The sequence below is a fragment of the Leopardus geoffroyi genome, chromosome B3 (genome assembly GCF_018350155.1).
Source record: "Leopardus geoffroyi isolate Oge1 chromosome B3, O.geoffroyi_Oge1_pat1.0, whole genome shotgun sequence".
In the NCBI taxonomy this organism is placed as follows: Eukaryota; Metazoa; Chordata; class Mammalia; order Carnivora; family Felidae; genus Leopardus; species Leopardus geoffroyi.
This window is the reverse complement of record NC_059337.1, coordinates 131,537,036-131,609,124: the sequence shown is the minus strand read 5'-3', so window position 1 is coordinate 131,609,124 and position 72,089 is coordinate 131,537,036. Positions and strand designations below refer to the sequence as shown.

General features: G+C 44.8%; 2 long non-coding RNA genes across 2 annotated transcripts; both read left to right on the top strand.

The window, feature by feature from the left end:
- Positions 1-5,638: 5,638 nt before the first annotated feature.
- Positions 5,639-7,468, top strand: LOC123582333. The gene is made up of 4 exons (XR_006704325.1): positions 5,639-6,009; positions 6,096-6,199; positions 6,617-6,712; positions 7,234-7,468. It is a non-coding gene; the product is annotated as an uncharacterized LOC123582333 (long non-coding RNA).
- Positions 7,469-52,328: 44,860 nt separating this feature from the next.
- On the top strand, positions 52,329-53,214 carry LOC123582331. The gene is made up of 2 exons (XR_006704324.1): positions 52,329-52,757; positions 53,029-53,214. It is a non-coding gene; the product is annotated as an uncharacterized LOC123582331 (long non-coding RNA).
- Positions 53,215-72,089: the final 18,875 nt, after the last annotated feature.

Below are 72,089 nucleotides of genomic sequence, written 5' to 3'. Positions count from 1 at the left end.
GGATTGAAAAGGGATCTTTGAACATATTTTAGCAGAGAAAATTGTCACACGTTGTTGGGAACTTTCCCTTCCTTCCTCCACTCCATCATGAAGAATCACGTCATTTGTGGGATCTCTGGCAGGGCCACCGAGAGAACCCGGCCACGCGTCCTGACGACGACGACGATGACGATGATGAAGATGATGAGACCTTACCGGGCGCCCTGCACCATTAATCACTTTCCATACAGTCGTATTTAATCTTCCAGGAATAACGGGCTAAGGAAGCAGGTCAGAGACCTCTTTGGTGGGAATGCATGCCAAGCTGGAGTCCTGATTTTGAAATCTGGAAAGTACTGGGTGGAAGGGTAGCGTTCAGCCAGTACCTACCCCAGCTTCAACCCTTTCACATAAGGTATGCCATCTGCCAACCTTGCAAATTAGGTCGCCTCTTCCCTACGTTTTTACAGGTGAAACTGAGACTCAAGAAGCCTTAGCAGCCTGTCCGAGATCACACCCACTTGCTAAGTGGCAGAGCCAGGATTTAAATCAGATTTGTCTGACTCCAGACTCTGGTTACGGATAGAAATGGTCCGAACAGGGTCCGTCTTACAAGTAGGCAGTCAGATGGGAAGTCTGCCTGTTAGAATTTTTCCTTCAAGCCTTAAACTTTTCTCCTATTCCTAATGCACAGGCAATGCACTCGCCACGCACCTCAGTCTGAGGGTGGAACCAGACAACCTCTGCAAAGCACCATGAAGCCGCGAGGATTGAACTATTCCAAGCTTTCACTTTATCACTATTCCAGCTTCTAAACTTGTCATCTTTATAGTCCATTGAATTAATAAGAGAAGCGGATACTCGTTGACATTGACAGAGCAGGACACCGCATATTATATAAACTGCTCTGTGCAACCCCATCTGATTGCTGTAGAGACACGAATTCATGCTTTTCACCATCGTAACCCATAATCGTAACCCAACATCCATTCAAATTAAGGCGCTGTAACTCTTTTTAGGAGTGGAGAAAAAAATTCTTGCTGCTTTTTCTAGTTGATTTATTGTTACATGACAATATTGGGTATATTAAATTTTAATATTGGTGCTGTCTTTTTCACTGTAAGTCTTGTGCTGAGGAGCTCAGAAATTATTTCATTTTAAAAGGGACATTTATTGCACCGTATAGGCAGGTAGGTAATTCCTTCCTCTGAGAAGCTCGTGGATTATTCTCCTTCTGAGGTGTGAGAACTTTTGATTTGCACTTGCCGTGCTGTTTAAGTGCAAAGGAAGGGTGATTTACTGTTTCCACTGGCATAAATAATGTGCCGTTTGTTTCTGCATCATTTTCCAACACCCACTATTGATAGTGCCTCGCAGTTTACCAGGCAGAGAATTCAGCCTTTTACTGTAAATGTCAGGGAGAGAGAATGCAAAGACAGCCTTGGATTTCAGCCTAATGTTCCAGTGGGTCCCCAGTCGCACTGGAAAGAGACAATCCAGTCATGGTGGGCTAGTGCTACAAAGCACCTGTCCTTTCCAGTTCATTTCTTGGAACCATTAAAACCCTTTAGGGAACATGGCAACCGTCTGATCCTTACAGTAAGACCATTCCCAGGATAATTTATGCTTTTACCGAAGATGAGGCATCTCTTCTGTTCTACTTCTCACCCACCAATTTTCTCCATGCTTCCCTACTCTGACCTTTTTAAACATATGTGCCAATTTGTGCAAATATTATGGGGGAACTCTGGCATAGCACAACTTCCTGGGATCTCTACAAAACAGATAAGACAGGACCTGTTTGTTCCTGACCCAACGTCCATTTTCTTTTTCTTCCTTGGCTATCAAAGCTGATTTTCTTTGGCGTGGCAATATGTTTGCCCTAGATACAAATTTCTCAGCTTCCATTACAACTTCAGGTGACCATTCTGGCTAATGAGGTGGAAACAGAGGTTATTGGGCAGACACTCTGGAAACCAGAACTGTGAGGCAGACGGTTGGTATGGGCTCATTTTTTGCCTTTCTCTTCTAACTTCTGCTTCCTGTTCGATTGTGGACAGTTGGCTGGATCTCTAGTAGATCTCCATATTGACAGAGGAGGCAACATTCAGGTCTTGTAATAAGGATGGGGGGACAGAATCCAAGGCACCTGATGACTTAATGTAGCACTACGCCAATCACATACCACCTACCTTAGGACTTTTATAAGTGAGAGAACACATATCTACTTTATTTAAGCAAATATAGTCATGTCCTATTATGGGCATCTGGGGGAGCCAGTCGCCATATTGTGAGGACACTAGAGTAGTCCTATAAGGAAGTCCACGTGGTGAGGAACTGAGGCCTCCTACCAACAACCAGCATTGACTCGTCAGCTGTGTGAGTGGACCATCTTGGAAGCGGATTCTCCTGGCCCAGTCAAGCTTTCAGATGACCGAGACCCTGGCTGGCAACTTGCCTCTGACTTTCACGAGAGACCCCAGATAAATGTGTATTGTTAGTTTAAGCTGCTACAGCAATATATAAGCAATACAGATTTTAGCATTAGGTGTGTATTCTTAACGTACATATTTTAAAGCTGATGTTATCAAGCGAGTAATGCAAACCACTAATATTCTGAAACCCTATAAATGAAAATATCCACAAAGGCATTTAAGTGCCTCCTCTTTTTAAGGCATCATAGTTAAATATGGTGGCAGACTTAATCACTTTTTAGCCACCCTTATGAATACAGTCGATAATTCTCATGAATTTCACATTCCACTACACAGGCCATTTTCTTAACTGACCGTATGTCAATTCAGAATTAGACTAAAAATCCCATATTCTACTCCCCTGCTTCATCACTATTGTGGCCCCCCTGCCCTCAGTTCTGAAAGGCTGGAGTGACCCTTTAAGCCCCAGATCATAGAGGATTGAAGATTCCCAGACTGCTTCCCTCCCCTTAATGACAGTGTCTTACAGGGAAAACTAGCCTTTGGAAAGGAACATGACTTCCCAATTTCAAGTTCAATTTAACTTGGTGGGAATGAAACTGCCTTCCCAATTTACCGTGAGATCTGCGTGGTTAGCTGCCTGAGTTCTCTGCTGATGGGCCCCCAGCCCCCTTCCTGATTTCCATAAACACTTACTAAGTTTCCAAACACCTGGCTTCGTTTACAGCAGTCAGAACCTTCCTCATAGAGCACGAACCCCCCCCCCCCCCCCCAATCCTGAAACTTCCGTGATCTTTAATCTCTCACACACCACAGTGACCCCTGAGCCCTGGAGGAGGTTGCCAGCTGAGCTGCAGAACATAAAACCTAGGGGTCTGGTTTTCCTTGAGCTAGAGCCTCTTTTAGGTTAGGTGCAAAGCTTCGGGACCCGAGGTGTATTGGTCACTTAGTTATGATTCGTTATCACTTGTTTGCCTCTTCCTAGACTGCGGAGCATTTCTGGGAAAGCCCCCACTCATCGTAACATCAGGGATGAAGGCTATCATGTCCACAGGGGGATTCATTAACCCGCATTTCAGACCTGCTTATTCCAAGATTCCATTTGTGACTCCATTTGATTGATAAATATCAAGGGCTTCAGCAGGGTAATGGCAAACTGTCCTGCTGAATTTACTCAAATCCCCCTGATTAATCCTGTCTTGCTGCCCAAAGCTATCATTATCACTTACATGCTGCCTTTTAATTTGGATTTTATTGCCCTCCTCCTTCTCTTCTGCCCTCTCTCTTCCTTTTGCTGTCCACATGCTTGCAGGTTAGAAGTTGAGGCCCTTGACTTGATTCTTGTTTGGTTGGATCCTTCCTTCCTCTCTCCCTTCCTTCTTTTCTTTTTCTTTCTTTCTTTCTTTCTTTCTTTCTTTCTTTCTTTCTTTCTTTCTTCCCTTCCTCTCTCCCTTATTTCTTTCCTTCTTTCCTTCCTCCCTTCCTCCTTTCCTTCCTTCTTTCTCTCCCTCCCCTCCCTGCCTGCCTTCTTTCCCTCCCTCCTTCCCTCCTTTCTTTTTTATTTTCTTAAGGCATATTCAGTTCCGTGCTATGAGAACTTCAGAACCCAAAGAAGGAACCATCATTCGCTCAGCTCTATGCCAGAAGCATTTAGAAACTGTATGGGTATCCCCATTTTTTCCCCTTTTAAAGCTATCTAGGTGTGTGCCTTTATAATAACACCTTCAGCCAGGCAGATGCAGTTGAGTGATCTATAAATGGGGTTTGGGATTGACTGATCAATCAGGGCTTCTCCTGCTGTAAGGAGGGACTAGGGCACCTGTGTTCTGGTCTGTGTTCACTTGTCAACCTCAAACTTGAGCAGTTTGGAGACAGGTTTGATTTTTGAGGCTTTTTCTTTGGTTAGGGGTGGGGTGGGCGGAGGATGAAGAGGAAAGTCTCATTAAGTTATTGTTCTACTCTTGCCAAACAGGGAGTATAAAAGGACTCACTTGCTAGATATGGCCATTAAAGGGTAACTGCTTATTTTTCTTCTTTTCCAAATGGGCAGCTTATTTCCTGCTCGCATCCTATGCCCAAGGTAGCAATCTGGAAGCAGCTTGAAGTCAATAGCAGCGAGCAATTCCAATGTAATTTGTGCCCAAGCTCAGCTTTTTTTTGCAGCGACTCCACTCAAGCTACTATCAACTGACCATGTGAACACACACACTTACACATACAAGTACATGTGCAGATGTATGTTTTTTCTATCCAACTCTCTCACCTGTACCTTCTCTTCATTGTCAGAGGAAACAAGCCTGAACACACAATGGTTTGGGCTGAAATGAAGGTATTTGCCCTTGCTACATACAAATCTGAAGAGATAGGAACCTTGAAGTAACAGGGTTGCTCTGCGGTCCATCTCTCCTGCCTCCGTGAGAGTTACCAACCTCACGAACTGGGTGGGTGCAGAATCCAGTAGTCAGCCCGTGACAGAGGATGCGGTGGTCCTCCCAGCTGCGGCTAAAAAGTCCTAAGGATCAAGAGTGATCAATAACACTTTTTCTTTTCCCCTAGGTAGGCTTTTCTTCCTATACATCCTTCCAGTTGCCATTTTGGGCATCTAGGTTTGCAAGCCTTTGTCCACGTCCACTGGGACATCTGTGTTTGATTTGGGGAGAGAGAGACGTGCTGGGTGAACCTTTGTATTGATTCTAAAGGTCTTCCTGTGTAATGCTTAGAGACAGCTCTAAGGGCCTGCCTTGAATAAGCTGCCCTTTATAGAACAAGATAATGCTGCTGATACCCTAGGAGCCCTTTCTCTTTCAGGAGCCACGATGGGGTACGCTGAGCTCTCTACCCTCATCTCTGCCCCAATAATGAGTCACTGCTCAAAGTTAGGCATACAGGCAGCATTGTCTTAAGAGCTCCAGCTAGAAGACCAATGTGAGTTGGGTGTGAATCCTAACCACCCCTTAGTAGCCGTGTAAATTTGGTCAAGGTTTTTTTTTTTTTTTTTTTTACATCTTTCTTAGCTTCAGTGTCCAATTTCAGAAAAGTCAAGTTAGTACCCCATTTGTTGTGACAAAGTTTAAATGGAATCATTCATTAGATAGATGAAGGAAGAAGGTGCCTATGGGGTGCCAGGCACTTTTCTAGGCGCTGGGAATAGAGGGGTTAATGAGCCAACAAATTCTGCCTTTGGTTACCATGGTTACCAACTGGAGGGTAGCCGCATATGATACATAAAGGAGTCAGGACATGAGGTCATTACAGAGAGTGAGCAGTAGTATGAAGAAAATAAAACTCATAGATGCATGAAGAGTAAGTTGGGAGAGGTGGGGTAATTCTACACTGGATGGTCCTGAAGGTTTCTCCAAGGAGGAAGTGAATGTAAACCCATGTAGCCCAGCGCCTGGCAGGAGTTAAGAGCACCACAAATGCTGTTCCATTAAAATATGTATATATACAATTATTTATGTCTGGGACAGCCAGTGGTTTTGCAAGCTGATATTCTGGCGTTACGATCATCTCCCAGGCCCTCTTTTCTTCAGCCTCCAAGCAATGGAGCAAACAGTAAAGCAAAGTACTTGGAGAGAAGTCTGTCGTTCTTCAGGTACAAATAAGACATTGGCCTTGCTAGAAATCAGAGAATGGGGCAGTCCCTGGATTGAATGTGCATATCCAAATTATCTTCGACAGGAGGCTTCACAGGAAGAGGTTTCCTTCCCGGATTCTGTGATATGCTGTGATTCCCTGGGTGTAAACAGAAGGGAGTTGAAATGGACTCATTCGGTGATCGTGAAGTGGGTCTTCCACTGTGGCTGCAAGAGCACTCAGGATATTGTCTCATTTGTGAGGAGGGAGAGCCGAGAGGCAGAGATGCCCAGGGAGACATCGAGACCCACTCCTCCAGCCCTGTTTTGGTGAACGGCTCCATTATTTAGCCCATAGAGGAGCCAGGAACCATGGTGTCTGTGTGAGACTCTCTCTCTTGCATTCAGGTGGTCACCGACATCTCCAGGGTCTCCCCCTTTACTGTCTTACCCATTCTGTTTTCTCTCTCTCCACCCCCACTGCTATGGCCTCTTCTAGGCTTACGTCTACTCTCTCCCTCTGATCCGCTATAGGCTTCACTTGAAACTCTTTCCTCTAGTAGTTTTAAAAATGTTAAGATCTTTAGGGCAAAAACAAGGCCGCTTTCTCTTTTGCCTCCTCTACAGTAGTGATTCCTAAGTTATGGACTGAGAACTCCTCGGAGCAATGGCTAAGGAAATATTGCAAGAGATCCTTGGATCTGTTGTCTGCGGAGGGGATAAGTAAGTGCCTTAGTCTGTTTGGGCAGCTATAACAAAGTACATAGGCTGGGTGCCCATAAACAACAGAAATGTATTTCTTATATTTGGGATGCTGGAAGTCCAAGATCAGTATCAGCACGATGGGGTTCTGGTAAGCTTCCTCTTCCGGGTTGCAGATTGCACACTTCTGTCCTAACAAGGTGGCAAGGGCTAGGGAGCTCTGCGGGGTCTCTTTTTTTCAGGTAATAACCCCATTCACGGGGGCCCCACCCTCACGCCCTAATCACCCCAAAGGCCTCACCTCCTAATACCTTCATCCTGGAGAAAGAGGGTTTCAACATATGAATTTTCTGGGGCGAGGGGAAACACAAACATTTATTTCATAATAATAAGCTTCAAAAATAGACGTATAAAGATTTTCAAATATATGTAAATACCGTTTTGACAATAAGATGCACATTTACTCAGAGTTGCTGAATTGAGTTTTTCATTGTATATTTTTAAAATCAATAAGTGCTAAAAAGGGATCTTTTCTCCCTTAGGGGCCCATGATAGCGTTTTCATCTATAAGTGGGTCTTCGGCCTTGAGAAGGAATCTTGGCCATCACTGAGGTGACGTACAGTGACGGATGTGTTGGGGCACCTGGGTGGCTCAGTCCGTTCAGCGTTCCGACCCTTGATAGTGGCTCAGATCATGATCTCACGGTTTGCGAATTGGAACCCAGCATCTGGCTCTGTGCTGACAGGGTGGAGTCTGCTTGGAATGCTCTCTCTCCTCCCCCCCCTCTCTGCCCCTCCCCGACTCACACTTTGTTTCTCTCTCTCTCTCTCAAAATAAATAAACTAAAAAAAAAAAAAAAAAGACTGATGTTTCATTTGGCACCTGCTACAGCCCGCGGTACTCCGTAAATGTAAATGCCGGTTCAGACCAGCGCCCTGTGTATGGGTTCGAAGAGGGACCAGGGGCTGCTGCCCTCCAAAGCACTCGACAGCACTAGGGTCCCTGAAGTAGGTCGAGGGACATGGAAGCCAGCTTTCTGGCTTCTGTGGTCCTCATGCCTCAGGTGCAGAGGGGATCATCGAATCCGGATCCCATTCAGGCAACACGTTAGTCTTGGATGTTTGAGCGAGAGCAGTGTGCCGAACGGACACATCGGGCCTTTAGATGGCAGTTGTCCCCAATTTGTATGCGTGTGAAGGCTGTGTCGGAGCTGTTTCCGCCTCCGCTTGCTCTGTTTATGCAGCACGAATGTCTGGAACACGCAGTCATGCTGCCGCTGCTTATCAGATACGCCATCCCAAGGTACCACGGGGAATAGCTTCATTATTAACATAATAAGAGGGGAGCAGGCTGCTTGTGGAAACTGCGTATTTCTAGAACTCGCCTTTGTGTTACGTGCCGGCTGCTAATCAGAACCAGGCTGACGGTGGCCGGGCATCAAAGGAGGAAACGATCCAGGCGAACACCACGGAATGTTAGGACGGCGGGCTGGGGGGCCTGGGCGGTTCAGAGTTTGCCTGCAGAAGAAAAGAGGTACGAGAAATGGGGCCTAAAGGAGAGCTTCCGACCAGGGGTTCCTTGCGGCCTGGGAAACGAGTGAACACACGCTTACCTCTGGGGAGACGCTGCCCGTGTCTGTCTGTCCTTCCCGTACATCTGGTCAGCGCGGGAGGGGGCCGTACCTGGGCTCTCTGATGCAGCCGGGAGGGGAAGGGAAGGCCATTTCGCCCCCTCTGGATCGTCTTTGATACTTTCATTACTGTGATCTTGAAAAATTACACATAATGCAAATATAATATTGCAAATACTCAAGGAATTCCCAGATAGAAAGTGAAAAGTCCCCCCATGTCCCCACTCGATCCCACCTTCCCCTCCAGGGATGACCATGCATATGAGTTTGTGGTGTATCTAGAGCCCATCTACTCACCGACACAGCGTTGCTTTTTCCAGTGACCGTATCTTGAAAATCTTGCCGTGTCGTGACATGTAATGCTAACACAGGCTGACCTAACTCGTTTGTCATAACCGCTGCGTAGTATTTCAATGACATATGTATGTATTGTAATGTGTTTGATCATTCTTTTATTCACAGCATTTTTTAAGCCTTTGACGAAAAGCCTTAGTAGGATTCTAGCCCTGTATATTTTCTTTGTTTTTCTAGTTTCTTCTCTTCCTACATTTCTTGAATAATGTGCCCCCGCCTCCACCATTTCTGGAAACAGTGAATGTACCTTATATGGCCAAAGAGCCTTAGTTTTTATTTTATTTATTTTTTTAATGTTTATTTTTGAGAGACACAGAGAGAGAGAGAGAGAGAGAGAGAGAGAGAGCACGTGAGCATGGGAGGGGCAGAGAGAGAGGGAGACACAGAATCTGAAGCCGGCTCCAGGCTCCGAGCTGTCAGCACAGAGCCCGATGCGGGGCTCAAACTCATGAACCGTGAGATCATGACCCGAGCCGAAGTCAGATGCTTAACCAAATGAACCACCCAGGTGCTCCCAACAGGGCCTTAGTAATTACGGACTTGAGATGGGAACATCATGCTGGATTATTTGGGTGAGCTCGACGGTGGGAAGGGTGCTAGAGGGTTCAGTGAGAGAGAGAGGTAAAAACAGTGAGAAGATGGAAACAGAGGTCGTGGTCATGTGGCCGTAAGCCAAGGGATGCCAGTGGTGTTTGGAAACTGGAAGAGACAGGTACCCACTCTCTCCCGGAGCCCCCAGGAGAAACCAGACTTCCCTGCACACCATCTTGAGTTTTGGACTTCTGCTTTTATAAGCCACTACCTTTACTGTGGCAGTGTTAAAAAGCCGTGGTAACTTTTTACGGCACCACTAGGAAACAAATATACTTGGCTCATCTGGCTGTATTCTTTGAATAACTGATCGTTACCATTAAAGATTTTTTGCGGGGGGGAGAAAAAAATCTTGGCTGTCATACAGATATAAAAATGAACACGGGCTACAGATTTTATTCAACACACGAGGAGACCAGACGGATGTTCTAACTGGTTCAAAAAAGAGCCAAGTAACATGACTGTCTCCTGAGAAAGAGTTGTTGAAACAGGAGCAAATAGAGGCCCACCTAGTTTTTGTCATTCGAGGAGGGAGGGAAGCCCGTGGAACTTCTCCCAGGTGGGACAGAGTTCGCAGGCTGGTGGTGGTGAATGAATCTGCCTGAGGGCTCAGGCCGGAGCTTTAGGCAGGAGCTGAGAGGCAGGAACGGGCTCCTTAGCAGGTGGGGGCGGGCTGGTCTCGGGCCAGAGGGTCAACCTGTTATATGGGAGAACTTCACCAGAGGGGAGGGTGCTGGTGGTCCAGAGCTGGTCTGTGGGAAGGGGGCCGCGGAACTGCAGGGAAACTTCCCAGAGAATGAGCACCCCAGGCCTCCGACAGATTGATCTTCAGCAGCCGCATATTCACCCAAATATAAATAAGCGAAAACTGAGGTGGGTTCTCCCCTGACAGCTTGGAGCCTGCTTGGGATTCTCTCTCTCCTTCTCTCTCTACCCCTTCCCTGCTTGCGTGCGCTCTCTCTCTTTGTCTCTTATATACAAATGTTGATTTAAAAAAAAATTTAAAAAGGGCCACCTGGGTGGCTCAGTCAGTTAAGCTTCCCACTCTCTGTTTCAGCTCAGATCATGATCTCAGGGTTCGTAGGTTCGAGGCCCGCATTGGGCTCTGTGCTGACAGCATAGAGCCTGCTTGGGATCCTCTCTCTCTCTCTCTCTCTCTCTGCCTCTCCCCTGCTCTCTTTCTCTCTCAAATAAATAAACATTTCAAAAAAAAACTTTACAGAAAGAAGTAAAAGGAGGAGACATGATCAATGGAGGTCTGGAGAATGTGCAAATACACTGAACACAGGCAAATGCTTAAACTTCGAAACATGATTGTTCTACAACTTGCTCTTGTCACTGAACCGTATACTGTGGACATCTTTCCTTGTCAGGGGACAGGCATCTGTCTCTTCCTCCTGGTAACCGTGAGGGATTCCGCTGCGCACATGCCCCAGAATTTAATTCACTATTTTCTTACTGACAGGCATTTACGTTGTTTCAAAGTTTTCACTACAGTCAAAAAAGAAAAGCTTTCAATATGTCTTCTTGTCAGTTTACTTAAAAACAATGGGCACAAGCAGAGAAAATTCTGGAAGGAGTGACACTAAAATATTTACTCTAGTTGTCTTTGGAGGTGGGGGGGGGGTTTATGGAATGTTTTCTTTCTGCTTTACTTATTGTACTCTTTGAATTGGGTTTTTTTTCCTACAAGCATGTATCATTTTTTCGTAATTAGAAAATGCACACAGAAAGAGCTTTCAGTGTTGGAAAGAAGAGCAGCTTCGTTGAAATTGTTAAGCTGTCACTGACATTCTGTTAGATGCTCAGGTATTTACATGAGAGACATGCTTTTGGCTTTCTGGGAAGGAGAAGCCGTTGGCAACTGTTGTTGCAGGTAAAGAAGAACAGGAGTTTTTTTTTTTTTTTTTTAATGTTTATGTATTTTTGAGAGAGAGAGAGTAAGGGAGAGAGGGGGAGAGCACCTGAAGCAGGCTCTGTGTTGAGAGCAGAGAGCCTGATGCAGGGCTCGAACTCATGAACCATGAGATCGTGACCTGAGCCGAAGCCAGAGGCTTAACCAACTGAGCCACCCGGGCACCTCTGAGAGCAGGTGCATTTTAAGTGACATCTTGCCCGGGCTGGTAGGCATTTGCTAAATGGGGAGGGTGGCAGGATCTGAAGAGAGAGACGGGGTTAACTAACATTTTATTAACTTCGAGGCACTCACAGGGCAGCTGGGCTAGACGGAGTGGCTGGTTTCTCCTGAGTGGCCTGTCCCGATGTGAGGATTCCCTCCACCTTTGGTTCTGAGCCAAGACGCGGCAGGGAAGGGGAGAGCTGCTCTGACCAGGTCTGCAGGGGATTCCTGGGAGAAGGGGAGGTGGCCACCCGGCGCCCATAGCACAGATGCTTCTTCTAGAATGAGTATTCCGTCTAAAGGGGTTAATAATTTAACAAGCGCTCTCCAAATCCTAGAGCTAAACTCCTTTTCCTACAAGCTGCGGTACAAACTGAACAAGAGCACAGTCTGTGCGACCAGTTTTGTTTTGATGAAGGGGCTGCCCCCCTCCGCTAAGGGTGATGTGGAAAAGCAAGGCTCGGGTTGGGGGGATCCCGAGGGGATCTAGGGGAATCTAGTGCCCATGGGGTCACTCAGGAGCCACAGCCTTGTGCCAGGGCCGGGCACCTTTGCTGGGGAGGAACCCCAGCTCCAGCATCTCTGAGATTTGAGGCTGCCGGAGAGGTGACATTTCATTTCCTCTTTTAACAGAGGATTTGTGACATTCGGGAAAGGGGCAGACACCCCTCACCCAGCTGGAAGGGAGGGCCACAGGGGGAAGGCATCAAACACCTCCACAGCAGGCTTTTTCAGGGCTAAAAAATACCAGCCGTGGCAAACGGAGGCGAATAATAACCATCATTTTAAGATAGCAAGATTTGGCCTTCGGGCCCTTTGCTTTCTCCTGGGTGCTGAAAATAGTCCTGGAAATGCGACTTCATGGATGGTTCTGAGCATCCTGCAGCTTCAAATAGCGGAGCAGTCTGCCCGGTGGGATGGCCCTTTAGCCTGCCCATCACCTTCTTTGTTTTGTTAGCATTACTGGAAAGAAAAAGGGTGAAAAATCACTTGAACAGTGAACAAATTCCTTTTCTGACATGCGTTTGCCCAATGGGGTCCTACTGAAAGCAGACCGCTAGCAGGAGCATGAAGAAAATACAGCAATTAACATGAATCTAATACAGTGTTTATTTCAGAGCAAAAACTCAAAGTCACGATTTCAGAGACTTTCCCTTTGATTCCACCTCATTCTCAGTGGGGATGTTGCTGATGGTCTTTGCAGAAACTTTCGAGTACACAGTGTAACTAATCGTTGTACAATAGACTTGGTTTTGGAGGCGTAACTTAAGGGCAGCGTTATTCATGGAAGAGAATGAGTCAACCTAGGGTGGAAACGCCCTTCTGGAAATAGTCGTGGCCATTTCCTGGGGAGTGAGTACAGATCAAAGCTCTTCAGCAGCCCTCTGGCTACGGAGCCCAAAGCCCCTCTATGCTGAGCATGGCTGGGTGCTAACATTTGAGACTTTGCAGGAGCCCATGGAGGAACAGCACTTAAAATCCCCACTTGGGTGCCTTCCTAGGATCCCGATGGCAGCAGCAGCTTGGGGGCCATTTGCCCACCACTGAGAGGCAAACCACCCTCTCCACCCCGCCAGTCCCCAATCCTCCAGATCCTTGGTGTCTGTCAGAACCCAGGTTATAAAATCGCTTCTGCTGTCTTGGTATTTTCCTTGCTTTCTCTGGCTGCACTGGCTTCGCCTGTCTGTTCTCCCTTCTTGCCTAAAGAGCTGTCCAAGCAAATGCCCTAATTGTGATGAATCACTATCCTAAATAACAGCCATGTGGTATTGTAAATGACAAAGGTCTTTGGTATTCATTTTTCAGGTTTGAGACTCAGCAGCCCTGTGAGATCGGTGGGGCGGTTATTACTATCTGCATGTAATATACGGAGAGATAGAGGTTCACCAGAGAGGTGGTGGGGTTAGCCCAAAGCCACACAGCAAGTGGGCAACAAAGTAGGAAAGCGAATCTGAGTTTGTCTGACTTCGAGTCCACTGTCTATGTCCCTGGTCTAAACAATGATACACCATCTTACATTTCAATCACGCTGTGTCCTTTATAAACACCTTCACCTTACAGGACCCTACAACCAGTGGTCAGTAAGGAAACTAATTCAGAAAAAGAGAACTTTGATGGCCAAGGTGGAAGAGCTAGACAGCAACAGAATTAGGACGTCAACCCACTTCTAACTAAGCTACCGGCTTGTTAGAAGCTGGTTGGTTCTTGCTACGCGGCTTCCCATGAGAGAAGTAAATGTTATCAGTGCCTTCGTGGGTGCACTGACTGCATTTCTTTCTTTTTTTTTAAAGTTTATTTATTTATTTGAGAGGGAGAGAGAGAATGAGAGAGAGAGAGAATAAGCAGGGGAGGGACAGAGAGAGGGGGGACAGAGAATCTGAAGCCCAACGCGGGGCTCGAACTCACGAATGAACTGTGAGATCATGACCTGGGCCAAAGTCCAATGCTTAACTGGGCCACCCAGCCTCCCCCACTGACTGCATTTCTTAGAATCAAACATGTAACTGGAAAGAGAGGCTTCTGTATGACATAATCATTGTGGCTGTCATTTATTGAGTTCTTACTATGTGGTAGGCACTGGGGTGTGAGTGTGTGTGTGTGTGTGTGTCCTCATCTAATTTAGTCTTCATCACAAACCCATGCAATGTGTACTGTATTTATTCCCATTTTACAGGTGAGAATCTAATAATGTTGAGGCTCAGGGAGGTTGAGTAACTGCCCCAGGACACACAGCACTAGTGGCAATATTTGACCGCAGGTTTGTCTAATATTTTACTTACCAACACACGGGTCATTTTCTGGTCTCGCTGTAGGCTAGAGAGGAAACTGATCTATGCCGGATGCGGACCGCTCCCTGTGGCTGATCCATTCTCAACAACGCTACCTGGTTATCTAACTATCATGAACGTCACCCTGATCAGAACCCTCGGACAGCTCTCGCTGCTCACCAGATGAAGTGTGAAAAGTACCCAGCCCTACTGAGTGTCTGTTCCACTGCCCACATCAGCACAGCTAACCCCCTGACAGCCTGTGAGGGGAGATTTTATTCTTGTCCCGGTGACCAAGAAGTGGGAACTTAGACATGTTGTATCACCTGCCTCCGTTACAAAGACAGTGAGCACTGGGGCCAACATTTGGACATCTGTGTCATCCCAACCCTCAGAGAAGGTCTCCAACTTGACCCAGACCCTGTCGCCCACTGTTATGCTGGTGCCTCCTGGTAGGCACACAGTAGCAAGCCCTTCATGATTTTGGACTCCTACTGACGGTTTAGAGGGAGCGAGCGTGGGAGGGTGTCCCAGCTTCTTCCTGCGTCTCTGGTGACACCTTCACATATTCCACACCCTAGAGCCACGGCTAAGCCCCCACTTCCCTTGTCCCAGCAGAGACGTTCTGCCCACACCTCAGAGTCTGAGGTCTCACCGAGAATGATAGGTTTTCACACAAAGACCTTTCCTTTCCTTAGCGTTATTCTGAAGCAGCTGCAAAGAGGAGGCATGTTTCATTTGGTTGCATATAGGTTGCTGTCATCCGTGGCGCCCGGGCAGAGCTTTTGGCACTTGCGGAGAGAGAAGGACATGGAACTCCCCTCCACGCTGGCCACCTCATGTTTTTGGAACAAACAGGAAGAGAAATGATAACTATTTCAAAGCTGGAATGCAAGGTTTACAGCAGCACAGCCTTACAAATATACTAACACCACCGCAAATCTCCTCTACGAGTGCGTTAAGGTGATTCATAAGAATGAAAATTCATCCTTGTCAGCCAGGGTTGAGCAGGACGGATTACCTGTGGGCCCACTATTACACCTGTTCTTAGTACTTCCAAAATCACAGCTGACATTTATTTCTAATAAGTCATGGTGAAAAAGGCGAGATAGTTTACCTGTGCTAGAAGATAGAAAAGTCTTTTTTTTTTTTTTTTCAAAAACCATATCATTTTTTTTTTTGTGGGTTTAAAATAGATAAAGCACCCAGGGAAGGGGATGTTCTATAAAAGCACGAGAGAAAGTTTGCCCTGGGGAATCAACAGGACGTGATAACCGGCCATTGCTAGGGTGCCTTTTTCTTACCGGGCTGCTTGCGGCTGCTGTCCACAGAATGAAAACGGATGGCGCCGTTTGCGGCTATAGGTGCCAGGGCCAATTAAAATAACAGTTTCTAAAAAGTGTGCAGGAAGGCTTTTGGCCAGGCAGTTGCCGAATAACCAGGAAAGCTTGTGTGTATACGTGGGTGTGTTTGTAAGGGTGTATGTGTGTTTGGGAGTGCTCCCTTATCTTGACCACCTCACAAAGAATCTTCCTTGGTTTCTTTCTCAGTTCCGGCTCGGCTCTTGGCTCGGACCCTTACCAGCCCAGCGGGCCAATGTACAGTCTCCTACATTCTTCACTGGCTTGCTGGGAAGGTGAAAGGAAAGGAAGGCACAAACTCCAAGTCCGAAAGCATGCAGGGGTGGTCGAGGAGCAGGAAATGGACCCCCTCCCCCACCCCTGCATTACTGGCGGGACCAAATGGTTGTGTTTTCTTTATGTCCATAGACATAGCCATTTACCAGCAATTTCCCCTCCAGGTTTACTTGCACATATGGGGAAAGAATACATAATGTCGTTTGTATTAAAGACTACAACCAAACGAAATGGCCAAATGGAATGGCTAAAGAAATCACGATCAACTCATACGGTGTCTTGGCCAGGGACAGGCAAGGAGCCTTCCTATCCTACTTCTTAGCTTTTCATTTGGGAAGCCTCTGAGGTACAGATTCTGCCCCAGCCCCCAGAATTCCCCGGCAGGTTTGAGCCGCAGTTGCCCACTGTAGTGACTCTGCGTGGCGCCTTCAGCTCAACAACACGCCCTTCCCTCCTTCCTTCCCTTCCTTGTGTCACTTCCTCACTCTCTCCCTTGACAGTTTCCTGAAACCACCTCCCCAGGAAACTACGAGACGATGTCATAGCCAGCTGTCCTATCCTTAGGGACGTATTCGCAAGTGATTTGTACCAGAAACCACAGCAGGGGCGTTTCTCGTGTCCGGAACATGAACACCACGGGGGGTCCACCATAGCCTACCCGGGAAGACTCCGGGCCACCTTCTTGCCAGTCCCAGCTCGTGTGGTGTCAGACCTGGTTGGCACCGAACTGTCTTCCCAACAGCTGGGTTCTTATTTCAGCTTAAACGAGCTCCTGCTCATCAAGGTCTCCCGCTCTTTCAGTCTGGCCTCCAAGTCAACGCTCTACGCGCACCTTTTGCGATGTGAACCTCTCTTCCTTGGAAAGGGTAGTCAGGTGAAAGAGAGGGTGTCTCACTTGGTTCAACCTCTGACTCCTGATTTTGGCTCAGGTCCTGATCTCACGGTTCGGGAGTTCGAGCTCCGCATTGGGCTCTGCGCTGACCGCACAGAGCCTGCTTGGGAATCTCTCTCCCTCTCTCCCTCCCCTTCCCCCAGCTCTCTCTCTCTCTCTCTCTGTCAAAATAAACATTAAAAAAAAAATCAAGTGAAAGAGAAAAACTAGGCTTAAGCTCAAATGTCATTTCTGGATCTCTTGAGGTTCCTCTTGGCGCTGAAGGAACAGGAGGGCAAAGGACTCCACCCCAACGTCATCTGGTGGGGGGGGGGGCCTGCGTCTCATGACAGATTCAAGCCTTCCCACACGCCTGTGTTCTGTGAGAGGCGAGGCTGGGATTTGGTGCAGAGAGTAGGCCATGTAATCTAGGCCCAGGCTGACAAAGAACACTTCCTACAGGTGCAGAGAACAACAACTGAGGTCCCGCAGGACGTTGCCCAGGCAACTTGGAGAAAGCCCCTGGCTACCTGAGAACTAGTGAGAGAAAGCAGCTAAGGGCTTCCGCAAGTTTTTAAAACCTCCACTCAAGCCACTGTCAAGGATGGCCTCACAGGTGTCTGCTGAGCTCCTGTCACAGGATGAGAGGCATGTTTCTCCGGAGAGCTTCCCCCAGTGGCGATTCTTGGGGAACATGGCAAAGGTAAATACTCAGAACCCAGGGGGTAGGTGGTTCTTTAGACAAGATCATGAAGGATGCTGGTTGGTGTGGCTCAGAAGCTTCCCGACCTGGTGGTTACCAGTGCGGAAGGGATCTCTCCTCTCCCTTCACCTCTGTCTTCAGGTTTTAGAAGCTTTGTACTCCAGGGGCCCTTTTTTGGTGGCAGAAAATGGAAGTCCTGTGGCATCACCATGGCTCAGAAGTATGTGAACAAGGCTGCTGCCTTACGAGGTGGGGAGTGCGGAGACGTGGGTTCGAAGAGAGCATCAGGATGCTCGGGGATCGGTTCGAAGAGAGAATCGGGATGCTGGGGGATCTCAAATCTGGATGTCTTGCTCCCTCCTTCCGTGCTGAATCCTGTGTGTATGAGTGTGAGTGAGGCTTTGTGTAAAAAAAAAAAAAATGAAGGATGGGAGGGAACTTTCGCTTTGACAAGGACAAATTGCCCCTGCTGCTCTCTCTTCCCACTGGGCCCTCTCCTGTTGTTTAGAAGCAGGAGAACGAGAACACAGTGTTCTACTCTGCAGTTGTGGGCTCATTTGTTAATTTGAATCCAGTTGCTAAAAAACAGGCACCCCTAGGGGACACTTGGGCAGCTTTCAAGGACCTTGCAGCTTTGTGCCTTTACACTGGTGGCCTGTGTTCTCAGACTTTCTTGTGTTCTCTTTTTTGTTCTGTAGTTCTCTGTTCCTTGCTTTTCCGTTTCGTTAATATGTAAGTCTTACTGCAACAATGGACTGGCAGAGAAGCCAGGGTTTGCAGCTTAGTATTTGCAGATGGGCAGAAACCACCCCAGGCTTCCTGTTCCATGAAAATCTAGATGCCCTCGAGAAACAAAATGAACCAGAAGTCAATGGGGTCTTTGTGGAGAATCAACCTGTAGAGAGCACGGATTTTCTGTTTTGACATCTTACCACTCTGACCTTGCCTTATTCCACATCACCCAGGGGAGGCAGGAGAGTCTAGCATCAACGGTATGGACTTTATCAGCTACATGTGTATTTCTCTTGGGGAAATATTTAACCTCAGCATCCTTATAAATATGTAAGACAGTAATATCTTTCCCGGGTAGTTGTGAGGATTTAATGAGATAACGTGTATAAAGTACTTAGAACAGTACGTGACACAGAGGCATTCGAGTGTCATCGAATATCGATATCATTGAATATCAGGTGTTAGTTGATGCTACTCTTTCTTTTGCTTTCTATTTGGCATATATTGTCTTTCAATTAATTATTACAGAGACTCCATGGTGTTTTTTCTCCCCAGTTTCTCTACCATGATATCTGATGGGCATCTTGAACGTAAATCATCTAAAACCTACCTCTGGATCCTTCCTTTATTATTCTCCATCTCAAAAAATGACAACCCCATTTTTTCCACCCCCCCCTTTTCACTTGTGTCCTATATCCTCTTCCTTTCATTATCCATTATCCAATCCATCAGCAAATCTTCTTGGCTTTACTTGCAAAGTGTATTTGGAGCCCCTCCCCCTTTCCCCACGTCCACGTCTGAGCCCTGGTCCTGCGATGTCAGAATGGCTTCCTGCCTGTTCTCTCTGCGTCTGCCTTGTTGCCCCTCCCCCGTCTATTCTCAATAAAGCACAGTCGATTCACACCCTCAGATGGTGTCCCATCTCAGAGAAAACTGTATTTTCCTTACCGTAGCCTAAGAAATCTGTATACGTGTTCCCCTATTGAGTTCCCCTGCACAAATCCCACATAATTTTTTTAAAAAAATTATTTATTATTGAGAGACAGAGAGAGACAGAGCATGAGCAGGGGAGGGGCTGAGAGACGGGGAGACACAGAATGTGAAGCAGGCTCCAGGCTCCGAGATGTCAGCACAAAGCCTGACGTGGGGCTCGAACTCACAAACTGAGATCATGACCTGAGCCGAAATCGGATGCTCAACCAACTGAGCACCCAGGTGCCCTACAAATTCCACATAATTTTATCTCTTTGTCATCATGTCCTATTACTCTGGCCCTGGGTCATTCCCCTCCTGCTACCACACTGACCTGCTAGCCTCTTCTCCAACACACCAGAGACTCAGCACCCACTGCCCCCTTGTCTGGAATGCTCTCCTCCACATCTTGCCTCGGGCTCCTAGTACCCTGACTTCTGAGAAGCCCTTCCTCAAATGTCTCCTTCCCTGTAAGATCCCCTTTGACCACCCTATTTAATATCATAGCCTCCCCCCACTCTTTACCTCCTGTGCTTTACTCTCTACATAGCATTCATCACCATGCAGCATATCTTTATTTTCTGTGTCCACAGATAGAATGTAAGCACTAGGAATTTGTGCGTTAGGGGGTGGGGTGGAGAAGAATTTCTGTCCTGCTCACTGTCATATCCCCAGTACTTAGAACAGCATCTGGCAAATAGTAGGCACTCAATTAATATTTAGTGAAAAAATGACTACGTTGATTTACAGTTTATAGATGTGAAAACAGAATCTCTGAGAGCTCATGTAATTTATATCACTGGGCATCAATGAATACAAGGCCCATGTGAACCCTCCTCTGTTCCACTCTCAACCCTGGTATTTTACATTATACCGTTATCACTGTGATTATCTATCTATCTATCTATCTATCGACCAACCAATCGAATGATCTATGTATCTATCCATCATCCATCCATTTACCCACCTATCTGCACATACGTATCTCAATATTCTTTTTTACCCTACTGCCTCTATAGTGAAAGAAAGAAATAAATGTTATGGACTGAATTGTGTCCCCCCCCCCCCATATTCATATGTTTAAACCCTAACCCCCAGTGCCTAACCCCCAATGTGATTGTATTTGAAGACAGGGCTGTAGGGGAGGAAAAATGATTGTTCCTCTCCCCTTCTAAGGTCTTTGCTGAGACTCTTGCAATAAAAGATTAACAAGAGAAAGACAAACAGAACTCTGTTAACATGTATAATTCATGTATATATGAGGTACCTGGGAAGAGTGAATAACTCTAAGGCTTAGAATTCAGATTTAAATACCAACTTCAGCTAAAGATACAAGAAAGAAAGGTGCGTGGAAGCCAGTTATGGAAACCTTGCAAGAGAGAGTAAGATTTGTAATGCAGATTTAAGCCAGGGCCTTCTCCACTGATACGTCTAAAGTTGTCTCTAAGGATTAGCCTTCAGGGAGGAGGAGAGGGACACCTTCGTAAATTATGTCCTGCTTCAAAACAAATAGAGGGAAGGCAGAGAAATTTTCTTATACCTGCTTCTTTTCAGTTGCCTTCAGCTCAAAATAATCCTTATGCCAAAGTGGTTTCTTTTGCCACCCTTCAGGGCCTTTAAAGAGGTAATTAAGGATAAATGTGGTCATAAGAGTTGGGCCTTAATCCAGTATGACTGGGATATGAGACACCAGGGATATGTAAGCACAGAGGAAAGGCCATGTGGGGACACAGAGAGGAAGGAGCCATCTGCGAGCCAAAGACAAAGGCTTCAGGAGAAACCAAACCCGCTGACACTTTGATCTTGGACTTCAGCTCCCAGGACTGTGAGAAAATAAGTTTCGGTTGTTTCAGCCACCCAGTCTACGGTACTTTGTTCTGGTAGCCGGAGTTGACGAAGCTAGGGAGGCAGTAAATCTGCGTGCCTACTATGCGCTTAAAAGAAAGGAAGGGAGATTAAATAGTCTAGAGAAACAATAGGCTTTGATTTCCGTGATCAAAAAGAACCCCACGTGGGTAGCTTGAGCCAATAAGCATTCCACAAATGCATGTTTGTGGAATCCACGTACAAGTGAAATAGAAAGGGTTGGAAGGCAACCTGAAAGTGGTTGCTCTCGAGCTGCCACGTATGTCTTCTTTAAAGCATGGCTGGGAGGGGCGCCTGGGTGGCGCAGTCGGTTAAGCGTCCGACTTCAGCCAGGTCACGATCTCGCGGTCCATGAGTTCGAGCCCCGCGTCGGGCTCTGGGCTGATGGCTCAGAGCCTGGAGCCTGTTTCCGATTCTGTGTCTCCCTCTCTCTCTGCCCCTCCCCCGTTCATGCTCTGTCTCTCTCTGTCCCAAAAATAAATAAACGTTGAAAAAAAATTAAAAAAAAAAAAAAAAAAGCATGGCTGGGAAATTCACAACACATGACGAAAATCCAGTTCTCTCTCCCACACATTCGTGTGGCCTGTATCTGTGATTCATGACGCCTGTCCTTTCAAATGCAAGATGGCAGGCTGTGGGCTCCTCTCCAAGGTACCTCTCACTCAGTCAAGATGCTATTTTCTGGAAAAGAATATTTATTGTCTTAACAGCTGTACTTCTACCTTCTTGGATTAAAAAAAAAATTACCTGCATTCACAAATGACTTCCAGGGATTGGAAAATAGAGCGTTGAAATTCCCAATTTAAAATATTCTACAGGTTTTACAAAACTGTCCCCAGACCGCAGGAGTTTTCCATTCTGGCTACCTCTGTATCCCTGGGAGGTTTGGGGAAATCGATAGCATTTGTCAGCATCCAGAGTTTGCCTGGGGGTTGGTCCAAAATTGTGTGTGTTTATGGCAACGCCCAGTGAGGACCAGCCTCCTTTACGTGCCTGCTGGCCCAAGGAGAGCCAGTACCTACGAGATTCAGAACTCTTGGCAAGTTCTCATTTAGTTTTCCTGAAACTATTTGTCTTCAAAGAAAGATTTGCTCTTGAAGGGTTGCTGATGATATTGCAGCGCTAAGCTCCCTGGATTATTTGTTTTTGAGATTGCATATAAACTACTAACATTATTATGACACAATTACCAGTAAGTAATCATCCAATTGCCATAAACATGTCCCTCTCAAAATATTGCAAATTAATATTCATGCTTTCCTCAAATCCACCATTCTGAGCTAATGCGTGCCCACATAGTTCATCAAAATGTATATATGTTTTTTTCCCAGTGAAAGGAAGACTTATAGTTCAGTTCTTCATCTTGAGGTATGGGAAGGTTGTTTTGACGGTAGCATTAGTTGCTCTGAGAGACAGTTTCCCTGTGAAACTGATGCAGCCACCAGAAATGAACTATTGCTTCCAGGGAAAGCATTTGTACTCCCTTAGAGCTATATTGTTCACAAAGCCTTTATAGTCATTCAATCCTGGCAGCTGAGAAGTCACGGCAACTACATGAGCATATGTAATTGTCATATGTGATGATAATCGTATTTGTAATTCTAAGAGTTGGCGGGTTGGTCGCTGCGGAGTGGAGATCCTAGAATCTCACCATGAATAAATCGCTGTAGATTCCTCTCCCCAAACCTCATAAATCTACAGAAAGCAAAGACGTCCCCAAACATGCTAGGATGTAGAAACATGAAATACACAAAGATGATTGGACAGTGAAATCTGGACCAAAAAAGTAATCCTAAGATGAGTTAATAGATTTTAAAATTGTAAGCAAACTTAATTTCACTGTATACAAAGCATCAGATAGTGATACTGTTTTCTGCTAATCCAACAGGTTATATCAATGGTGATAATAATATACTAGCTAAGCCTGAGTTGATTCAAATTAAGGAAGTGATTCTAAAGCCCTGAGAGATTTTTGCGTATCAAACACATATCTATAAATGCTTACACACCGTGGTGTGCTGGGCTGGTGAATGTTTCACAACTGGTTCTCCGAAAACTGAAAAAAGTCCTATTTTATAGCCTGTTTCAGTTTCTGTGGTGTAAATACTCTCACCACAGCTGACTTCAAACTACCATCACGATATCACTGAGCACAGACTTGGGAAGAAATGTGAACAACTGGCCGTGGTGGGCCAGAACGCGATGTGTCTAGCGTACGGCTGGCCGTGCAGCTAGCTGCAAAATCGTGGAGACAAGTGTACTCAGTGGGTCACGTGACTTTGAAATTAACAAGTCTGAAATAAAATGTAACACATTTTGCTCTGATATTATATAGAGGGTCACTGGGCTAAAGAAGAGCGTTGAGAAGGAATCCTAGCCCCAGCACTGTGATTGTGCTACCCCTGTCCTTCTGGAGGCAGCGAGACTTTGTGCAAATGATGTGGGATATGAAGTGCCCCAGGCCGGGGTTTAAATCGCCTCTGCTATTCCATAGCTGCAAATCTGTGGATGAGACCGTTTCTCCTAGCCTTCATTTCTTCATTTGTAAATGGCGATGCTAGAAGCCTCCATGGATGGTTATCCTGAGGGTTAGTTATAAAGCACAAATCTTCTAACAATGGGCTTGACACATGGTGGGTTTTCGATATTCTTCTATTCTTTATTGGAGATAGTTGGGTTGCACTATATTTTAGGTTTCTTTCAATGTGTAAATCTCAGAAAAACATTCTGTTATGTAGATTTTATTGAACAAAAGATGTTACAGTCCCAGGCATTTACAAAGTGTTTAATAAATACTGTTACTGGATGGATGGATATTTGAGATTCATATTATCTATTGTTTCTTCTCAAGCTAAAAATCTGTGAGAGGCAACTTTGACTCTTTTCTCTTTTTCCTTTTTTTTAAAAAATTTTAATATTTATTTACTTTCGAGAGAGAGAGAGAGAGCAGGGAAAGGGCAGAAAGAGAGGGAGATAGGGAATTCGAAGCAGGCTTTAGGCTCTGAGCTGTCAGCACAGAGCTGGACGCGGGGCTCGAACCTACGAACCGTGAGTTTGTGACTTGAGCTGAAGTTGGACGCTTGACCGACTGAGTCACCCAGGCGCCTCTCTTTTTTCTTTTTGTAAAACAATCATTCTCCATATTAAATAAGTTACCAGGTATTGACGATTTTTATCTCTCAAATATTTTTTAAAAACCTGTCCCTCCCTCTTTATCTCCCCATGCTGTGCTAGGTCAGTTCATCATTATCTCCTAATTGGTTCTCTGCTTCCTGTCTTGAACACCTCAAAACCATCCTTAACAAGATGGTCTGTCTCCAACCCAACATTCTAAGCAATTTGAGGACAAAGATTTATTTAACTTATTTTTGTCTCAAAGTCCAATATAGCTCCTGGCACAAAATATACGCTAAATAAATGTTTATTTTATTGCATAATGAATGATCCAACTTTGGGAAAAGTAATTGGTGTAGTTTTTTGTGTGTTGGAAATTTTCTTCCAAAGTGACCTCACCTATGTTTCCTCATGTATTTTCTCATATGTCATCAACTTTGTAGGCCTTCCTACACTGTAGGACTTGTGTTTCAGGACTATGTACAGATCTAGATATTTCATGGCACTGTTCCTGCTCTGTGAAGCAGGGTATGCTACGGCCTGCCTCTGCCCCCCGGGCCCTGGCTGTTCTGGTGCCATCTGTAACTTTCCTGAGGATGCCCTTTCTCTCCCTTGGACTCTTTTCCATTCAAGTGAGGCTCTTTAGAGCCAGAGGTTACTGACAGAGCAATTAAAGTTTACTTCCTTAAATTAGTGCAGATTGGGCTAAATTTTACAGGGTCAAGGTTGAATACACTAAAACCTTATGTGACTTTAGCTGTCTGGAGTGGATTTCCGTGAGCCTGAATGAAAGCCAACATGTAAAGACAGAATTCAAATTAGGTGCTTCTGTTCCTTTTCTTTGGATGGTGTCTCTCAACATGTCAAAATAATGCTGTAAAGGTGAAAATTCCAGCAAAAGTAGAGTAAGAAATTAGCATAAGTGAAAGATTGACAGTCACTCACTTCTTCCAAATTCTGAACATCCAGAATTATTAAACTTGGGATTTTTACAGTTGGTTTTACATACACACATACACACACACACTCACATACACGTACATTCTTCCTGTCATTTAAGTAATCTCTGTACCCAACATGCGGCTTCAACTCATGACTCCAAGACCAAGACTTGCATGCTCTAATGACTGAGCCACTCAGGAACCCCCTTTCCATCATTTAAAATTTTCCTTTAGTAAAAGAAGTGACCACTTTTTTTTTTAACCCAAACTCCTTTGGTTTGGAAGAGACTCATGGACTTGAAGTTGAACTTCAGGGTTACACACCCATAGTTTGAATCTGGGCTCTGCTACTTATAGGTGTGTGCTACTTGAGTAAATCACTTAACTTTTCTGAATTTCAGTTTCCTCATCCAATATCAGTGGTAAGCATGAGGTTTTGGTGAGATAACATATGTATGCCCTCCATCACGGAGGGTCTTGAATACCATTGATGCCCCAATAAATATTAGCTTCTCCATTTTCCCAGTGAGATTAGGGCACTCTGTTTTTACTGCCTGAGACTTATCTTCATTTTCTCCACTCGTATAGACACCAGGCTCCCATAGATTTTCCCTTCTTGTTCTTCTATAGCCCTTACGTGCTTCATAACCATTAGACTGTTAAACTGTGGTGTATTTCATTGTTGTGAATCGCACCACTGGTCTGTGTCTGTGTGTTGGTGCTTATGTACCTTCTCTTCTCAACCAGATTTCAGAGGTCATGTTTATTTATTTCAGTATTGTCCTAGAGGATTTAACAAACAAACCAATCGGTTTCAGGATGCGCTGAAGTGGTATTTGATTGACTTTAAACTCTGAGAGGGGACCAGTGAGTGATGAATTAACACTTCGATTTCTGAATGTCTTTAAATAAAAAAACCATCCATTCTAAATCATTTTCACCTGATGGCAAAAAGGGAAAATATCAAATACGCAGAGGAATCTCTTCCAATTCATTGGTTCTGCTTCTAAGAATTTTACTATATAAAACTAGAGAATATTCTGTTTTCATTTAGTTATTCTTTACACAGCTCTGTGCTAGGAACCAACTGACTGAAGCAAATGGAACACCCTTAATATCTTTTGCTACCCATTTTTGCCCCATTTATGCTGTTTGTGTTTGGAATCAAATTATTGCCATCAAGGAAACCGCTAAGAGGGTCTGCAACAACACGGTGCTATAACGGGTTTGGATTTGAAAACAATTATTTGCTAATATAGGACAATGCAGTCACCAAGAGCTGTGGAGAGACACAGTCGCCTTCCTTTCCTTCAACCTGACATTTTCTTGATCAGACTTGACATGGCAAGATCTCAGATCCGATATATTGGAGAAAGGATTTGGCACCGTTGGCTAGAGTGGGCAGAAAAAGGGAGCCAGGAGCTGAAATGATTATTCAAGGTATGGCAGGAGCAGAGTTTTCTGTATGCAAGCCAAATGAAATTATTAAGGCTAACCTTCTCACTCAGCACTTAATAGGTAATCAATTTTCACTACCAACAGTGGAGGGTAAAAACCAAGGAAGGAATAATAATGCTGCTTCTTTACATTTGTGAAGGGCTTAGAGGGTACAAAATGATTTTACCTGTATTATTTCATGGAGTTTTCACAGCAACATGAAACTGACCAAGACACTCATGCATACATGCCTTCATTCATTCATTCATTCATTCATTCCATAACACCTATTTGGTTAAGTATTTTTGAAGCCATCAACTATATGCCAGCCTGTGTGGTGAGCACTGGAGAGAGAGTGGAGAATAAAGCAGATAAAGGTTTTAGTGTCCTCATTTCAGAAATGAGGAAACAGATGCACTAGGAAGTCACATGAGCTCTCGAGGTCACATGAGAACATGCCAAGCTTGGAACTTAGTGCAGAGATCTGAATCTTGGTCCATAAACATGGTCATGTGGAAAATGGAGCCTACTCTATTTTCTATCACTCAACTTCCATATCAAGTTCCTGTCTCCTTGGGCTGATGAGGAAGTTAACATGAGATCTGTTGTCTACTCCCTCCTGGTTCACGTGAAAATTCCGGGAGCTTAGATATTTCCATGGCATTGGGAAGGACCTCTGTTCATTTGTCCGTGTGGTGATACCACCGATATTCTTGTCTGCTTAAAGACATCATGAAGACAATGCTGTTCTGGGACCTACAGCCTTCCTCCTTTGGAGCCAGAAAGCATTGTGTAAATCCCTCTATGTTCTACATTTCCTTCCCCACTCCTTCCCCACTGCTTCTCCCAATGTCCTGATCTCAGGAAAAGCCTTATCCTTTCATGTTTCTTTAATATGTCTTTTCTGTGCCTCCACTTATCCCCTCACTCTTAGGCTTGAAGATTTGGACACAAAAGCATCTGTGTCCATGGTATAGCTCACCTCATTCTTCTGCTGAGGCCAAGAACACACAGCCAAACACCTCTCCAAATGGGAGGAAGAGAAAGGGACCAATGAAGGCAGAAATCGTCATAGGCTTTAATCCAAAGTAATTTAGTGACATACCACAGGAGGAGATCAGGACAGAGCCCTGTGGAAACCGACCAGCATGTGAACAGCCTATTTTCCGATGATTAGGGCTACAAATGCAGAGAAATCTGAAAATCAGCCCTGGAAGACACTGGCCCTCTCCGTGGAGTTGAGGAGAAAGCCCCTAAAACTCCCAGCTCAGTTCTGTAAGTCAAGACTCGGAACATGTGAGCAGCAGAGAAAGAACTCAAAGTAATTAACGGGATCGAAGGCCCTGCCTTACGGTTTGAAAGTGAAATAATACAACGTGCATAGTTTTCCCAAACCATTATGAACTGAAAAAGATGAGAAGTGCCAGCAATTCAGAGCAAAAGGATGAAATGAAATAAGCAACGGGAAACTTTATATGGGAAGTAGCTGGAACCCATTTTCACAAGGGAAAAACTTTTAGCCTTTGCGATGATTTCCTTTCAGAAGAAAAGAAAGTCAGTTGTGCAAAAACATTTAAGAAAAATACTTAACATGATGTGACATGCACATCCCCAGACTTCACAGCCGGGAGGGACATTTGAGAACGCATTAATAATAACATCCTGATTACGATGGTTCTCCTCCCTCTCGCTGTTTTGGAGCACTTGAGCCAACCATGTTTTTTTTTTTTTTTTTTTTTTTTTTTTTCTATCACCAGTAAGAAAGGGAAGCTTCCATTCCTATCGGGTTAAGTTATAAACCAACAATGGGCCATACTTCCCAGAGGCACAGGGTGCAAATCTGGGTTCTGTCCAGTCACGACAGCAGTTGTACCTGGGATAGTCCTGCACAGGCCCACCAGACGGGATGGAGTAAAATGAGGTAGATGCTGTGGCGGCGGAGTGAGGAATTTGCTTCTATTATTTCCAAAGAGACCGCGCCTCCAGTTTGAGACTTTTCCCCGGGGCATCTTCAGTTATCGGAGAGAAGATTCGTGTGTGTCTTCTTGGCTTTTTCCTCTGTCTGTCCCTCACGCCGAGCATCAGAAGGTGGCAGCAGAGATCGCTCTCTTCCCACCGCTGGGGCTCCTGTCCTATCTGCCTGGCAGGACCCAAATGTTCACCAGCAAAGGCAGGGCAAAGTCCTTTGCAGAAAGCATACTGATTTCATTCAAAGGAAAATAAATTCATAAACCGTACGACCGTATTCATCAGTTCATTTGGGGGGAATGTGATCTGGGCGGCATGAAAAAATCAAATTCCCAGTAGCGGGTATCATTTGTTATCTCTTCCATATGCACAACTGTAATGCTCACGAGAGGGTGAACACTGCTGAATCTGACAGCTGCCTTTCCAAGTACCCTTGCTTAACCCACAACCGCTGTGTGGAGCTGGTCCAGGGCTCCTACTGAGGCTTTCTTTTTTTTTCCCATGTAAACCACATACGTCAAATCTCTGACCCAAAACACCTGCATGGATCCTGCCTCCGTTTCTCAGTTCATTCTTTCTATTCTGGCCCTCAGCCTCGCTTCATACCCTGGTCCTGAAACTAAAGAAACCCATTCTTGCGAGATTCTACCTAGAGACGTAAAGGTGAGTGTGTGTGTGTGTGTGTGTGTGTGCGTGTGTGTGTGTTTGGGGATATGGACTGGGTGACCTTCTATTCTTCCAATCACTAGGAAAAGAAAATTCACCCTGGTTTGTTGTGGTTTCTTTTCTCCTCCACTTTTCCATTCCCGTCGTTATTGTCCAAAAGGGCGTTCAAATTATGCAAAGCTACTAACCATAAGTTTATATAAAGCCCCGTGACAAGGTAACAGGACATGTGTACGTAACACATAAAATATTATTTTTAAACTGTTCAATTACAACAGAATACCTAAGCTGACATAATAGTGGGGAATTATTTTTTTTAATGTTTATTTATTTATTGAAAGACAGAGAGAGAGAGAGAGAGAGAGAGAGAATCCCAACCAGGCTTTGCACTGTCAGCCCAGAGCCCAATGTGACTCTTGATCCCACGAGCCGTGAGATCATGACCTGAGCCAAAGTCAACAATCAGATGCTTAGCCAACTGAGCCACTCAGGTGCCCCAATAGTGGGGAACTATTATACCACCTGTTGAAAAGGAAGGTGGATGCAGGCTTGATTAATTCAGCAGCTCAGTGATGTCTGGGCTCTTTCTCCCACCCTCTTGTCTTTCGTCTCGTGGCTATAAGCTGTAGCACCCAAATCTCTACTCTACCCTGTGATATCTAAAGGGACACATAAAGGAGATACTTTCTCCCACATATTTCCATTTTCCAGGAGAAAAGAATCTTTCTTAAACAGCATAGACTTCCTGCCAGGTCCCAGTGCCCCGAGCTAGGTCATGTGACCATCTAAATCAATCACTAGCATATTGGAATGGGTTTACTTGGATGGGTTTATGCCAGTTAAGATCCTTACCCTGGGAATGAGGCTACTTCCCTTGAACACACTGCCGAGACTATGTGAATAATATTGGGTTTCTTTCAGCAGGAGAGAAGTATGACATGGCCATTGGATGGGCAAACAGCATGATGTGCAAAAGTGCATAGTTGCGGCATGAGAGCCTTACTCAAAAGTATCTCTAAAGAACAGAGTGAAAGAGAAATCCTCCCAGCGGGCAGGACTCTGAGCCATACACCTGACTATTCACTTTGCCTGGAAGGAGACGTGGCAAGTGGCATGCAGCTAGGGTGATTCCTGGGCAGTGGGTGGTGCTTTGGCTAGTGGTCCAGGACTTGGAACAAACAAGGTTAGAGCATCAGTGACGAGAACGTCTGGGGGATGAGATATGTGGATGGACAACTCAGAATAGGCACAGAGTATGAATATATTAGTGCCCATCTGAATGCTACACAAAGGACGACTATTGAAGAAGGGGCTTTCAACGATCATGTGGCAACAAAACATGAATGCCTGACCTGCCAACAGCAGAAACTAAATTCACACTCCTGATATGGCTCCATTTTTTGGAAGGGACGGCAATTTGTCCTCGCTACAATTCTTCTGACAGCACTGCCTCGTGTGGATTTTTGAAGTGCCTCATTTACCATAATGAAATTCCACACAGCATCTCTTCTGACCAAGGACCCACTTTAGAAGGAAATAAGTATAGCAATGAGTTTATACCCGTGGAATTCATTGGCCTTACACATACCTATAGGTATACAAATGTAAGTATACATATACTTAATTCATTGGTCTTATACATACGTGTTTATCACTCCAAAGACGTTGACCTAATATAGCAATAGAATAGCCAATTAATAACTTGGTCATGACACTGATGGGTGAAAACACCTTTACAGATAGGGGTGATATTCTCCAAGGTGCAGAGCATGCTGTGAACCAACATGTAATGTATACAATATAATACCTTCTCATAGGCAAAATACATAGATTGAGAGCCAAAGGGAAGATGTGATAGTAACTTGTATCACTGTTGCTCCTAATGATTCAGTAACAATTCAGGTTTGCCTCCATTCCTGCAATTTGGGCTCTATTTTGGCAGTCTTAGTTTCCAAAAGAAGGCCTCTTTTCCCAGATACGTAACAAGACTTCCATTGAATTAAAAACTTATACTCTACCTGGCCCTTGGGCTACTTATGCTACTGAACCAATAAGCAGAAAAGGGATTACTATCCTGCACTTGCTGAGATGATGATCTGATTACCAAGTGGAACTAGAGTTGCCAGCATGTAATGGAACACCAAAAATAAACTGTAATATAAACTGTGGACTTTGGTGATTATTATGTGTCAATGCAGGTTCATCAGGTGTAATATATATACCACTCTGGTGGGGGATGTTGATAACAGGGGAGGCTGTGCATGTGTGGAGGTGGGGAGTGCATGAGAAACATTTGTACCTTTCTCTCAATTTTTCTGTGAACCTAAAACAGCTCTAAAAAGTCATGTCTTTAAGAAAGGTTAATGGAAAACTACAGTAACCTAATATAGACATAGATCCTTCATGAGTAAAGGCTCGCATCACCTTGACAGGTAAAGCACCTGTTAGCAGAGGTGCTGAATGAGGGCAAAGGGAATATGGAATGGACAGGGAGAGAAGTAGGTTACAAAACCCCACTATGACCATGTGACCAATGTGAAAACAAGGAATGTATTACATAAGGAAGAGTTATACGTATTTTAGCTATTTGATACTTCCTTGTTTTGGTATGTTTTCATTTATTATTACTTATTATAATTATTCATTATTGTTTTCACCTTTTCCATTGCCCCACTGTTGAACATACAGTTTCTTAATTGTAACATATCCATATTTTGATATTTAAGGTTGTACGTTCCTAGAAAAGGAATGAAGATTACCTACAGAGAAAGAAATTGAATCGATCTAAGACACGTGTCTTCCCTTTGGGGAAAGACTAAGTGCATCTTCAGGTTTACAAGGAAAGGTTGCAAGGCAAAAGCATGATGTTATTACCTTTACTCCGGAGTTAAATACGGATGAAAACGGTGCAAGGCATTGCTGAGAAAACAAGAGTGGACTGTGGTCGATTATCTGTTTTCTTTGAGTTAATGATTTCATTTCATTTGGATATATAAAGAGAAGTAGGATTGCTAGATCACATGGTGTTTCTATGTTTAATTTTTTTGAGGAACCTCCATACTGTTTTCCATAGTGGCTGCACCAATTTATATTCCCAACAGCATAAGGGTTCCCTCTTTTCCACACACTTGCCAGCACGTGTTACTTCTTGTCTTTTTGATTCTAGCCATTCTGACAGGTGTGAGATGATATCTCATTGTGGGTCCGATTTGCATTTCCCTGATGATTACTGATGTTGAGCACATTTTCATGTACGTCTTGGCCATTTGTCTATCTTCTTGAGGCAAATATCTATTCATGTCTATTGCCCATTTAAAAATTGTTTTCTTTTTTAAAAGTTTATTTTTGAGAGAGAGACAGAGAGAGAGAAAGTGGGGGAGGGGCAGAAAGAGAGGGAGAGAGAGAGAATCCCAAGCAGGTTCTGTGCTGTAAGTGCAGAGCCTGACACGGGGCTCGATCTCATGGACCCTGAGATCATGACCTGAGCTGAAATCAAGAGTCAGACACTTAACTGAGCCACTCAGGTGCCCCTGCCTGTTTTTTTAATTTATTGTTGCTGTGCAGAAGCTTTTTAGTTTGTTGTAGTCCCCCTTGTGTATTTTAACTTCTGTTACTTATGCTTTGGTGTCAAATCCAAAAAATCATTGCCAAGACCAATGACAAGGAGTTTTTCTTTGTTGTTCCCCCCCACCCCCTCGAAGATTTTTACAAGTTCAGGTCTTACATTGAAGTCTTTAATCCACTACAAGTCAATTTTTGTGAGTGGTGTAAGATAGGGGTCCAATTTCATTCTTCTGTATGTGAATATCTAGTTTCTACAACACCATTTATTGAAGAGACTGTTGTTTCCCCATTGAGTATTCTTGGCTCTCTCATCAAATATTAGTTGGCTGTATATGCACGGGTTTATTTCTGAGCCCTTGATTCTGTTTAATTGGTCTATGTGTCTGTTTTTATGTCACTACCATATTGTTTTAATTAGTATAGCTTTTTGATATAGTTTGAAGTCACGTTTGAGGCCACCAACTTTGTTCTTCTTTTTCAAGATCGCTTTGGTTATTTGTGGTCTTTTGTAGTTCCACATGAATTTTAGGATTATTTTTGATATTTTTGTGAAAAATGAAAGATGCCATGGAATATCTGTTATCAACTCAGCAACACCCCCCCCCCCCCCGCCAAGGTGTATTCTGTGTCAGAGAAGAGAAGCTGGGAACTACATTTTCCTTCACTGTACAGTTCTGCAAGTGAGAGGAAGTCATACAAGACATGCAAGGCAGAATATTAGGAGAGGCCATTATGATTCTGTGGCAGTTGCTGTCCAGATATGTGGGAATATATTGAAACTTCATAGCACACTCTTGAGAACAGCTCTCTTTGCTGTTATAGACTGAAAAAGTTGGTGGGGGATTTCCAGAGGATATGGAAAATTCCTAATGTTTTGCAATGAACTCTTGAGAACCTTGGTGTTTCTGGCTGATATTGCCTGTGGTGGTTTCCATGATCTTTGCTCTCCAAACTCTTCCAACTGTTAGGTAAGCCCCTGATTTTCAGCATTGGAATCTTTAATTTCTGGAAAACTAAAATGGTTTCTGTTTTCTTTATCTAATTTCAGTTGACTTAAAGATCAATGAAAGGTATAACTACTATATTATGAACTACTATATCTATTTTGTGTGTGTGTGTGTGTGTGTTTGTGTGTGCATACATGTGTGAAAAAAGGAAAGTAAGAGAGACTTTATCATTTTAAGTTATAAAATAATATATCACTACTGTGAAAAGTGAACAATATAGAAATCTAGAAAAGAAAGTTTCAATAACTTCCTTCTTTTTCCAAATCATTTCTCAGTTTTAGCCACAGTTAAAATTTTATATTTTTGTGGCTCTTAGAATTGTTCTATGGATGCAATTCTATCTTTTGAACAAAATAAAAATGGGTTTATGCTGTATATATTGTTCTAAAGTTTGGTTTTTGGAGGGTGCCTGGGTGGCTCAGTCAGTTAAGCATCCCATTTTGGCTCACGTCATGATCTCATTGTTCATGAGTTCTAGCCCCACGTCAGGCTCTGTGCTGACAGTTCAGAGCCTGGAGCCTGCTTCACATTCTGTGTCTCTCTATCCCTCCCCTGCTGGTGCTATCTCTCTCAAAAATAAACAGATAAACATAAAAAAAAATAAAGTTTGCTTTTTGGGATGAGATAATATTTCATAGCGATCCTTCCACATACGCACATGCGGTTGGTGCTACCTTGTTGTTTTTTTAGTTTAGTATTCTATTGAATGGCTGGGCCATCATTTATGTAACCATATTTGCCACTGATGAGATATCCAAGTTACTAAATGTTCCCTTATTATAGATAATGTCATAAGTGACTATTCTTGTGGGTATATCCTTGCATATCTGCCTGAGTATTTTATTTAAAAAAATTTTTTTTAACGTTTATTTATTTTTGAGACAGAGAGAGACAGAGTATGAATGGGGGAGGGTCAGAGAGAGAGGGAGACACAGAATCTGAAACAGACTCCAGGCTCTGAGCTGTCAGCACAGAGCCGGACGCAGGGCTCAAACTCACGGACCACGAGATCATGACCTGAGCCGAAGTCATTCGCTCAACCGACTGAGCCACCCAGGTGCCCCTGCCTGAGTATTTTAGCAAGGGAGTTACTTAGAAGTAGGCTTGCTGGGTCAGAGGACTCACATATATCAAATTGTGATGCATTTTGCCAAACTCCCTGAAGGAAATCTCAGTTTGGCTTGCAAAGATGATTGGAATTTCTCAAATAGCCTGAAATCATACATCAGACAAATTCCTACTAAAACCAAGAAAAGGGTTTTTGAATTTGATACGTAACATGTTACTAACCAATAGCAGACTACCTCTATTCGGAAGGAAACTAATTTTTGAGGATCCTTTAAATTTTTTTTTTTTTCAACGTTTATTTATTCTTGGGACAGAGAGAGACAGAGCATGAACGGGGGAGGGGCAGAGAGAGAGGGAGACACAGAATCGGAAACAGGCTCCAGGCCCTGAGCCCTCAGCCCAGAGCCTGACGCGGGGCTCGAACTCACGGACCGCGAGATCGTGACCTGGCTGAAGTCGGACGCTTAACCGACTGTGCCACCCAGGCGCCCCTTGAGGATCCTTTATATTTCCATTGAAGGCTGAAGAGCCCCCAGGAGGAATAAAGGTAAGTTTACTTCTGATCTGAATTCACCAACACTGGCTCTGTGGCTTATGCCTAAAGATCATAATATCAGTCATTTTCCAGAATGCATCATGGACTGTGGCTGTGTTAGAATATGTTTGTTTCCAGCTTCTTGCTTTTATATTTGAACTGAACCATTCTTGGGACCATTACTCCTCAAAGGAATGTTGGACATCCCAGCTGGTTAATATAGAAGTGATCTGAATATATAACACCAAAACTTATTAGTAAGAAGTGGGTGGAATTCAGTTTAGTTGCTCCTGTAAGCCTCATCCAAAGTAGCCTGATCCCTTGGGGATGGAAAATTTGAGCCAGAAATCTCATTAGCAGATTTTTTTTTCTCATTAGGTACTTGCTGGCTCCAACTAGAGTCTGGCTAGTCCCAAAGAACCAGGATATAAGATCCAGATTTGAAATGAAGAGGAGTTTTAATGTGAATGAATGGGAACCGGAAATTATTGAATGCTCACTCTGGCCCAGATAGTTTATATAGTGTGTCTAAATTAGTATCCACAACAACTCTACGTGGTAGTTGGCCACAATCCCATTTTTCCAAAAAGGAAACTGCAGCAGAAGGGACAGAGGTAAATTTGACCGCCATCATCCAGCTAGTCCCTGACTGGCACAACTGGGTTCAATGTCAGGTCTGTGCAGTACCGGAAGCTATGTATCCCCGCTCAACCATCATGCATCCTTCTGCCCTCCTGGGACTCTTGTGTGACTCAAAGGGAAGAGATGAACTGGACACAGGAATGATGAAATTTGGGACTGTGTTTTATGGTTTATGTTTATCATCTCTCTATTGTTTAAGTGAAGTGCTATCTTCCCAGGATAAACTATCTTGACTTTTGAAAAGATCTTGTGTAATCAGTTTGTTGGTGTCAGCGATCCATGCCCGGACGCCTTATTTATTTAAAGCAGGATTTCTCAAACTCAGCGCTGTTCACAGTTTGGACGGAATAATTCTTTGTTGTGGGGGGCTGTCCTGAGTCCTGAAGGAGGTTTCGTGGCGTCCTTCACCTCTACCCAAGACATGACAGCCAAAAACGTCTCCAGACAGTTCTCCCATTTGAGAGCCACTGAGTTAAAGCAGAGAGAGATCAGGAGCAAAAAAGAGAGAGAGAGAAAAGAAGTAAAATTTATAAAGAATTGCTGTCAGGTTCCTAGTATCCAGTGCATAAGACTAAACAGATCGGGGAGCAGGGGAGCATTTTCAGCATGAAATGCAGAAAAACAGGTTTACCCTGACTTCTTGAGCACAAATAGGAAAGATGTATGTGCATTTAGCAAAAATGTACAAGTGTTATCCGTATGGGGACTCTGGATAGGTGTAATCACCCCGGTGTGCATCACCATCTCTCAGGGAAGGAAAAGTAGGTAAACAATTTCAATTTCTAATTATTGAGCTGTTTAAAATACTGTGTCTAAAATACTGTGTTAAGCACAGGCTTAAAGTTCGATGTGCATTGCTTTTTGCTCCTAAGGATTTGATGCAATCTTGGATCTACCCTGAGAGTCTTTAAATATTTTGTGCCAAGCCTACTGGGAGAACAGGGAAATGGGCATATATGGCTGGTGGCTTCTAGGGAAGTAACATGGTGGAGTGGGAAGAACACTGGGTTGGCCAGACATCTGAATTCTGGCTTGTGGCTGTCCTTATCGAGATGTGTGCCCTGGGACGACTCATTTTAACTACATGGGTCCAATTTTGTAAGAATGAAAAACCAACCCCCCAAACCGACCATGCCCTCTCCTGTGTCAAGTTAAGGTGTGATAGACTGATTGCATTAATGTCCCGATCTCTTTGCCCGCATCTAGACCCTTTGTCATGTCATTTTTATAGTCCCCCCACTCTCATTCTGGACTCGGCCACGTGGTTTGTTTTGGCCAGTGGAATATTTCCCGACTGGATGTAAGCGGAGGGTGAGAACGTGCTTGTCTGTTCGTGACTATGTATGCCCTCTGCCGTCACTGTGACAAACACACATCCCGCTCACCCTAGGGGAATGAGAGACACATGGAACCAGGTTTCCTCATCTTTCCAACAGGGGCCATCCTAGACTTCCCAGATCTGTGAGCAGGCTCAGCTAGATCAGCAGAGAAATTGAGCTGGCCACCCCAGATGTGCGAGGCTTAGACATTTATTGGTTAGTCGTTATACAGCATCACTGTGACCATGGATAGTGGATACATAAGATGTGTGGGATAATAATTTCAGGAGAAATGGGTCTTTATTTAGGAAAAGACTTTGATGAGCTTTCTTGAGTGTGGAGGCTGAGTCTACCCTTACCCCGAGGCAGCGTCTAGAAGGAAAAGGTGAGAGAGCAGGGGGGCAGTTGTGAGAGTCTGAGGGAAGCCTGAGAGAAAAGAGACAGAGGATAGAGAAGAGGGAAAAAGAGAGAGATTTGGGGAGAGAGAAAGGAGGCAAGCAACAACACGGGCGCTGTCCCGGGAGGACTCAGTCAGCCGCGGTGAGGCAGGGAGGCCTGAGAGTCCAGTTACAGTGGTTGGTTGTTCTGCGGGCTGATATCACCATCCTAGGGTAAGTCCAACCTCAAGTAAAAGTCAGCTACACACACCCTTTTCTCTGCACTGTGTTTACCCCAAGCCATCATCATCAGATAGGAGTCATCGGACAGGCCTGAAAAATAGAATCAGTCCGAGTCCCTCCCTGCTGACAGCCTTCCCTGATCACCACCCCTTCCCCCTGGGCTCCAGCCACCTGGGCCACTTTTTGGCACCGGTTCCTCTCTCCTCAGCGTCCTCTCCGTGCGTGCCACAAACACCCTCCCCCGCTTGCTCATGCGGCCTTGGCCTGGGTGGCTCCCTCTCGGCCTTCAGACCTCAACCTATGCGTCTGCTTTTCAGGGAGGCTTTCTTCAACCATCCGGCCTCCGAGAGGCTTCTGGTGGTGTACCATCTCTTTTCTTACTGGCTCTTACCACCGTGACGTGATCACTCTCACTGTGTATCCTGGAGGCATGGCTATCGCTGCCATTCAATCTTGTGCTCTCCGAGGGCACAGACCACGGCCGGGTTGCTGGCTTTTGTATACTTCGTGTCTAACGGTGTGTGTCACCCAATGGGGAACCTGGTTTGTAGCTAGTGAGGAAATGAATGCACGAGCAGTCTCATGTGAGTGGTTCTCCGGCAATGGCCAGAAAGAGGCACAATGGGCTTGGCGTGTCAGGAAGGGACAGGTCATCTATAGGAAGGGAAACCCTAATCAGACCCACTTCTCTGTGGACGGAAACTTAGCGTGAGTGCTTCCAGGGAGCCAGCAGAAGAATCCACCGGAGGGCACAGGACAGAGTGCCCATTGACACAAGAGCCTGTCATTTTTATCCCAATGTTACGTGAATGGGCAACCTCAGAAGGGCGGAAGAACTGGGGATTGCCAGTGACGGACATACGGACCTCATGAGGCTTTGCATTTGGAAAGCGAGGGTGTTGGGGGCGTAGGCTAGGTGCTTGCTACAACCCTTCCAGCTAGAGGATTTTTTGCCACCACCTTAACATGGTGGGAACAAGACAGAGGGGCCGTTATAGGTGAGCAAGAGATTTTTACGGATTGACGGAAAGCAGGCAAGGGTTAAGACTGGTGAAATCATTTCACAGGATGGCGGGTGCCCTGGGCAGATGTTCAGCCCTGTGCTGATCTTTCCCTCTGCAGCACTCCCTCTGATGAATAAACTGGCTCCTTTCTCTGGCTGGCACTCAGTGCTTCCTTTTGTAAAGGAAAGAAAACTCGATGCGTGCCAAACGGTAGAATGCATTTGTAGCTCGACTATATGATATTTAACTATGATGAATTACTCAGGCTAACGTAAGGTTGACAAACCTCAGCTGTGCGTCACACGCTCCAAAATGAAATAGAAATCAATGAAGCAGCTAAATGCCCCCTTAAATGCCAATCCCCTTTTCTGTCTAAGCCCCCTTCTAATTCTTTCATGGAAATAAATGTAAGGAATCTTCATTATATATTCAGTTTCCGAATCCATTTTGCTCATTAGGCTGAAATAAGGGGTAGGTGAGGGTTTATTAGGGAGTAAGCATATCTGATAAGCATTAAATTACTTCTGATGGCTTTATGTATTTAATAGTGTTAGCAAATTAGCTTGGTCTTTGATCTAATGGAGTTGATGTTGATGAGGGCTGTGGATTTAACCCCGCATGTTAAACAGAATGCTGACCTGGGGAGCAAGGCGGGGTGACTGAAGAGTCCATGCCTGCTTTTCTCTCTTGTCCTTGGAAATGTTTCCCTTGTTGCTGGTTTCTCTAATTGCCTCCCTGTACATGACTCCCTTCCCCATTATCTCTAATCCTGTCCCTGAATGTCAGTCTTTGCGCTCTCAATTGCCTCCTGCACGGTTGTGCCTGATCATGTTGCACGGAATCAACGATCAGACTTTCCCTCCCTTATTACCTGTTCTCTTCCAGACTCCTCGATCTGCCACATGCCCCGCCATCTTCCTGGGACTCTGATTCAAAATCTTACTGTTATCCAGTTCAGCACGTACTTTTTTTTTTTTTTTTTTAATGTTTACTTGTTTGAGAGAGAGAGAGAGCACGAATGAGAGAGGGGCAGAGAGAGACGGAGACACCGAATGTGAAGCAGGCTCCAGGCTCTGAGCTGTCAGCACAGAGCCCGACGCGGGGCTCAAACCCACAAACTGTGAGATCATGACCTGAGCCAAAGTCAGACACTTAACCGACTGAACCACCCAGGCTCCCCATCACAGACTTTTAAAAACTGCTCTTTCTGAGCCTAAATGTCCATCAACTGATGAATGGATAAAGAAATTGTGGCTTATATACACAATGGAATACTGCGTGGCAATGAGAAAGAATGAAATATGGCACTTTGTAGCGACGTGGACGGAACTGGAGCGTGTTATGCTAAGTGAAGTAAGTCATACAGAGAAAGACATCATATGTTTTCACTCTTATGTGGATCCTAGAAACTTAACAGAAGACCATGGGGGTGGGGAAGGAAAAAAAAAGTTAGGGAGGGAGCCAATCCATAAGAGACTCTTAGGAACTAAGAATAAACTGAGGGTTGATGGGGGTCGGGAGGGAGGGGAAGGTGGGTGATGGGCACTGTGGAGGGCACTTGTTGGGATGAGCACTGGGTATTGTATGGAAACCAATTTGACAATAAATTTCATATTAAACAGAAAAAAACACTGCTCTTTCTGAGTTGTCGTTGTTTTTAGCTCACTCTCATGACTCGCTGTGACACTGCCTCTTGATGCTCTCGGTGAGGAGAGTGTCAGGCTCTGGGTTAGGTGCGGTGGACACAAGGGTACAAGGCAGGGTTCCCGCCTCTCGGAATCACATAGTCTAGACAGGAACTAAATATGTCAACAGGTAATTATAATCTAACAGGCATAAATGATTTATAAGACGCAGAAAAGGTCACCTAAGAGTAGGAATGAGGGAGTGAGGGAAGGCTTCAACAAGATGACCCGGGACTTGACCTGGAAGGATGAGGTCAAGTATGCCAGGTGTTAGTGTTGCAGGTGGCAAGATGGCCCTGGTGCAATCGCTAATTAGCTCTATAGTGTGCATTACGGCTGTAGCATTCTGAGTATAGGGGGAGCCCTCTGGCTTTCAATTATCTCTGTGGTTTGCACTATGTCTTAAGCATTTTGAAAATAGTAGATGCAATCCCAACTTATCCCATCTTTGGTCAAGCTTCCTCCACTTTTGGGAGGATAGAGTCGCAAGTCAGGTGCAAGATACAGAAGTCACAGTTCTGGCAGGAAAAGGACAGTCCCAAAGAGACTTTCCAGTGCAGAGAATATTTACAGAGGGGAGGGCGGGGTTTAGGAAGCACCCAGTACTATGAAGAATATGGAAGTAATATAAAGATCGCTCATCACCTCAGGTCTCCAGGGGCAGAGGAAACAGGGTCTAAGGAAGTCAGCTGCCCACTTTTGATATAGAAGGTGTTGTCATAGATGCAGCTAATCTCAAAACCTCACCTGAACAAGAAAGGATAGGACAAGGAGTATCTACATCCAATCTTTCTCGTCTCCTGCCCCCGGTTGGCCAAACCCAAGCAGAAGTCAGTGGAGCAAAGAGGCCCTTTGTGACGCACAGAAGTCAGCTTCCCAGGGCACAGAGCAGGCAGACAAGGCAGAGGGAGAATCTCGTAGTGACAGTGGGGCGGGAGAAGAACGAAGACTAACCAACACTCAGAGAACACTTTTACCCCAAGTAAATGAGCCCCGCCTCCAACTGGGTTGGCCATCATTTCCTGAGAGGCAGTTCCCATTTGTAACTTTTAAAAGAGAAGTGAAAAAGGACTGGTAGGAACAGGGTTGTGTGTAGCCATGCTAAGCAGAAAGAGGAGTTTTTCTTTACTCAAAGAGAGAGAAAAGAATTAATCTCTGGCCGAGATGGCTGGTTGCCTATCTCATGACTGTTCTCCACTCTTCTTTAAACATACTGGCTTTATTTGGTGAGGCAGTGAGCCCAACTAAAGGACGGCAGTTCCCAGTGACTCTTGCTGAAAGGGGACAATGAGCAAAGAGCGGAAGTCATCACATCGACTTCCAGGGGGATCCCTTTGCGTGGCTTACTTGGCTGGGAGGCACCCCCTTTCACTCGTTGCCCTTCCTTTCCTTCCTACCTCGAATCATGGCCTGTGTTCATCTTGTGCCCTTGGGGATGGATTCATGCCCTAAGGGTGGTGGGGCTCAATTCTCTCAATCCATGCTCTCTTTCTATCAGCCAAACACAAATTCTAATGGCTACACCACATGTAGATGAGTCAGATACACGCACGACCTCCTGGCGGGGCCTAGGACTTGGCAGCAAAGTAGCCATGTGAAGTCTTTGATCGCCTTGCATGTAGCAAGTGCTTGTTGTTTTGTTTTTGGATGGGTTGCATGTTCTAGCAATAATTTCCTCTGCGTATGACAGATGCATTTTCTGAACCACAAACTGGACTCTTCTGACAAGCACGAGCACACTTCGCGGAACAACAGGAAATAGCACTGGACATTAGGACCAGCACAGAAACGAGTAAGAGGCATACCTTGTCCATTTACAAGTTAATTCCTCAACCCGGAGATTGTGCGACATTTTGTTCCTTCAAAGAGTTCTGATGAGTCTCTTTTCCAGGGGTCTGCAAACTCCTGGCCTGTGGGCCAAAGCTGGCCTGATGCCTGTTTTTGTAAATACAATTTTATCGGAACACCGTACCTAATCGTTTGACGTCTGTCTGTGGCTACTTTTGTGTTACGGAGGCTGACTTGCTGTTTGGCCCTCTACTGAAACACTTTGCTGACCCCTCCTCTTGTCTCTCATGACCACATTTCACGTTTGGAGCCTTGAGCTCATTTGAGTTTTGGAGATGTTGACTCAGTAGCTTAAGTTCTGGAAAACAACAGTATGAATATTACTGCAAGTTCTTGAGTAATTGTTTCCTCCCACCCTCACCCCCAAGGAGGTATCAGAATATTTCAAGTCAATCAGTTACCCTGCCAACAATGTCTTAGCCGTAACTGGTAATCATTTAGGGGTTTTGGGAAACTGATTCTGGTTTTGGACACGATTAGGGTATACAGTTGCCTTGAGGCAATGTATTTGAAAGTTGTCATTTTCTACCAGGGTACTGTTTTAGGACAAAGTACTTGGAAAGGTGAAGGAGAATGGGCAGAGTGAACTCATCTGGGGTCAGAGATCAGTATCTTCTAGCACATACCAACCCTTAAAGCCTGAGGGAGCCTGATTTGTTCTAATTTACCACCAATACAAATAACAAAGCCCTAAGTTCTTTTAGGACCCAGATTCTACCTGTTGGGTGATAAACTATTCAAAATGTCTCGATTCATTGATCAGATCTGAAACTTGGCTTCGCCAATTAATGGCTGTGTGACCTTGGGCAAGTTACTTACCTTCTCTGTGACGTTTTCTTTTTTTGTAAAAGAAATATACAGGAAATATAATGGGAAATATAATGGTAGCTCACTATCAGGACTATTAGAAGGGCCAAATGAGCTGCAAAGTGTATGTATATGCTTAGAACAGAACTTGGCATATTTTATTTTATTTTTTATTAAAAAAAATTTTTTTTTAATGTTTATTTATTTTTGAGACAGAAAGAGACAGAGCATGAACGGGGGAGGTTCAGAGAGAGGGGGAGACACAGAATCCGAAGAAGGCTCCAGGCTCTGAGCTGTCAGCACAGAGCCCGACGCGGGGCTCGAACTCACGGACTGTGAGATCGTGACCTGAGCCAAAGTTGGACGCTTAACAGACTGAGCCACCCAGGCGCCCCATAACTTGGCATATTTTAGGCACTCACTACGTGTCAGCTCTTATTGTTGTTGTTTGATTCAATTTCCTTTTAATCTCCTCAGGCCTCTGGTTTCATGCTAGCTCATGCTACCTAATGTAAGATATTTCATTAGGCAATGTGGGATATGCTCATATGCTATTCATTTCAGTATTCGAAACCCCATCCAGCGCGTTTTGCTAAGTAAAGTCCTGTTCCGGGTCTCCCCTCTTTAAAAGTTATGACTGTGTGTTTATAAAGTTGCATGTGTATCTATTCATTAAGTGAACCCACAGTTTCAGTTAACCTGGGGAACAGAATATTGATTTAAACCATACTTTAGGAGGCTTATCTATCACTTTGAACAAATAAAAGCTTACATGAGATTGAACTTCACTGCATGAGACAGGAAAAAACATACTCCACTGAATACAGCCTGTGGTTGTAAGGCCGAGTTCTAGAGGTATCATCAATATATTGGGTTCCTGCTTTCACTTTTTAATGATCTCTGTCAACTCTGATAAAGATAGGCTCACGTTTATTGCTGCGGAATTTACCCTGTCCTGTTACTTTTTTTTTTCCTTAACACAGTGAGTATACCTTCAGCCTGTCTCTATCCCAGCACTGACATGTCTACCTTCCAGATTTGTTAACATTGGGGAAATAATGTATTTCCAAGAAATTCTGTCTTAACTGTGGGTTTTGAGCTTTCTCTGTGTGGAGTTCTACTTATTTCCAAACCACTTTCACGGGGAGAAAAAGACTATGAGTCCTAAGCCCTGAATTTACCAGCTCCATCTTGCTCCGCCTTTTTAAAAAAAACTTTTTAATGTTTATTTATTTTTGAAGGAGAGAGAGACAGAGCATGAGCGGGGGAGGGGCAGAGACAGAGCGAGACACAGAATCCGAAGCAGGCTCCAGGCTCTGAGCTGTCAGCACTAAGCCTGATGCGGGGCTTGAACTCACGAGCCGTGAGATCATGACCTGAGCCGGAGTTGAACGTCCAACGACTGAATCATCCAGGTGCCCCTTGTTCTGCCTTCTTTTGTCAGCTCCAGGGCACACAGCTAGATAGTTGGATGGAAAGCTTTCTGAAAGGGGCGCCTGGGTGGCTCGGTCGGTTAAGCGTTCGATTTCAGCTCAGGTTGTGATCTCACAGCCCTTGAGTTTGACTCACGCCTCGAGCTCTGGGCTGACAGCTCAGAGCCTGGAGCCTGCTTCGGATTCTGTGTCTCCCTCTCTCTCTGCCCCTCCCCTGCTCACACTCTGTCTCTCCCTCTCTCTCAAAAACAAATAATCATAAAAACAAATGAAAAAAAAAAAAAAAAGCTTTCTTAAACTTTATCCAGTTTTAGAGCCAATCAGTCCTGAAAGCAGCCTCTCCGGGCTGGTGGCTGAGGTTACAGATTGTGCCTTGTTTCCTGTCCCTAGAATGCTTTCTCCTATCCTTTTAGTAACAGACCCCTGGCTCACATGCTCATCTAACAAAAGACTCTAATTTCCTAGCCTCCTTTCAAACCGGGGGTAGGAGCCACACGGCTTACTTCTGGCTTACCGGGGTATGAGCAGAAGTGAGGCATGCCAGTGTCATGTTCTACCCCAGATAAAGATCATGGTCCCTCCATGGTCATCTCCCTTTTTGGTGGTTGGAATGTACCAGCAGCTGGAACAGCCACATTGGACCACAAGGTGGGAACAACCCACTGAGAACACGAGACAACCAGACCGAAGGAGCCTGGGTCCCTGCCAGCCCACAGCTGCCGGCAGCCCAGGGCTCAGCAAGTTCAGATCATCCCAGGGAGAGAAATAAGCTATTTTGTTTAGCCCACTGTTATTTTAGCTCTTGCTTGAGCAGCTAAACTGGTATCCTCACTAATGGAGAACTTGGGATTCAGATGTACGGTGCTACCACGGTAAGACAGACTATGAGGCGTGTTGTTCACAGTACTGGGCGGTAAAGACACAGATATTTCAGGCCAGAAAATGGGTGCTACTTGGCGTAGCATTTGCTGAAACTACCACTTGCAGTATCTCAGAAGGCAGGCCTGATGCTCATGGAGTACATGACTCCAGTAGAATCTGTTGGAAAAACTCAGGATGTTGGTATGGGTTGGATGATTCTTCTTGCTTTGTGAACGGCCATCAGGAGACTAACTCAGGGAATGAAGAAATTGCAATAATGGGAAACGACACTACCCCGAGCCTTTCTCAGGTGTCTCCATAACGGCTGCTGGCCAGGCAATGGGAGCCATCCCGGCTGCGAAGGGAGATGACGGCACCGTCTTCCCACCCAGAGGCTTTTGTTCTAGGTGGCCTCAAGAGAGTCACCGTAAGGAGGAGAGAAGAGGGGATTAGGCAGAGCAGATTGAGCACAGGGGCCAAGATATAAACAGCAGAGCTTTTAACACGTGAAAAGCAGGTCCAGAGGAGGCTTTTGGTTGTGGTTACTTACACTTGGAAGTGTCTAGAAGCAAATACATCTTGACAGTTTTGAAAAGTGGTATTTCCAAAGAAATTGAAACCCTGGTCTGCAAAAGTAGGTGATTATTCAGCCCCACATTTTCTTATACATACTGCTAGGAAAGAGACAGCAGCCCTCTGCAGCCCTCAAGAGAGAAACACTCCCCGGGATCCATTTAATACGAGGCCGCGGAGGACATTATCTATTGTCGAGGTTCTTTCTCCCAGAAAACCAGGAACGGCCAACGAGCCTATCCGAGGATCTTGTTTCACTGTCCAGCTGGATGTGAAAATCACTATTGACACGAGTTGCTTTGGTTTTCATTCATTCCTTTTCTGAATGGGAGTTTTTATTGCCCTTGTCCTGACTCTACTCAACCCTGTTGCTATGGAGACAATAACTTGTAGCTAGCTCAGACTGTGGGCAGGCACGACAAGCCTAATGGGGAGGAGGCACAATACTGAGAGTCACTACATTGGAGCTGCATTTGGGAGCTGGGCACAACTTTCGGCTGCCTCTCTTGGGGATGATGTTCCATGCCTGGGAGGAAGGGAATGCATGAGCATCTGTTCGGCCAAAAGGTAAGCTTGTATCAGAGAATGCTGGCTTCCTCAATATCTGTTGCCTCCCCCACTTGTTTTTCTTTCAAAGTAGAATTTCTAAGATTGACCCCAATGTGTGACTTCTTGGCTAAAGGTTACATTTTATGGCTTCCCATGTGGCCCAGTTGGCTGCTTGACTGAGTTCTGTCCAATGGTGCTTGAGTGGGAGATGGGGGCCAGAAAAGGAATAGGCATATTCTCCCCTTCCATTCACCCCTCCCTTCATCTCTGCTGGCTGGGATGTGACTGTGATGGAAGGAGCTGGGACAGCTACCTTGGACCATGAGTAGATAGAACCTGCATATGGAAGGTGCGCAGCATCGGAGGTAAGGCACCCGGTTCCCCCACACGGTGGAGCCCGAGACAGCCCAGGACTGCTCTGCATGGACTTCTGTATGAGAGAAAAAAGCCCCTTGTATCTTGGCCTCTGTTTCAGCAGCTGAAATGGGATCCTAACCAGTTCAACAGAACACCAGTCCTTCCGAAATGGAGCTTGAGGAGCTGACTTCTCCGCCCCGGATCGGGACGGTGGGAACATTGACAGTGGCCTCTCAGATCGCCCTGCTTGCCCCTGCATGTTTCACAGTGAGGACCGCTCCGGACGTCCGGCCGCCGGGCCTGTGGCCCCGTGGCCCCGCTGCAGTGACATCGCGCCTGGGGGTGGTGATTCTCCGGCCTCGGATGGAGCGGCTGCTGGGAATGCCTGGTGTAGACGCTGCGCGCCCTGCCTGCCGACAGGCACCGTCTGTCCGAGCCGCAGCGGTACCGAGAGCTGGCATGCCCGGAGCCACCTAATTGAAAAGAGGGCTGTGACCTCCGACTCTGCCGGAGGCGTCACCGCAGCTGCCGCGGTGCACCTGCCGGCCGAGCAGGGCGGCCTCGTGCTCACGGGCCCCGCCTCCGAGCTGTCCGAGCCACCGGTCGTCCACACAGCGCGGCGCCAGTAGTCCGCTGCATCGCGGGCACCGTCTCTGCGCACGCGCTTCACGAAGGCTCAAGACGCCTTTGGTCTCAGAGCTGGAGGGTCTGCGGCAAGTTCTGCAATCTCCTCCGGCGGGTGTGGAGCGTGACGTCCCAGTCAAGGCAAGGTCTTCGGAAGAGCATCGTGTTTCCCATCGCAGGTTTACATTTTCCTCCTAATTGCGTCGGGCTCTGCAGTCTAATGGTGGAGAGAGGGCTCTAGAATCAATTGGCTTCGGGGGCGCCTGGGTGACTCAGTCGCTTAAGTGTCTGACTTCGGCCCAGGTCACGATCTCGCAGTTCATGACTTCCAGCCCTTGCATCCAGCTCCGTGCTGACAGCTCGGAGGCTGGAGCCTGCTTTGGATTCTGTTCTTCCTCTCCCTACCCCTCCCCTGCTCATGCTCATGCTCTGTCTCTAAAATAAATACACATTAAAAAAAAAAAAAAAAAAAAGAATCAATTGGTGTCCTGGCTCTTCACAATGTGACCTCAGGCAAGTTACCTCTGCTCTTTGACCCTTCATTGTATCATTTGTAAAATGGGGGTTTTTGTGCTGAGACTGACCTAGCTGAGCGCTTTTACTTAGGGTGAGGAAGCTCTCAGTAAGTGTGGAGTATCGCTTGATATCTTTATTATGATAACTATGCACTTCACCAGGGATGCAAGTAGTTAATTACAAATATCTTTCTGTTACTAAAACTGACAGCCAGAAACTCCTGATGATGATGACAGATTTATGAGGGAAGGGGGTGTGCAGGGCAGTAAAACAAATACCTTTGACATTATTACCTTGGAAGAAAGGTGGCAGAAAAGAAGTGTGTGCTCAGGCAATGAATATTTATTAAATACCAAGTTGGGGCCAGGCCTTGTTCTGAGTGGAGAGAAGGCAGCAGCCACGATGCCTGTTTGCTGGGGACATATTCTGGTGGAGAGCCATTCAGTTAGCAAGTAAACAACCATTTTGGAGGTGGGTAACCAACTTTCCTGAACTCAAGCTCACCAGTAAGGTGGTCCAAAAACCAAATTTGATTTCCAAAAGTCTGATCTCTGAGGCTTTATGCTACTCTCTGCCCCTTGACCCCTGTCCCTAGAAAACTCACTGGAATCGACGATCATGGGAATCTCTGTGTTACAGTTCATTAAGGAGCCAGCATGCACCCAGTCTCTTTGTTCCAAGCACCTGACAGACTATTTTCGGTAGCACAGCACACTTAGAAGGCTCAGATCACAGTTTGATCCCCAGCTCAGCCTTCTATGAGCTGTGTGACCTTGGACAGGTTATGCAAGTGCTCAAGGGTCAGTGTCCTCATTGGTACAAAGTGGGGGCAATGGGACTGACTTTGGACAGTGTGGGTACGTGATTCTGCTGACTCCCTAAACCTGCCCAGTGGACGTCAGCCTAAGTGCATTTTAAAAAGTGGGAAAGAATAGTGTGGCTCATAATAGAAGCACTTAGCTCGAAGTGAGGTTCTGTCTGCGAAGCGTTCCTGGGCTTTGGGGAAGGAGACGGTCGTGCACTGCCCTCACTGTGGAGCGAGCAGGGGCCGGGGCCAGCTAAGAGGTTGGATGGACAGAGGTAGATGCAGATGAAACCAGGGTGGCATCTCAGTAAAAAGATTCCAAAAGGGGATAGGGATTAAAGAGCTATTAAATGGATGGAGGGTTCACAAAAATAGTCTTTTGGAATAAATGGAAGTTCATTCAGACAGTGAGGGGCATAATTAGAACAGAATTTGGGAAGGGATGTGAGATCCAAGGTCCCCACCTACTTGCTAGCTCACCCTTGGATGAGTGGGGCTGGGAAGGGCTACCCGCCGATGGTCACCAGCCCCTTCGGGTTGGGCCTGCACATTCGTATCTAGCTTTGCAATTACTCAGTTTGGGCCCCGAGCTTCACTTCTCGGGGTTCAGACATGAACATCCAAGCCCGTGCAGCCCTGTTGACTCGCGTGATTGAATGAAGGTTTGCATTTATCTAACACATTCGTGTTTTGTTTTTGCATTGGTACGAGCCTGTCAACTATCCAAATTCTACTTCAGTTCCCTGAGATGGCTCAAAATGGCTGTTCCCGAGGGGACAGAATAAAATAAGGAGAAAGGGAATGGTCTCAGGGTCCAGAATTCAAGGCATGGCCATGTCACTGACCAGCTGTGTGACTCTGGGAAAGTCACGCAACATTTCTCAGTCTATCTTTAAGATAGGCAACACAGTATCTACTTTGTAGGATTATGTGAGGGCTTGAGATTACAGATCAGTGCCAAGCTCAGTCCCCAGTTTGTAATAGGCACTTAATAAATAGCGGTTAGTCTTAAATTTAACTGATTATATAATACAGGGCAATATCAGTAGTATTCTGTTTAGGATCTATTTTATTTTATTTTTTTAGCTTTAAATACCTGTCATTTGAAACCTTAAAAATCAGGCTGTCAGTAGTCATTGTGTGAGTCCAGTTAAGGGTAGAATTTGTTCAGTTTTTTTTTCTCCACCACAGTTCTCTTTATTTTTAAGCAAATGTTATTATTATTTTTTTAATGTTTATTTATTTATTTATTATTATTTTTTTTTTATTAAATTTTTTTTTTCAACGTTTATTTATTTTTGGGACAGAGAGAGACAGCATGAACGGGGGAGGGGCAGAGAGAGGGAGACACAGAATCGGAAACAGGCTCCAGGCTCTGAGCCATCAGCCCAGAGCCCGACGCGGGGCTCGAACTCACGGACCGCGAGATTGTGACCTGGCTGAAGTCGGACACTTAACCGACTGCGCCACCCAGGCGCCCCATTGTTTATTTATTTTTGAGAGAGAGAGAGAGCATGAGCGGGGGAAGCACAGAGAGATGGGGGGAGACAGAGGATTTGAAGCGGGCTCCATGCTGGCAGCGGTGAGCCCGACGTGGGGCTTGAACTCACACCTGAGCCAAAGTCAGACGTTCAATCGACTGAGCCACCGAGGTGCTAGTAGGACCACTTAGGTCAACAACAATTCACTCTACTCTGCCTTGGTTTCCCCATTTGTCCCTTTCACTGTCACCCAAACATAATACGAGAGCAAGTTGCAGCCTCGAACATATTATGAGGACTGAGAGGTAGGCATCCATTGGCATCATGTAACGACTCCGAAATTTTAAATGAGCCATTTTGGTGGTTGGAAACGTGTCTATATGCAACTCTGATTGTTGGAATCAGCTCTTTCCCTGCCTAATAGTTATAACATTTTCCATCATGCGCTGAATGCTGGGGTAAGTGCTCACACGCACCTTTTATTTAATCCGAACTATAACCCTGAGTGATCGATCTCTCAGGCTGGAGAGGCTCTGGGATTTTCGCAGGTCGCTCGGCTAGTAAATGGCAGAGCACGTGTGTCCCTGGGCAGCCTGGCCCATAGCCCTCTTCGATATGGCCCTGGGGGATTTTGGCGAAGGTCCCCTTTTCCACGATGTGGTTAAGAACCAGGGGTCTGCCACATCACTCCTCTCCTGTTCCAAATAGGATTTGAAAGTGCCATTTACCACGATACCCTCGTCCCCCACAAAGCAAGAAGCCATGGGCGCCAAAGTCAAAAGGAGGCAATGGCGAGGGGTGGGAATAATACACGCTCCCATTTCTCTCGGGCGCCGCAGGGAGGAAGACGCGGCTGCTTCCCACGGTGCTGGTTGCTCTGCGCGCTATTTTCACAGGACAATGGACCCGTCCGGCTATCTGCTCCAGTGACAGCCAACCAGTCTTTTCAGGCTAATCACGCCTTTCAGCCCCTCTGTCCCCAGATCTCAGCCTCCCTTGCCTTCCGCTGTGGGAGAAGGGAGATGGAGGGAGAAAGCCTCTGGCCTTTAAGTGTCTGCACAGGACGTCTGCGTGGAGTGTAGCAGTGAGATAAGGGCTATTTCAGGCTGTGTCTCCTGCTTGTGTGAATAGCACGTGATTGATTTCAGAAAGGGAAATTTATTTCCCTGCAGACATATTTTTATCATTTGCTTGAATTCCTTGATGCCTTACTCACCATATGTATAGAAGAGTCAGGTCTCCTTCAGAGGGGGATGGAAGGGAAAAATGGATAACACTTTAAACCTGAAAAAAAAAATATATGTATATATAAAAGGCACTGCCAGATAAAATGTTCTGTGACCTATAAGCTTTGGAGTGGGTCACAGGGATTATACTGAGGCTGACATTTAGAAATGATGAGATCCGTTGGCTGCTGCCTTTGCATGGAGCGCGCCAAAGTACCTTCCAGAGCTTTCCTTCCGGGGAAGCCTCTGTGAAGCCCCACTGAAGGGCGAGCACTTGAACCCCAGGGGTGAGAGCTAGACTTACTGGGTCACTTTGCACTGACTTTTACAGGGTGAGATCACTTTAGAGGGACCCATTCAATTCAGTTAAGCTCTCAAATTTATGTCCTCCTAAAAGAGAAGGCTTAGGAGAGGCTAATATAAATGGAAATGATTTCAGAGGGAGTGGTGGAGAGGAGGGAGCACGGTGGATGGTGGACAGGGTTGGAGGCGTGGGTAGAGAAACGGGAATTTGTATGCAATGAATTTCTTGGACACAAGCATTGCTTTTTCTTCTTTTTTTTTTTATGTCTGGTGTTTTACATTTGGGTGGGAACAGAAATGCCCACTGGGACGGGTTAGTTCTGTGAGATTTAAAACTTGGGGCGATTTCCGGGACCGCTTAGTTACCCTGGTATAAAGTTAGTGCTTTGGTGATAACATCGACTGCGATGTGAGCGCCTTGGCATCCAACCCTGTGAACGGGGTGATAAGATCAGGCAGTTTTCAGACAATAGTCATTTGCGTGGGTGGAGGCCCAGCAGGGGAGCAGAAAACCATCCCTGGCTGGTGTTTGAAGGTGTTTTTTTTTTTTTTTTTTTACTTCTATGTGAAGACCAGGGCATCTGACATTCTGGGAACGTGCTTCTCCAGAGAGGCCGACCTGTCTCTGGGTTGGCAGGAGGCTGCCTGATGCCCCAGCTGGGCTCCTTCCCCAACTGCTCTCTGCTTCTCATCTGGCATCCCGCTGGGAACTGATCCGTTAGGACTGATCCATGGCTCAGACTTCCTCCGGAAGGGGGTAGAGGTAGTTCAAAAGCGTGTCTCCACAAGAAGCACACAGAGAGAGCCGGGAGAGGGACTGCGCATGAGGCAGATTAATTGAATAATCGAGAAGCCGATGGTCAATAAAGGTGAATGCAACCTTATGCACCTGAGACTGACTATTTATAAAGTGGGGGTGATTAAAACATGTCTTTGAGGGTGAGATGTACACAGTCCGGTTCCGCTAAGTGCTGTTTAACCTGTCCCCTGGCCTTTTAATTCCAAAGTAATTATTTTGGGGTTTTGATTTTATTCAAACTGCATGCAATTTTCCTCTCTCTCAATTCATTCTTTCTGGCCTCTAATCCCTCCTTTATCTTGTTAATCATTTTTATCTCTTTCTTTCGTTTGCTCCCTCAGATTGCTCTGTTGGTACAGGTTGCAGAGGACTGATTCTCTCTGCTCTTGGGTCCGGTGACTGTCCCTTGTGGTGGACCACTTTCTTGCCCTCTCCTGGATCCCATCCTCTGTACCTTTTCCCTTTGCTGACTTGAATCTGTATCCTTCTGTTGTTATAAACTGTAATAAACAGCTTTTCTGAGTTCTGTAAATCCCTCTAGGGTACCAAGGGTGGTCTTGGCGGGGGGGGGGGGGGGGGGGTGGGGGTGGGAAGGGAGGGGCAATCTCTCAGTGCAGGAAGATAACCAATTTCAACTCCATGCCGTGTGCTTGGTCTCCCTGTGGGTGTTATAATTTCAGCATTTAATTCAAAATATTTAGTTCTTATGTGTACTGTGATCTCTGTAGGGGACAACTTTCTTTTCCAGGGCGCTCACGGCGTTGTGCATATGCTAGTTTGAAGGAAGCGAGCGATGTTATCTGGCTCTTCTGAGATGGAAACAGGATTGTTGCCAGGTATATATGCACCTCGATTGGCCTGTTTGCAAACCCTCTGATTTCTTGCCTTGCAGCCCCTGTGCCTACTTCAGGTTAATCCCAGCTTCTAAGAAATGATCCTTTCTTGGTCACTGCTTACCTTTTTTTGGAACACTCTGAGCCTGGCACATAGTAGGTTTCTAGGACACTCTTGATTTTTGTTTATGTAAAACCCCTTCAGCGCTTTAGTCTTTTTAAAACAGTTATATTTCTTGTTTTTTTCTGATTTCCTTTGTGGCTCCAAGATTCAAAGCCCTAGACTTTGAAGCCCAAGGGCAGGCATAATGCCAGTTTCTCCGTGTGCCCCAGTACCCAGCACAGAACCTGGCACAGAATCAGTTTGAAGTCAGATGATCATCGAGCTGATCTGAAGACATACTTTAGAACACCCTATTCCCTGTAAAAGTGGAACAGAGCTTATCCCCTAAAATCTTGCTTCCTCTGAACATTAATAATGAAGCAAGCAGGTAGAGAGGTTCACTGTCTTCCAAGTCCCATGAAAATAATCCTGCATCCTTCGGTTTTCTCTTTTATGAACTAAAGGATTTTACTCCTCACTGTCTTATGTGCAGTTGTGTGATCTTGTTAACCATCCCTTTCTGAGACTCTTCATTTACTGCTTTATGATGGTGCAAAACTGACATTCAGATGCTTCAATAAGGGGCTGATGGTAGTTGGATGTAACAAGAGTATTACTTTAAGTGTCTTTTGAAAGCATGTAACAAAACCTGTTTCCTTCCTCCCTTCCTTCCTTCCTTCCTTCCTTCCTTCCTTCCTTCCTTCCTTCCTCTTTCTCTTTTCTTTCTTTCTTTCTTCTTCCTTTTCTTTCTTTCTTTTTTTCTTTCTTTCTTCTCCTTTTGCTACTTTTTTCATTTTAACTTTTTGAGTCATAACTGACATATAAAATTGTATGATATTTAAAGTGTACGTCACAGTGATTTGTTATATGTATATATTGTGAAAAGAGTCCCCCAACCTGGTTTTTTTTTTAACACATCTGTCAGCTCATACATTTATTTTGTGTGTGTGTGCGTGTGCGTGCGCGTGTGTGTGCGTGCACGAACGTTTAAGTTTTATCCTTAGCAAATTTCAAGTATACAATACAGTGTTATCAACTATAGTCAGCATGTTTACATTATAATCTGAGACCTTACTCCTCTTATAACTGAAAGTTTGTGCCATTTTTCCAACCTCTCCCTATTTTCCCTGCCTTAGAAACCCACTTTCAACTAGCTTAGGCAAAACAGATAATTGGAAGATGTATTCGAAAAATATTATAGGAATTTACAGAGTCAAAGGAAGACTAGAGAATGGCTAGACTTTCCCAAATGAAAAGACCTTTTTGTTGGTAGCACCAGATTTCCTATTTCTAGCTCTCAAGAATTTGGAGATTGTTCTCCCTAGATTTGATTTAAATAATTGGAGGAGGTCCTCTGAGTGACTGAGCTTGAGTTATGTGCTTACTCCTGAGCCCAACCTTCTAGCTAGGAATATGGAACCCTCTGATAGGCCAGGGTTGGACCACATGTTCCTCCCTTTGGACAACGCCTGTGATCAGAGAGCATGTGACGGAGAATCAATTATAATTTTTACACATAGTGGATTTTACATCCCTAATTATTTAGAAAAAGGTCATAGCATATATTTTTCTTCAGAATTCTGAGTTGTTGACTCAGTGATATCTATGTTTCACAAATGTTGTCTCCTTCAAAGTTATAATTTAGTTTAGTTATTCTATATGTTATATTGGCCGAGCTCGCTTTGAATCACTATTTTGTTAAGTGGATTTCTTTTAGCTCATCCAATACTCTTCCAAAGAACTAAAAGAAAAAAAAAATCCCCTACAATTCCTCCAGGATAAGAATTTGATGGGCATTCAGCAGTCTGAAATACTGTGTGTTCATACTAACTCCATTCTTTTTTTTTTTTTTCCAACGTTTTTATTTATTTTTGGGACAGAGAGAGACAGAGCATGAATGGGGGAGGGGCAGAGAGAGAGGGAGACACAGAATCGGAAGCAGGCTCCAGGCTCTGAGCCATCAGCCCAGAGCCCGACGCAGGGCTCGAACTCACGGACCGCGAGATCGTGACCTGGCTGAAGTCGGACACTTAACCGACTGCGCCACCGAGGCGCCCCAGTACTAACTCCATTCTTACCGCGATCACCCTATTGCCTGAGTTGGAGAAAACTTGTCTGCCGTTTCTCCCAAGGACATTTTGTGGGTGGAGGACTCAGTTAACACTTTGTTTGCTTATCACATCACTTGATTTATCTGAGGGTGGAAGGAGTGAGGTAGAAGGTTTGACAGGCAGTGACAGCTTGGCCAGTCAGGCTCAAATACCACTGGATGAGGATAAACCCTTAGCCAAAGAGACCTTCCAAATACCATCAAAAGGCAGGAATAAACCATGCAGACAGGAATAAGGCTCCCATCCAAACATTACAGAACCTCTGTCACACTTGAATAAACTCAAAACACACACGCGTATATGGATATATCCTTTCTCTTTATTACTGGTAACCAGAGAGCTAAGGGTGTAAGTTTAGCATCACACAGACTCAAGTGTTGACAACTTATTTTTACAGGGCAGCCTTGAGAAATCCAACAGAGGTAAACCAAAGGAGGGGGAAAATCATAAAGGAGGTGGGGGCGCATAATTTAATCCTTGCTATTGGCACTCACTGGCTTTTAGAACTCACTCCCTCCCACCCCATTTTCCACTATAAGTTTTTTTTTTTTTTTTTCTGATAAAAAAAGAATAAAAACAGCACCGGCTGAAAGGGATACTGCAATTCTGTGTGTGTCGAGGTGCGGGAAGGATTTGGATTAACGTCTCAGGCAATGATCTTGGGGAGCATTGGAGAGCGCTGGAGAAGCAGCGTGCTGTTGATTTCTTCGAGCTCACCTCTTTCTGATGAAGGAAGCACACAGACTGTGTTGGTAATGGCCTAGAGCATGAACCTCCAGGCTTTCTGTCAAGACGAATTCAGTGAACTGGTTTAGGATTTGCCTTGCCTATTACAACAATCATGACCTATTTTGGCTTCCCATGGCCAGCTCAGAACTGTGGAGAGAGCGCTGGACTTGGAGTTCAAAATCTGGATCAATTCCTTGTGTTTAAAAAAAATTTTCTTTTAATGTTTATTTATTTGAGACGGAGGCAGAGTGTGAGTGGGGGAGGGGCAGAGAGAGAGAGGGAGACACAAGTTCTGAAACAGGCTCCAGGCTCTGAGCTGTCAGCACAGAGCCCGACGCGGGGCTCGAACCCACGAACTGTGAGATCATGACCTGAGCCGAAGTCAGGCGCCTAACCAACTGAGCCACCTGGGCGCCCCACCTTGTTTTGTTTTTTATTGGCCACTGACTTAAGATCTGGGGAGACTTACTCCCCTTCTCTGTAAAATCAAGGGAATAATAGCCTCTTTCATGTAATCACTGGAATTGGGGGCAGCCGTGCACAGGAAATCACTTTTACGATGCCTGGAGCTTTACAAATGCAGGTGGTTATTGTTACTATTTGTGGCCTGTTCCTTTATGTCAGTTCCAACTCTGATAAGAAGATATTTAGCAGCAACTTCAGCTGAAACTCTGCCAGAACCCCTTACCTTTTGTTTCTCTGGGGTAAATGATTTTCTATATTACACCTAAAACATCTACAAACACAGGAGAGCATTCATATTGTGAGAATGGGCAAACCCCCTAGGGAGGTGAGGTAGGAGTGTGTTACTTCCCACACATTGGACAAGAAATTTGTTGGTTTATTCCAGGAGTTCTTAACCGGGGAGGATTTTGACCTCCCTCACCCAGTGCCCTTTTCCTAATGTTTGGAGACATTTGTAATCGACAAGGCTTAAGAGCTGCTCCTGGTAGAGGTCAGGGACACTGCTAGATATTCTGTAACCCGCAGGACAGCACCTTATAACCAAGAATGACCCAGTCCAAAATGTCAATAGTGCTGAGGTTGAGAAACCTTCCTGTATTATGAGGAGACATTTTCTTTTTCTTTTTAAAGTTTATTCATTTATTTTGAGAGAGAGAGAGAGAGAGAAAGAGAGAGAGAGAGAGAGAGTGCACAAGCAGAGGAGGGGCAGAGAGAGAGGGAGAGAGAGAATCCAAAGCAGGACCCATGCTGTCAGTGCAGAGCCCGACATGGGGATCCATTTCAGGAAGTGTGAGATCTTGACCTGAGCCTAAATCAAAGTTGGAAGCCCAACCTACTGAGCCACTCAGGCACCCAGACATTCTCCTTCCTTAGGATTCCTAGAAGGAAAGGTTTTGTCAGTTGGCAAGCTTCTTGAAGGTCAGTGGCGACAACCATGTCCCTATTGTATTTTCTATTTTCCTATCATCTCTGCAATAAAACACTTAGTTTTTTAAATGATAGCCTAAATTAAGTGATACAATTAACATGCAGTTTTCTCTCGACTATCATGCTGAAAAATATGGATGGCTAGTAAGACATCCACTTTCGTATACCTACGTCATTTGCAGTGTCTTTAAGAATTTTTATGTGACCCGTAAGGTCTAAAAACAAGGAAGCCTTAAAAGTAAACATGCTCTGCCTTTATTTTTATTATTTTTTATTAATTTACTATATTTGCTTGAGACATTCTTAATCTTTTATGTAATTCAGATAGAAATGTGATGTCTCTAGTAAGAATTATGAAATTTCTTATTGAATAACTTTATTTCAGAAAATATGCCACCATCTTAGATTTAATAGTAATGTCAATTAAAAAATTATTTTGAAAAAATTTAAGCTTTACGAAAAATCTGCAAGATGACTCTTGAATATCCTGTATTCAGATTCCCCACTTATTATTAACATCTTATAACACTTGCTTTGTCAATCTCTCTCTTTCTTATTCTCTCTGGATGCACCCACACACATAATTTTCCTTTCCGAAACACTGGAGAATAAGTTACAGACACGGTGCCCCATTAATTGTAAACACTTCCATGTATATTTCCTAAAAATGTAGACACCACTTTATAACCACAGTGTAGACCACAAATTCTGAAAATTAATGTTGATACACTATAACTTTCTTAGGTACAGACTTTAAGGGTCACCGATTGTCCCAACAATGCCCTTAATGACAAAAAGCCAATTTGGAATCATGCATTGCATTTGGTTTTCATATGTCTTTGGCCTCTTTCAAACTGGAAGATTTCCTCTGTCTTTTATTGTTTTCCTTGACCTTCTCATGTTTTTGAGTACAGTATTTTGTAGAATGTCCCTCAGTTTGGTACTGCCTGGCGTTTACTCACGATTACATTCAGGTTTGCGGTTTTGGAAAAACTAACACGAAAGCGATGCTGTATTCTCAGGGCTCCCTATCATGCGGCCCATAACCCTATTTTGTTCCTTTACGGGTGATATTCAGTTGGTTACTTGGTGAAGGTTGTAACTGCTAGGTCTCTCCACTAAAAAGCAACTACTTTTCCCTTTATATATAATAAGTATTTTTTTGGGGGGGGGGAATACTTTGAGACTGTGTAGATATATTTTTCTGTATTAAGATTTTATTTGTTAGTTTTAGCCTTCATTGAATGATTTCTGCCTGAATGAATGATTATCATAATGGGGGCCAAAAGGTATTTTGTCTAATCTATTATATTTTTTAGTTGGCTGTAGGAAAGACCCTTTCTCTTCTCCTTATTTGTTTCCTCATTTATTTATTTATATCAGTAGGGACTCACAGAGTCCTATTTAATTTAATGTGTGATTTACAATTACTTTAATTTATTTAATCTCAAGTTGTCTCAGATTGGCTATGAGAACCTGGTCAGGCTGACTTCTGTGTTTCTTTGACACCATGTTTTGAGGCCTTCCTTAGCCTCTGGACTCATTTGTACTTTATCAGACCCAGCTGTAGAATCAGCCATTTCTCCAAGGAGAATAATATTAAGAAACCATGATCTGGACACATACTGTGCTTGTTGCCCCTGGGATGTCATTGCTTCTAGGCCCTAGCAGCAGACATGGTAGAAAACACCCATTCCTCCCTTTCCTTTCCTTTCCTTTCCTTTCCTTTCCTTTCCTTTCCTCTCCTCTCCTCTCCTCTCCTCTCCTCTCCTCTCCTCTCCTCTCCTCTCCTCCCCTCCCCTCCCCTCCCCTCCCCCCTTTCTCTCTTCCTATCCTTTTATCTATCATTATCATGAGTAGTTCACACAATTACCTTCAATTTGTATCTAATCCCCCAAAACCCAAAAGAGTCATTCTGTTTTTTAAATTTTTATCTGTGACTCCTTTCTCTGACAGTGAAAACCTGCTTTCCATTAATTCTCAGTATTTTTATTTATTTGTTCAATCTTTCTGTATGTATCCAAACCAATCCAATCCAATCAACTATTCTGGCTGCTGCCTTGGTATGCTGCTTTTCCACTTGGCCCCCAACTTGCTCAGTGACAGTAACTTTTAAGGAGCAATGAAGTTCTGATTTTAAGAGAGATTATAGATTTTCCTTCCCCTTAGAAAAGGAAGGCAAGGACCATTCTGAGAGTGTGGAGACTATGGTCATAGCAAGACTAGATGCGTCATGTTACGGTTAGCCCCAGGCCTAAAAAATGTACCCATTAAAAAAATTTCCCTGTCTAAAGGAGACTAAAAAGACAAAACAATTAAATGTAATGTTTTAAGGGCACCTGAGTGGCTCAGTCAGTAAATCATCCGATTTTGGCTCAGGTCATGATCTCATGGTTCACGAGTTCCAACCCCATGTTGGGCTCTCTGCTGACACCTCAGAGCCTGGAGCCTGCTTTGGATTCTGTGTCTCCCCCTCTCTGCCCCTCGCCCGCTCTCACTCTGTCTCTCTTTCTCTCAAAAGTAAATAAACATTAAAAAAAAAAAATGAAAAAAATGTAATGTTTGATATCGCATTGGATTCTGGATCAGAAAAATTCTTCAAAGGATATTTTGAGGACGGTTGGTGGAATCTTAAAATGAACTATTACTATATGATAATATTGTACCAATATTAAAAATCATGAGTTATATTGTGGATATGTAAAAGAATATCCTTGTTCTTGGAAAATACACACCAAAGTAGTTGGGAGTAAGTGGGATGACATACACACCATATTCTGGAAGGTTCAGCAACAGTAATATGCACATAAAAATGTGAGTTTGAATCTTGGCTCCCTCACTTAGGGAGGGAGTGAATAGAGGTGGGAAAGTGAATCAACTTTTCTGTTCTTTTATTTATTTATTTATTTATTTATTTATTTGAGAGTGAGAGTGCTAGCATGGGAGAGGGACAGAGGGAGAGAGAAAAAAGAATCTTAAGCAGTCCATGCTCAGTGCTTAAGAGCTCAACCCCATGATCCTGGGATCACAGCCTGAGCCAAAACCACGAGTCAGATGTTCAACCCACTGAGCCACTCAGGCCTTCCAACCTTTCTGTTCTTAATCCCCTCATTTGTAAAATAGAGATGCTAATAATTCCTTGTTCTTGTGGTTTTCTTGGGGATTAATGAAAGTGTGTGTAGAGATGTGACATTATGCTGGACACTGAGTTAGTAGTGCTCAATGAATATTTGTCAAGTGCAAATATATGAATGCTATAGTCAGTATTCATGAATAATCCTTGTAATAATGTCTCTTATTTTGGACATTGCTGGGACACACTGTTATAGTTAAAAAAAATACACACTCTCACTTCTTATTTGAACATTCTTGGGCCTGGTGGATCATGTCCCCATCCCTAGACTGATGAGGAGCCTGCATTTGGGATGGAAGGGGGGATCTGTTCTCTAACAGAGGCAAGAAACTGAGTCTACAAGGTAATGAACAGCCACCACAATTGTCAAAGCAATCTTTAGGGAAGGTACTCCCATTGACACACAAGGAGAGGACATCCTGGAGGGAACAGTCATGTGCTTATTAAGTAACAGAGCCAAATTCAAATCTTGCTCAGAACAATCTCACATGCCATTCTGCCAATGGCTGTACTATTCTTGAAATGATTAATATCACGTATAGTTTTAGCTTTTATTACCTCTTACGGGTAAGAAATACTGCCAGTTTACTACCTGCTGAGCTAAGTGCCTCCTCTGTGCTTTGAGCAAAACCCTGAATTCTAGAGTCCTGTGGTTTCAGTGTATCCATTTTTTGTTGTTGTTCAACAAAATTGTATCGATATCTTCTATATGCTAAATTAAATATTAATGAGCATTACGTAAATGTGAAGACAGAATGCATTCTTTTTAAATGGTATCCACTAACCTTTAGATGCTTTTGTAGATGTCTAGGCTACAGATTGCATGGGATTGAGCAGTCAAAGTGAAGTGTGCACATTCCCTCCTCTACACCTTGCGAGTGCTATTCTTGTCACCTGGGACACTCCTTTGGCCCTACTCTTTTCTTTTTTTTTTTTAATTTTTAAATTTTTTAAATGTTTATTTATTTTTGAGAGTGAGAGAGACAGAGCACGAGCTGGGGAGGGGCAGAATGGGGGGGGAGAGAGAGAGAGAGAGAGAGAGAGAGAGAGAGAATCTGAAGCAGGCTCCAGGCTGTCAGCTGTCAGCACAGAACCTGATGCAGCACTCGAACTCACGAACTGCAAGATCATGACCTGAGCCAAGGTTGGAAGCTTAAGCGGCTGAGCCACCCAGGTGGCTCTGGCCCGACTCTTTTCAAATGGATCTCCTGGACAAATTCATTGATGTTTATTTATCAGAAATAAGACATTTATTAAGTGCCAGTTGCTATTTAGGTGACAAAGATAAATGCTATATAGTGTCTACTTTGATGAGAATATACAGTCTAATTACACTAATTATTTTCCCATGTCATCACAGTGAAACTTGGCTTTTGGCTGTCCTAGGCATGTCTCTATCTCCCATTGCAATTTACTTCTTTCTTTGAGGCATTTCCTTGACCACATTTGTTTTTCTTATCTTCTAGCATGGAGTGTGGAACGATGTCTTAACTTTACTCTCAGTTGGCTTAGGTATGAAAGTCTCTCATTCCCCAACATATCCATGGATGCATTCATCCATAATCCATCCATCGATCCATCAATCCATCGACCCATCCATCCATCATCCATCCATCCATCCATCCATCATCCATCCATCCATCATCCATCCATCCATCCATCCATCTGTCCATCATCCATCAATCGATTGATCCATCCATCCATCCATCCATCCATCATTTGCATGTTTAGTTCGATTTATTGAGACTACAAAATGCCCTATTTTATCATTTGCAGTGAAAGCTAGAAAAAGGACTAACATATACCTCACTTCTCAACTGGGCAAAACACCACCCCCCCGCCCCTCCCCAAGGGTGGGGTGAGGAGCATCTGGAAACGTCTGGAGACATTTGGTTGTCATGACTGAGGAAATACTACCGGCATCTGGTGGGTGGTGGCCATGGACACTGCTAACAACCCTTCAATGTGCGGGAGGGCCGCCACAACAAAGAATTGTCTGGTGGAAAATGCAGAGGTTGAGAAACCCTGATATGGATTCTTAACAACTCTTAGAATTGGACAGAGTCCTACGTTTAATCTCAAAGATCACCCTAAATCTCTCCAGAAACAGATAATATAGAGTCAGGAATCCTCCTTACCTGGAAGCTATGAAACTCTGGTTATTGTAGTTTCTCCTCACAGCACCTCCGAGAGACAGAGGACATTCCTGTTTTACTGATGAGCGACTCCGGCTAGAAGAGGTTAAGTAACTGTCAGAAAAAGTGTTCGCTTTTCCTCTTTCATGAAGTATAGCAAAGAGGTTATTGAGTTTTTACTGAAAGGCTTACTCTGGGCTGCTGGGTGTCAGCACCAGCATTTTTGGAGGAAATTCAAGTCCTCTCTCTATAGAGCTGTCAAGCAATGACTCGTCCTTAAAGGTGGGCCAAAAGTTCCCCTATAGTTTTTCAATTATGTGAGAACAACAGCTAAGGAGTTATTGATCTCCAGGGTATGTGCTGGCACAGGGAGGTGAGCATTAGCCAAGAAATAAGACAACTGTGGTCACTGGTCATTTTTCCCACTTCCGCGAGGCTTTGTACAAATTCCACTGCTTTTGTGTGTCTGCTCCGTGCAACTTTTCCTGGTTGTCCTTATCAGGCTCCGAGCTCTTCCCCCCTCCGGGGCACTCAGCTGACTCGTTCACCCTTTGCCAACTCTGCTTATTTATATATTGCGTGGCTTTGTATGGGTGTTTTTGCCGCTTCATTTGTGCTTGTTTTGTACTTACAGCCTGATTGCAAGCTTCTTTCTGAGCGGCACACTGAGAACTGCTGTCGACCAACAAACACTCCGTTGCAAAAGAGACTCATCTTCCAGTCCATTCCTTCATTTACTCTATACATGTTTCCCTGTGGTATGAAAGGAGAGCTTTCCTTTCAGAAACCGAAATGGCGTAAAGTGAAGAAGCAATTACCCTTAATTTACATGGGAATATTTCCGAGCATTCTCAGACCCAAAAAATAACCTCCCTTAGGCTTTCCTCGTAGCCTGGGACAATCTTGCTAACGGATGCACAAAATAAATGGAGATAAGGCGCAGATGCTCACAGGCAGTTGAAAGGTCTGGCGGCTTCAGGCTGAGATGTCGTTGTGGTTCCCGGGGAAGGAGCTTGGCGGCCGCCACTTCTGCTGTTCGAGGTGCACGCTGCCTCCATTGCGCCTCTGCTTGCCGCAAAACAAATGCTAAATGCTTTTGTCACTTTTTTTTTTTTTTTTTGGAAAAGCAAAAATCCTCTTTGGATTTCTTTCAGTTAGTGAAAACGGGCACTGACTAGGTCTTTCATAAAAGCCAGGTGGCCTAGGGCGCCCGGGTGGCTCAGTCGCTTAAAGCCTCCGACTTCGGCTCAGGTCACGATCTAGCGGTTCGTGAGTTCGAGCCCCACGTCGGACCCTGTGCCCACAGCTCGGAGCCTGGAGCCTGCTTCGGATTCCGTGTCTCCCTCTCTCTCTGCCCCTCCCCTGCTTGTGCTCTCTCTCTCTCTCCAAAATAAATAAACATTAAAAAAAAAAAAAAAAGCCAAGTGGCTTGACGTAAACTGTCAAAACGTGGGGATGCCTGTCTATCCTGAAATCATTTACCAAGTATTTAGTGTATTCCATGTATCGTGCAAAGGGAACGTAAAAGTGAAACTATTAAACACTACAGAATAAAAGACACAGTGAGGATTAAAGGGCACATACAAATGAATTACACAGCACAGTGCTTGGTGCCCAGCTACGTGTGCTCTATAAATATTATTACTGTTTCCCCCAACACGCAGAGAAGTGCTATGCAAGCAGTCGGTGTTTTGTACATGTTTGGTGTGTGATCGAAGGAGGGTACGCTGGGACCCAAACTGTGCGACAGGATGCTGACAAGTGTATTTGTAGCCCTCAGCAAAGACTTGGGGTGAGTAAACATTCTTACAGATGCATCATCTACTAGCTGAGCTTGCTCTGGGAATATCTGACAGGGAAATAACATTTTTACAAGTGAAGTGAACCGCGGGGTCGGCTGGGCGAGGAGGAGTCGGATTCAAACGTACTTCTCAGCTCTCAGTGTAAATGGCATTTGATTCCCTGGGAAATCTGCCGGCCGCTCTTTGCCAGGTTCAGATTCCACTGCAGGGCTCCGGAAAGCAAGATTTACTGTGTATTTTATCAGAGAACACCCTTGTAATAATAATAGCTCTAGTTGTGGAAAGAGGGGTCAGGGAAGCCCAGTAAACAAGCCTAAAACGTCAAAACCCACCGTGAGAGCAATAGATTGTTAAATTCGGCAGGAAAAAAAAAATTGTTTCATGTGGACCTCTGTTTGAGATGTGTTTCCTCCAGGTATCATGAGTGCTGAGGGTTGAGGGAGGATAAAACGTGAGATCCTAGCTCTCCCCCAACAGAAGGATCCCTGTGGCAGCGTCACTCCACGCTGGACATCGTGGGTCCTGCCTTTGCAAGAAGGATGTCAATTGCCAAGACGATGCATCGCCGTGCAAGGTCTGCAGACCCTGTGAAATGGAGATAACAAATCTTGGCCTAACCCAAATTACCGAATGCATGTTCAAGTCAAATGATACTCTCTCTGTGAGGATGCTAGGACTCCTGAATTTATATTATTGAGTTTGGACTGTTTTCTCAGTTTTAGACTCATATTTCCAGTCTTGGTTCGACCCGACCTGTCAAACATGACATGTCCCCAGACAAGCTCTCCCATTCCCACCTTTGCATTCCTTCCCTATGAAAAGCTTTTACACAATCTCCCTTAGGGGAAGGCTGTGTTCTTTTCTCCATCACCAAGCACATACATTATTGGTCCCTAATGCTGTTCCTTGGTTTATCCACACTGGGTTCTCACTTGCTGTTTGTTGAGTAAATAGATGCATTCAACTCATTACCAGCTATTTCCAATTGTATCTCATAAGATCTCTTCACTCCGTTGCTTCTTTTGCATTCCTATTGCTGCTATATTTTTTTGGAGACATCATCACATCCCATTTTGATTATTGCAAGGATCCCCTCGCTGGTCTTCCTGTCACTGCTAGCGTCTCCATACTTCTGCCTGGCCCGACCTCTCTTCTTGGTTGTCCACCTACAAAACTATGTACCCTCCCCCAGTCTTTGCTCAAGGACTCCAGTGGCCACACACTGCCTAGAGGATGATATTAGAACTCTCACTGTGCATACAGAGCCCAGGCTGTGTGTATGGAAGGTAAGACTGGCTAAGGCTAAAAATCCTGGCATTCCAGTTCTAGCCCCTCCTTCCAGAAATCCCTCTACCTCAGCCCCATTGGGCTTCATGCACCCCCTCTCCAGCTCCATTTCAGGCTATTTCATACCTCATGACTGGCAAGTGCTCCAATCTATATTTAATATTTCTTTCCTCTTTATCTTCATTTGGTGAAATCCCAGTCACCCTTTAAGACCCAGCTCAAATGATATCCCCTTCCTAATCAGCAAGTAGACTAGTCACTCTTTTCTTTGATTTACTGCAAAATTGTGTTTGCATGTCTACGAAACCACTCACTATTTATTTCAATTAATTTTTTCACAGTACATTAACTCTAACGTTCATGGCTCTATTGTTTACCAAACTGCTTGGCGTTGGACAAACTCCTTAAGTTCCCCGTGCCTCTGTTTCCTCCTCTGCATAAAGAGGGCAATGGAAGCCAGTCCCTCAGAGGATACCGTGTGGTTTCCGTGCACTGCCCAAATGGACACTTCTTAGAGCAGCGCCTAATGGTCATTCAAGAAATATCAGCTATTGGGGCGCCTGGGTGGCGCAGTCGGTTAAGCGTCCGACTTCAGCCAGGTCACGATCTCGCGGTCCGTGAGTTCGAGCCCCGCGTCGGGCTCTGGGCTGGTGGCTCAGAGCCTGGAGCCTGTTTCCGATTCTGTGTCTCCCTCTCTCTCTGCCCCTCCCCCGTTCATGCTCTGTCTCTCTCTGTCCCAAAAATAAATAAACGTTGAAAAAAAAAATTAAAAAAAAAAAAAAAAAGAAATATCAGCTATCACTTTTGTTTTATTTGAACCTCACGACCACCCTAGAAAGTAGGCGCTGTTATTATTTTATAGATGCAGAAACTAAGGTCCAGAGAAGTTGAAAGAGTTGGGATAACCGGGAGGTAGAAGGGCCAAGGTCTGGAGCTGATTTTGTCACCGCCGAGCTTCCAGCAGCCACAGAGTTGCTGCTGCACAGGTTGTGCACTGTGGTTGGAGCAGAGCTCTCTGTTCCAGTGTCTGCCCTTAGCGGACTGGACACTCAGGGAGCGCTCGCCTCCGTAATGTCACTACCTAGCGTGGCGTCTGCATGCCGGAGATACACGATGAGTGAAAGGTGAATGTCTCAATGAGATGACTGTGCGTCTTAGCGCTGGGGCTGGCATCAAAGGGGGATGCTGGGAGCACAGCGCCATCAGGAGTGTGGCTGTGTTGTTTGGTTCCACCGTGGACGTGCCAAGGGGCAACTGGACCCCATGAGAACAAGGCAGGAGGGTGGGACGCTGAAGGAGTCGTGGACCCTTTTCTCTTTCCCCTGTTTTCTTTTTTTCTTTTTATTAAAAAAAAATTTTTTTTTAACGTTTATTTATTTTTGAGACAGAGAGAGACAGAGCATGAACAGGGGAGGGTCAGAGAGAGAGGGAGACACAGAATCTGAAACAGGCTCCGGGCTCTGAGCCGTCAGCACAGAGCCCGACGCGGGGCTCAAACTCACTGACCGCGAGATCATGACCTGAGCCAAAGTTGGATGCTTAACCAACTGAGCCACCCAGGCGCCCCTCTTTCCCTTGTTTTCTTGATGGCTGCTTCCAGAAGCAGCGATGGGGACTTGTATGGTGTATGATCCCAACGAGGAACTGTATATTGTACACACACACAAAAAATCATCTTGTGATTTGCAGTGCAAGAGAAATGTACACATTTGCCTAAGGGTTTTCACCCTTCTGTTGCTGCCCTGGCAAGCAAGCAGACAAGAGAGGCCTGGTTTTCTGCTGTCATGGAAATCCTCATCCCCCTCCCTACCATCGGATGCTCCAACCTCCCGGCCTGTCTGGAAACTTCCCCGCTTCTATCAAAGCACCTCCTTTCTCTGTCCCCTCGGAGCTGTTTCAGAATGACTCAGCACAATCCTCTGGTGGGTTCCAGAGACTCTAGGCCTCTCCTTTTTCAGAATGTGGCCGCGGAAAGATGCCAACAGTAGCCAGCACATTATTTGTAACGGACCTATTTATGCAGGTGCATGTTACCGTGGGCGGGGCAGGGGTGGAGATGGCAAGGGGGGGGGAGTGGGGAAACCCAGCCTCCAGAGTCTCTCTGTATTTTCCTGTCTCTCCACGTCTCCCATTCTCATTCTCAACGTGACTGTCTTCCGCATTCTGCAGACCTAAGTAAGGTGTGAGTGTTTTTAGACTCTTGTGCCAAACCAGGCCTGAATCCTATTTCCTCACCTCCAGAGGGCTTATTGAAAAGAATAAATCATTTTTCGTCTGCATGTTACCTTTGAGTTTTCTTTCGAAATCCCCTGTGTAATTTTGCAGAGTTCACCTGAGCGAAGGGAGCCTCTGGCATTCTCATTTGGTAGCCTCCTTGCCGTTGCTTCTGTATGGGAATACAGCAAATAATTTAATTTTATCTCTTTCTGTACATTGCTTTCAAGTTTTCCACCAAAGGCACTTGCAGCTTTAGGTGAATGTTGTAGGACTTAGCAGACTTGTTCGTTTTTTCATTTTATTCACCTCAGACACTAGGTGGTATAAACACCCTTGTTAATATTTGATTCTTAAATAATGAGGCTATGGCTGCACCTATTAGCCTAATTTTTCTAATTTTATCCCTTATAAAGATGATGGATGATGTTAATGAGAGCCTTTGCTCTTCATCATTCAACAAAGTTTTCATACGGAGAGCAAGATTCCTTTTTTTATGTTATTTCTGGCTGTTAAGCATCTAATACGGGAGAAATTTCCTCAGCAAAAGCCTCAAAGAAAAACATCTTTTAAAAATAAAAGTCGTGGAGGAAGCGGGAGAAGAAGCCACGTGACCCAGTCCAGCTCACGTCTGACATTCGGCTCTATTTCCAAACAGAGGAAAGCTCCGGGCTGAGCCCGCAGCTAACCCCCAAAATCTTTAATAAGGACCAAAGCTTCAAGGTTGCTGAGGTTAGATGCTTTGGTGATTGGAGGACGCCGACTACACCAGTCATGACATGTCTCCTAATGGAACTGTCAGTGAGAAGACAGACCTCTGAGGCCAGGCTGAATGATGGGCGAGAGCGTGCAATATGGACTCCTACTCTCACTGTGTGTCATTTATAGTTGGCCCACCTGGCATGACCCATCGATGGAGGCATCCGTGTCCTGCACCGGGAGCTGCCCACTTGGAATTGGGGTCACCCCCCCATGAGTGGTCTCAGGTTTTGAACATGAGGTTACGTGCCAGACACGAAGCTGGGCACTTGTGAGACACCGATTCTTTGAAATGAGTTGGTATCGTTATAAGTGCTTACAATAGCACCTGGCGTGTGATCAGTATTCTGCGAATGCGGTTATTATTATCATTCTTGTGTGTCACAAATTCTCACACAATACTGAAAGGCTAACTTTACGATTCCCTCTTCTACTTATAAGAAACCTGAGGTGTAGCGTTGAAAACCAAATATGAGGGCATGGCAAAGGGTCTCAGGGCCAACTGGAAAGAGCTCCCAATGGGCAAAGGAGGGATGATGGGAGCAGTGAAATAAACAATGTAGTATTGGATTTGGCCCAAAGTGCGAAATGAGTATTTGTGAGTCTAAACTGGTATAAACCGATGTAAATAAATAATTGAATGAGTAAACAAATGGGAGAGAAGAGACAAATCTCCTGTGCAGAAGAATTCCAAATAATTTCCACAGATACTCCCTTTACTAGAAGTGCAGCTAGAACCTTCCTCACCACCACCACCTGTGGACTGGGCTTAATGACTGCTTTCCAAACAGTAGGGGGTATGGACGGTGGGGGGAAGTGACGTAGGTGGAGAAACCTGACAGGCACCGTCTCAGCCAAGAGATCACGGTTTGAACATCATCGCAGATAAGTCACATTAGTGGCATGCACCCTTGATGTGATATAATGAGAATGGCGCTCCACTTCTGTGGTCATCGACCTTAACCCATAATTCTAGTAGACTCAGGAGAAAAACATCAAATATGCTCAAATTAAGAGGCATTCTGTAAGATGCCTGACAGTATTCCTCAAAACTGTCAAGGTCATCAAATACAAGGAAAGCCTGAAAAACTGTCACAGACAGCGGAGGCTAAGGAGACACGACTCCTAAATTTAATGGGATATCCTTGATAGGATCCTGGAACGAATAAAGGTCATAAGGAAAAAAAAATACCAGTGAAACTTGGGTAAAGTGTGGAGTTATATAATGGTAATATACCAATGTTGCTTTTGAGTTGTAGCAAATATACCACGGTAATGTAAGGAGTAATTGTGCATGGAGTATATGGTAACTGTTGTATGATCTTTGCAGTTTTCCTATAAATCCAGAATTTGTCTGAACTTAAAAAAAATTAGAAAATAAAACTTATGTAAAATATGTTGTATCTTGTTATATGTAAGAGCATATATAACTTGCTATATGGATATAAAACAAGTTAGGGTAAGATTGCTTAGTTAGAGTCACTATTGATTAGTATCTCACAGGGCAATTAGCAAGGCCATTGGGGTTTTTTTTTGTTTCATTGACCAGAAATTATTTGCATCTCTCCATGAACAACTCTGAAATGTAACTTCTGGTCCTGTGGAGTAGTAAAGTAATCCAGTCAATAGAAAGTTGAGTTTAGGACTGCAGAGAACAATGGTGAGGAATCTCTTGTTTATTTCCAAGTTTGGGATATTTTTGCTGAGAGTTTCTCTTCTGTCCTCAGTGATTATAAATAATCTTCGAAGATTATTCTTGATCACACAAAGACGCTGCTCTCTTTTATTTGACCTGATTATTTGCAAAGATATAGCAAGAGTGTTAATTGACCATATAGGGACCCTCGAGTTTGTTTTGCAAACCCAGAGCTATATAGTAGTAAGCATCCACAAATGCCTGAGAATGAACTCTGATCAGATTGGACTATTAAAGGCCTACATTATTTAGTCTTCTCTCCAAAAGCTACGAAACCAAGTCTGGGACACTCCACCAGGTTTCACCAGCAGTTACTATAGATTTGAATGAATTCCTACCTTGAGGTCTCTCAAATTTGCTAAGGTCTCTGGCTTGCTGGGAGTCACCTTCCCCACCACCTCTGGGACTGGGTTCTTCTATGCAGGTTCTGAGCCAGTTTTCTTGGGGACTTTGCAGACAGTGGCTCCACATAGGAAGTCGGTCCTTGTTCCTTAACATGTGCTTGTTATATCTGATTTAAAAAAGCATCATTCACAAAAACGACACCCTAGGTAAGGCCCGGTTGTATCATCTATTTGTCCAATTATGTCCTAGAAAAAGGAGGATGGGTTCATACCGAACTTATTCAAATTACTGCATTGCCATGAAAAGCAGAGAGCCCCGGTCAAAGTCTGGGTTTCTGAATTTCAAGGGGGCAATGGGAACCAGACACCATTTTAAAATGTTTCATTTTAGTTTCCAAGAGGAGAGTCTGCTAAATTGAAGGCCAGAGGTGGTTTAAGAAAAAAGAGAAAGGGCCCCCTCACATATCCATAGAAATCAAACCTGGGCAGAATGAGGCACACCTTCCACGGCTATATGGTCATTGGATTTTCCCAAAAGTTCTTTGTTGTCAAATGGCAGCTCCCTGCCACCTACCTCCAGGAGCACCGTTTGCATAGATGCCTCAGTGGGAATCAGATTCAGAGAACTTAACCGGAGTTCCTTGGTTTCTTCATGCCAGTCAAGAGGGGGGTGCGAGAGGGAGACACAAAGCAAGTTCCTCAAAACTAGTAAGTACACTGTAAGACATAGGAGACAAAGCAGAGTGCACTTTATGTTTGTGCCTCTGTGATAAAGAAACATGCAATAAAAAGTGTTTTATTTTTTTTCCTCTTTCATAGCTTCCTGTTTTGCTGTTGGTGAGGCTGCTGTAGAATCTCATGGAA